Source organism: Eubalaena glacialis, chromosome 12, assembly GCF_028564815.1.
Source record: "Eubalaena glacialis isolate mEubGla1 chromosome 12, mEubGla1.1.hap2.+ XY, whole genome shotgun sequence".
Lineage (NCBI taxonomy): Eukaryota > Metazoa > Chordata > Mammalia > Artiodactyla > Balaenidae > Eubalaena > Eubalaena glacialis.
Genome location: NC_083727.1, coordinates 28,636,106 through 28,708,194, shown reverse-complemented (window position 1 = coordinate 28,708,194; position 72,089 = coordinate 28,636,106). Strand labels below are relative to the sequence as shown.

The window sequence follows — 72,089 nt, the reverse complement described above, 5'->3', positions numbered from 1 at the left end:
CTTCCTTTCATTATTAGTAGACAAATTAACTAGTGTTATTTTAAAAATAAAAATTTGAAAAGAATATTTTCTTTTCTACTCTGCACCTCTCACATACTCTGTATCTAACATTTAGCCACAGATGCAGACATTCTGTGGGCTACATTTATACTTCTGTATCAAAATGCTAAGCAAAGCGAGTTACATCAAGCTCTCAGCTCACATGTTTTAAAGGAAATAATGTTCTCAAGATATAGTCAGATTTACAATTAACATTATAGTTTACTAAGATCCTATAATACATACCATATTCTAAAATAAAATTTCAAGAAATGTATGGAAAAGTAAAACTACTAATAAATTTATTCATGATAAACTAAGACATGAAAAAATTTAGCAATATGAATTCAGTTATCCCAAAAAAAGGCCTGTAGGACACTGAATCTAGATACGTTTTTTTAAAGTGGCTCTTGAGCATTTGCCCCATATTTATGCAAACATATAAGCTTTTAAAGTAAATACCAAACATTTCAGTCAAATATTACTTAATGATTTTAACCTCCCCTCTATCTAGTTATTTGAAGATATTTCCTAGTGCCTTCTACTACCAAAAAAAAAAATTGTTAATCTTTTTTTTTTTTTACTTAAAAACTCTTGATAAATGCTTTTGGCTCTTGAAGGACAGTTATCATGAAAACATTTCATTTCCTACACTGTATACTGCCATGATGATCTATTCCTGTTTCTGTATTAAAGAGGCTGCTAAACGTTATTGAAAGTACAATTTGGGTAAATAATATTGAAATGTTGATGTTCTGCAAACAAAGAATCTCCAACGTTCTGTCACTGTAATTGCAGCTGATTTTTTTTTTAACCAGTGGGTTTCCCACTCCTATCCCAAGTCTACCAGCAATCAAATCAATTAAAAATCTCACATCACCTGCACCTTTGTCAGCTTACCAACTATTAATAGTCAAGTCCCTTTAACTGTAAGCAAATAACATCTATCTCGATACATTGTCTTGTATTATATCTAAATGAAATAAAGAGGGAGGAAGAATATCCTAGAGAGTAAACATGGTATTTTGAGGGGAAATAAAGTACTATGTTCTTTAATTTAAAAAAAAAAAAAAGGTGTCACAGAAATGAGCATTCAACAAACAGATGGTTGTCTGCATGGAAGCAGAGAGTTTCAATTGCTGATGAGATTGTTTAATTCTGGATTTGTTAGATAAAGATGCCAGTTCTGACTATTACCTTTTATATAGAAGTTACTTGGCAGTGAGATGAACAAGAAAGCAGGGGCTGGAATGACTCCTGTTAATTTTGAAACAGAGAGAGTAACTGGTCAATTAACTGTTTTTCCTTGAAGGACCCTAAATTAAACTATAATTAGAGGGGAAATGTTAGAACATTTTATCCTAATTTTTTAATGATGCATTATCTTTGCTACAAGATGAATTCTCAAGACTTGAGAATTTAGCATTGTGTGGACCAAAGATGGTAAGAAACCATGAGTGACACAAGTATCTGGAATAAAGAACTAGGATGTGGTAGCAGGGAGTGTATCAGACACATGTTCCACGGGGAGGGGGAAGCAAAGAGATGGAAGGGAAGGAAACAAGGTAAAAAAGTATCTTTTATATTTGTGTTTCACTGATTTTTCTTTCCAAATTTCCATTGCCAGCCTTAAATTTACTACAAGCCAAGAGTTCAAAGTCAAAATTAATTGCTCTAAAAAGAATGAAAAAGAAACAGGAAGAGAAATGACATCTTTTCACATCCTGAACAAGCCAATTGTGATATTGATAGGGAAAGGGGACTGATTCATATTAGGTCAGATGTGATGGGAAGCCAATAATGAGACATTAGTTCCATTTGTGGTTTGGCTGTGTGAACTGCCAAGCTACAGGGTGTGAGAGCAAGCTGACGGCCCAGATTCACGCCCTTTCCTTATATGACATAAAATGTCCTTCATCTGTAGGGCAAAAGTACATCCTGTTTTACAAATAGAAATAAAAGTCTAAAAGAAGAAGGGCATCCATGTATCTCTTCATCTGAGATTGAGGAAAGCTGTGCTGGTCAACTGAAGGCCTTTCTGTGGAGGTAACATTTGAGTTGAGCTCTAAATGACCGAAAGAATCCTGATATTTGAAGACCGCAAGAACCACTTATGAGGCAAAGGGATCAGTCCATGCAAAAAACAAGGGCTTGCCTCAAACATACAAAAAATTAGTTTGCTGAGGAAGCAGCAGCTAGTTTCCAGCATTGGGAACATTGGGAAGAATCCAGATTCCAAAAATATGGCTCTTATTGTCCCGGTGGCTATAAAGCGATAGCCAGGGTGGCCACTAAAGATGAAAGAGCCACCATGTTAGGTTCTGAGTGACACAGAGAGACCACTGGACCAGCACACTGACTGGAGGGGACCCATGGAGATTCTTGCCTTCCTAACAGCTGCCTGGAGGGCCAGCTAATATAATTCAGACATAAGGTGGAGTTACAACCCCACTGGTCGACATTGACCAATGAAAGACAGGAGATAGGAAGGGGCCAGCAGATAAATTGCTTGCTCGTCCCTCTCTCTGAGATCCTGTTTCTAGATGCTTTCCTACAGCTCTTGGAGAGGTCCTGTGAGACCATGGTACCTGTAAACTGTGGCCCACCCACTAGCACACTTGGATTTCTCTCCCTATTTTCCTACCTTTTACTAAATTCCTTTTCCTCTCACCCCTCTTTCCTGGGGTTTCACTTCCTAATAGAGTTAATCCCGAAGCTTTTGCCTCAGGCAGTTTCCTAGAGGATATAGTCTAAGATGCATATATGAATTCATTTAATCCTCACAGAAATCTCATGAGTCAGGTACTATTAATATCCCCACGATATAGATTTTAAAAAACTGATTGCAGAAGTTATGTAACTTGCCCAGAGTCATGAAGCTGGTGAGTGGACCAGCTGAGCTGATCTGGCTCTACAGCCCCTGTGTTCTACTGTCATGTAGATGCCGGTCACATTCAAGGGACATTCGAGATGGGTCTGCAACGGCTCATGTAGAGAAGGAGGCTGCTACTCTCACGAAGTGATGCCTGGGGCCCACCTCGCTAGATTCGTTGTACTGGAAAAGACGAGGCTTGACCGATTAGCTAGTCTTCATCAGCAATATCATTAACCACTTACCAGACATCTATTCTGTGAGAGCACTGTTCCAGGTACTAAGCAACCCAAGTAATCAGAGATGACCTCGACACTCTAGAGGCTGGGGAAAACGGAGCCCAAACAGAAAAGCTGGGCGCAGACCAGAATAAGGGGGGGTGAGGCATTTGCCTTGGGTGCAAAATTTAAGGAGGCCCCCAAAACTCAGTAATCTAGAGAAATCATGTTTTAATGAAATAATTGTTTAAAATCTTAATTAAGGTAAAAAATGTCATGACGAACAAAATATCAAAATTTTAAATGAAAACAAGATCAGTACCAGAGCCCTACCAAGCCATGTTGGAGCCTGAGGCAAAAGACATAATCAGTAATACTGATCCTTTTCCCCAGTCCAGTCCTGTAGAGAAGGATAAATTATTCAAGGTGTATACGTTCATTTCTTTGGCCCTCAGGGCCATACTCAACCCCAGAGTAGAATCAGGACTCTTTTTTAATAACTTCAGTGTACAGACCTAACTAATACACACACTTGAATGTTTTATACAAGGACTAAGATGAACAATAACAATCCTTGCCCAGTATTGCACTCTCCTACAGCCAACGTAGGGACATTAAATAATATTATTTAGAATTAAAATTATTTTTAATTATTCCTATCTTTGAAAATGGGGGAAAACCCACTGTTTTCTTATTAAACATTTTTTTAAACCTTAGAGTTAAGTAAGAAATATGATTGCAGGTGATGGAAAATGCCAATGTTCAATAACTGTTCAGTAATGTGCCGTAAATGAGGAAACTGAAAATAGATTATAAGCGCTAGTTTATTATCTTTATATTTTTATTCTATTCTATTATAATGAATGATAGTAGTTAATATGCAATCATTTAAACTTTCAAATTACAAAACTAATTTAAATTTACAAAACTAGAAATTCCTAACTGAAAATTACAAAATTATATTCCATTATATGTGCTAACTTTGAGATAAGCAGGTGAGAAAATGTTCTTCTCTGCCTATGGCGCCTACGAAGAATTGTCTTCTGGGGTGGGAAAAAAAAGATTCTTTGAAGGATAAAATTCTACTTGAATTGTTGTACTGTATTCAAATAGATCAAAAACCTTTCTGTTTAGGCATGGATTTCCTAAAAGGGGGCAGAACGAGGAAAAGGCTTATTTGCAAGCTGCTCCACTGATGAGCTGGGGATGGGAGCACACATGGAGAAAGGGAGGGAAATTCCCAGCTCTGGAGGACAGCAGAAGGGAATACCCGCAAAAATCAGAGATACCTTGGCATGGATTTAACTTCCTCTTCCTAAACTTGCTGAAACACTTCTTCAAATCAAAACAAAATATAACAACAACAAAAAACCCTTCTTTCTTTTACAACTGAACAACAGTGATAATTGTGAGACTGCTAACCGTACTTTCCCAGCAGGTCAGGCTGTAACTTGATTTAACTGCTTTTGCACTGGGACAAACGAAGAGAAGGCAACTCTCCTTTCCATCCCCAGCCTCAGTCTGGGATTTGCCAATTTTTATAAATATGTCACATTGTTAGCACTTTCTTATTACTCCTGTAGCCTACAGTCATTCTGAAGTCCTTTGGCTTTTCTTCTTAACCCCTTTATTTATATGCCATGTAACTAATACAAGTCTTGAAATCACCAAAGAGATAAACTTTCCTCTCATAATAAATAACGGTTGGGGGGAAAGTACTTCCTAATGATCATTCAAAATGAGTTAAGCAGTAAAATTTCTATTATGGTTCCTGTGTATACATATTATAAAGCTTTGCTAGTCAAAAACCCATAGCACAAAAAAAACAAAATAAAAGACCTTTGGTCTCTTGAGCTATTATGTCTTCAATTAGGAGTTTAGTCAATGTAATGATTTCCTTAGGTAATCACCAGTATGCGATTTTACACACACACCACACACACACACACATCTTTCAGGGTTCAAGAAAACCTCCAAATTCAATTCCGTGTAACATTCTAATATTTAGTCTAACATTATTTGTCCAAGGAGAACAAACTGGAAATTTCACAAGCATTGATTTAGTTGTAAACTTTTAGATTTTTTCCCCTGCTCCAGTCATATAAATATAGTGCTTGAAAAACCCTGGGACACAAAATTTCAATGCTTTTGTTCCAGTACTTTTAGTGTCTTGAAACAGAATGTTACAAAAAAACAACATCATAAATCTTAATACTCTAATGAGGATATGTTTAAAAGCCTAGTCTAGATATAAAGTCTAATTCTTCATACCTCTGATTTGGACACAGAGGTTCTTCTGGAATTTATATTTGAGCCAAGCTTCCACGTAGAGGGCGAGGGCAGTGGTGTGTGTTCCATCATGTGTTCAAGCGCCATGAAAGTTCTGCTCTGTTCAGTCTCAGATACAATTTAACAAAACCCCAAAACAATAATACCTGTATAGTAAGTAGGAAATCCTCTAGATATTCCAAGCTAAAAAAAGTGATATCATTTTTCAGATGTCAAATACCTGGCAGAAATTGACCAGTTCAGTTTTGAATACTGTCATTAGCCATTCCCCCCAGCCAGGGGAAAATTTCTTCATGCTCTAAAAACAGGAACAACAAATTGTCAGTTAATCTCATTTTAGAATCTATAAACTTTATGTCTCCAGATGTGAGATTAGATATAGAACAAATGGAGTGGATGAAGAAGGCAAAGGAACAAAATATTTAGGATAATTTTCCCCCTCAGAAAAAGATGACAGTATAAACCATTGGAAAACAGACTTCTCAGCTATGAATAGGGACATTATTTGGCCTGATAAATGCTATAATCTCTGAAACTTTAAGTATGTGTGGTCAGTGAATATTTCTTTTTTATTTTCATTCTCATTTGTTTGAAGGGTAAGAATTAGCTACTATAAATTTGAAGACCATTCATATACTAAATAAAGTCAATTAAGCCCAAGGGTTCATAGGATTTATAAAAAATATCGAGTAAACAGTTACCCTTAAAATTATGTTTATATTTATTAACTTTAACTTTACATATATATTTACTTCACAGTTATATCTCTGTGGGAAAACAGTGAATGATGTCTGCGTTCAACCAACTATTCAGACATGTCTATTATTCTAGACTGTTTGCCTGCCACAAATCATTTACATGAAATTGTGAGGTCCTCCTAGGAGAAAACCCTTCCTTAAAAAAGAGAGACAGACAGACAGACAGACAGAGAGATTCAGACAAGCGTGGTAGTTACGATCCAGTTTGAGAAAATGAAACCTTAGTGGTCACAGGAAAAGGGGTTCTAAGTACAGAACAATAACTGTCCTTCAATTTTACTCCCCTGATCCAGACCCCAAGTGCTGTATTCTTCTGGAAGCTGTTATCCTAGAAGGACACAGGAGGGAAAGCCATGGGGAAAGGTATAACCCAGCCAAGGTGGACAGAGCCCCCCACTCTAGTGCAGGGCACAGCTTGGCTGTGGCAGTTTGAAAATTCCAGAGAACTCAGTGCCCCTCAGGCTCCATGAGGAACCCAGAGCACCAACTGCAGTGGTGGCCATGCCCAATGCATATCGACTGGGCTTTGTGGCAATGACTTCTTGTGGGCACCATCAGGAGCTACGGGAGACACAGAGAGGTGAAGAGAAAAGCTTGGAAAGGAAGAAAAAGACAGTTCCCTAGTCACTAGTAGGACTTGCTTTATTAGGAGCACAGTTGAGACTGTCTGAGTGAGGATCAAGAAATAATGGATGGAAGAATCAAAGACACAAATTTACTGTGTTAAAATCATATAAAATCTACTGTAAATATAATGATGGACTATTTTGATTGCATATTTTGAAATGAATCTAGATAATAAAGTTGATTGATTTATCAACTTTTGAATTTGTATTTATGAATTTCAACCTCATGGTTATAGACTTTATGCTTTAGGATATTAATTTGATTAGACTATTTCATCACATGCCATAACTTGAAAATGCATTATTTCATCTAATCCAGCAGACTTGTGGGGAACACACTTCTAATATAACCCTGTTTTAAAGAAGAAAAACTAATTCCAGAAAGCCCAATAACTTGTCCAACATCTCACATTTAGTATAGAAAGGGGCAGACTCGGGGCCTCTGACTCAGAATCCTTACCCATGCACTCCTGTCATAGTCCTGCATGACCTGCCAGTTCCCCCAACAGCTACCTGGTGGTCCCAGAGTCAGCAGGTGAAAGCTCTGGGCCGACAATTGGGAAACCCCAAATGGAATCTTCCTGGCTCTTGTTCAACTTCTCTTTGACCTTGGGAAAGTCACTTAACTTTCTGTTTTATTTCTCCATCTGCAGAATGGGTTGGGTAACAATAACACCTGCCCTACCCAAACTTACATGAATGTTACGAGGAAGAATTAGATAATGTCTGCACTGAGCTTTGCTCTCCTTAGAAGAAAGTCCCTGTAAAACTCAACGCAGGGGCTTCCCTGGTGGCTCAGTGGTTGAGAATCTGCCTGCTAATGCAGGGGACACGGGTTCGAGCCCTGGTCTGGGAAGATCCCACATGCCGCGGAGCAACTAGGCCCGTGAGCCACAACTACTGAGCCTACGCATCTGGAGCCTGTGCTCCGCAACAAGAGAGGCCGCGATAGTGAGAGGTCCGTGAACCGCGATGAAGAGTGGCCCCCGCTTGCCACAACTAGAGAAAGCCCTCGCACAGAAACGAAGACCCAACACAGCCAAAAATAAATAAATTAATTAAAAAAAAACTCAAGGCAGAAATTCATTATGGGGGCTGATGAGATCAAAGCCTGTTGCCATGAGCTGGGGAAGCTTTCCCCTGCACAGAGAGCATTTACTGCTTTCCACTCTAATAACATTCCTCCCTTAAGATTCTAAAATGATTTGCAGATAGTCATTAAGTAAATCTTGCTGCCCTTAAGCAAGGTGCAATTTGCACTATAAGAGCCTAAAGCTTTATGAAAACAAAATCTTAAGAGGAGCAAAGGCGGTGCTTAAAAATATAATCCAGGAATTACGATCCGTATGTCTATTTTCTAATCCCCTACTCTCTCTATCCACAAGATATAATTTTTATTTAATTCTTTCGTTTTCCTTTCATAGCAGCTAGGCAGTGTCGTTACAAGCAGACCTCATGGTAGGAGACCTTACACAAAAATAAAGGGAAACAAATACTCCTAAATATTAGTAACTTTAAAAACTTTGGGCAACTCTAAAACTTTGTATGAATCCCTGGTTTTCATATTTGCCTGAACCAAAAGTACTGTCTTCTCTCCAGTTCGTTGTGCAGGTCCTTTCTGTCAGAAAGTGGACAAGGCACTCAAACCACGAAAGAACCCACTGGTCAGCTTTAAGGAATTCATCTTCCCAAAGTGCCAGGATCCATTAACCAAGTCTTGAGATGTTTGCATAATATTGCCTAACCTCGTTTTCTGATGTCTCAACTTGACTGCATTTCATTTTAATTTATTAAACTCTACTGGCAAAGACTCAGAGTAAAATGCTGTGCTATCTTATTCCTGTAGAATCTTTTACATGTAGAATCTTTTACATGTAGAATCTCTACATGTTAATATGTCTAATTGGCCTTCATTTCCATCTGCACAGATCTCTAGTCTTCATTTCTGGAATTAGTAGATCAAATTGCCAAATCCAACCCAGTCATGACCTCGTGACGTTCATTTGACTTTCCCTCAATATGCTGTCGAAGCCTTAAAATGTACATTACCAGTGTGAGCAAGGACCTGGCATTGAAAAAGGTTTCAGCTTTTATAATATTTCTTGTTTGATTTAGATCTGCTGAAAGACAAAAGTTAAAAGCACAGAGAAGACCCCTTATTCTCAGAGTAAGGCTGACATAAGCTTTAAATGTTTTCTTTCCTTTCTAGACCTATTCTACAGTTTACTGAGATGAGCATTGGGGCCATTGTTGACGGGCAATACGCATTTATAAGAGATTAAATAGAAGCCACTAACTCCTTTCTCTCAACCTCCCCAAGATTTTTGCCTCAAAAAAAAAAAAAAAAACAAGACCTATTCAATCTAATTTTAAAAAGGGAGGACTAACTTCACATATCAGTGCTGAATTGATTATAACAGGACCTCCCCATCCAAAAAACATAAACTTTCTATTTCTCCTCATGTTGGTCTCAAGGAATAACCCTTCAACTGGGACAAATAATTTTGAAGGTGTCACAAAGGTGCCCTTTCGCAAAATAGTTTTATCCATCCTGTAAACAGTGTGTTTCCTTTGGCTACATGTTTTTCTCCTGATGAAATGCAAATAACTCTAAAAGCAATAACGTATCAAGTCTTATCAGCCATTTATACCTTAGTGTGAAGGAACTGGACAGATTCTATGTGTGTGGGGAAAAGTCTGGAAAGGAAAACTTAAAGGAAGTCTGAGGAGAAGGGACAAACCTTTTTTTTGTTTTTTAACATCCTTATTGGAGTATAATTGTTTTACAATGGTGTGTTAGTTTCTGCTGTATAACATAGTGAATCAGCTATACGTATACATATATCCCCATATCTCCTCCCTCTTGCCTCTCCCTCCCACCCCCCCATCCCACCCCTCTAGGTGGTCACAAAGCACCGAGCTGGTCTCCCTGTGCTATGCGGCTGCTTCCCACTAGCTATCTATTTTACATTCGGTAGTGTATATATGTCCATGTCACTCTCTCACTTCGTCCCAGCTTACCCTTCCCCCTCCCCGTGTCCTCAAGTCCATTCTCTACGTCTGCGTCTTTATTCCTGAGGGACAAAATTTGCTCAGTTTTACCTGGCCAGGTATTTTCTTAATAATAATGCAGGTTCCATTCTATTCGCCTGTGACAGCTTCTTTCTTCTCCGGCTGAAATGGCACATAGAATCTTTTCTTTAAAGTCTACCTAGGAATTCTGTGTTAGGAGAGTAAGAAGGTGAGGAGGTGGAGGAGGCAGACCCTGAGGGTCACTCCTCCTCTGCGCCCAGGAGGGCGGCTGCTGAGAGCAGGCAGGCTGGCCGAGGTGGCCTTGAGGGCCTGCGGCAACAAGCTGGCGTCCAGGGTTCCAGACTGAGGGAGGAGGAGGAGGAGTGCAGACCATTTCATCCTAATTATGCCAGAGCCCGAACTGAAAAATCAAATCAAACCTCAATAACACGGGAAGATTTTTTATTGCAGTCTAAAGTGAATTGGGGCTACTAAGATTTAAAGAGGACATGGCGTTTCCGGTTCTCCAGCTCCAACAAATTTTCGAAGGTAAAGGAAAATTAACGTTCCTGTAAAATGAGGAATAAAAACCCAAGACCCTTGATTGGTGAAGAAGTGAACTCTGCTGAAAAGTAAAGAAAAAAAATCATTTAACATGTATTGTTAGCTCTTTCTTCTACTGAGGGTGAGTCTGGTTGATTGTTCTTTGGTTTAGCAAAGAGTATGATGAGCTTTCTGGATATGCAAAGATATTGAGCCTAGTCTGGGACAGAGATTGCAAATTAAAATTTTCCAAATAATATTACAAGAAGGAGGCAGTGGGAGTGGGGGAGTGAGCAGTGAAGGAGATACAGTAGAGCTTTGGGAGCCCAGGGGGAGGCCACTCAAGGCAGGCACTTTAGGGCAGGAAGATCTAATCCTGAAGTTCAAGGGGATTTCTTTTTTGCATCTTGTGTTGGTGCTACTTTGGGCAATGAAAGATGGGTGATGGCCTTGTGATGAGTGATGACTTTGTGAAGGTAAAGCAGTACTGACAGCCACTAGCAGACAGAGGCAGCAGGATGAAGAGAGCATATAGGGAACTCTGCAAGAGGTCAAGGTGAGAGGTGGCTGGAAGGAAGAAGGCACCCTTCCTGAGAATCCTTAAGAATCTCAGGGAGAGTACTAGGATTTCCTCAGTATTCGGCATGGATGTTTGAGCCATTTTATTTGTAAAAACAGAAAGAACAGAACAGAAGAGAAAAAAGAAAAGAAAAGAACAAGGAAAGGAAAAGTTAAAGCCAGAATGCTAGAGGACATTCCTTGTACCAATTAGTCTGCTCTTGCTGCATGAGGCGTGATAATCATTGGAAGTCACAATCTCTTTCTCTTTCCCAAGACATGTCCCTTGGCTGCTTCAGTTCTCAGATTAAGAACCATCTGGAATGGTTGGATTCTGAATCTGGGCATAGCTCCACATAATTCAATCCAGTGATGTGCTGGTAACCCAGCTCTCTGGGGGCAAAAAAGAGTTGGCAGTTTTTATGTGTAGATACACCCACCATGGCCAATTTCAAGCTACAAACTTTACGTCACTGAATGTGAAGTTGGGAAGAGGTGTGTGGAATCAGCTCACATTTGCTGGTGTAAACGAGCTCTAGCACACTGATAGCTCCATCCATGTGACAGCAATTCATTCCACTCTGTCACAGGACCAGCCACCTGGCCTTCTTTCAATTCCCTTTACTTGCTCTGCTTCCTCCTGCCTCAGGACTTCTGTGCTTTCTGTTCCTCTGCCTAGGATGCACTTTCCTTCCTTTTCACCTAGTCAATATTTACTCATCCATCTGTTCTCAGCACAACTGTGACTTCTTCAGGCAAACTTTCTCTGACCTCCCTGCCAGGTCAAGTATCTTAAGTTTAGACTCTCATTGCGCCATGCACCTTTCCTGCCTAAAATATATTACAGGTATAATTTTTTTTTTTTTTTTGGCCGCACCGCCCAGCATGTGGGATCTTAGTTCCCCGACCAGGGATCGAACCTGCGCCCCCTGCGTTGGAAGCGTGGAGTCTTAACCACTGGACCGCCAGGGAAGTCCCACAGGTATAATTTTATACTTGTTCAATTGATTATTTGATTTATATTTATCCCCCCTCCTTGAGGGTAAACTCCAGGAGTCAGGCCTCATCTGCTTTTGTTCACATTGCATGGCCTAGCGAGTAACAGGTGTGCGATGGCAATTTGTCGAATGACTGAGCATCACACATCATCCCCCAATCTTAGTAAATCAGCAGCTGGTCACTTTTCATTTGAAGGTGGAAAGTGTAGAGCACAAAGAGGTCATCTCTCTTCTTATCAGCACCATACCTGGAGTTGCTTCACACCAAGAAGACCTCACTAGATCAGACTCACTTGAGCGTGCATCTACACTAACTTCTTCATCTCTGAGGAACCACACAGCAAACCAGCAGAGGTTTAGAAATCATTTTGTGTAATCTGGAGCTACACAACGATGTCTTATGTGGTTGCCTGATAGAACCTTCATCAAATAACCATATTTTTTTGTTCTTTTCTATCTATACATACCTGCTCAATACACTTGGATATATCCAATTAAAATAAATTTAATCTGGAAAATAGTAAGAAGAGAAACTAGAATGTTTAAGGGTATATGTAATTTCCACTCCTCAAAATACTAACATTTCATCAGTGAAGAATGACATTGGCATTTAAATAATGGAAATAGTTAGCAAGTTGAAAGGGTTTACAAAGAAACTATTAAATAATAGTTGAAATGTATGGAGTAGCGGTGTGCTAACTCCTCATAGCAACTCTCTGAGACTCAGAGACCTTCAAGTGCTCAATGTCATACAGCCAGTGGTGGAGACGGGGAAGGTAAGGACTCTGACACTGGAGCCCATACTTCTAATGACTAAGCTCTGTGGCCTGCAGGGAAAAGATCAAGTGCAAAAGTGATAGAGTAACCTTCAGACAAGGATGACATGATATAGGTGCAGACATGTAAATAGAATTGGAAGAAGGTAAGAAATTTAAACACCCATGCTGGGGTAATAAGAGGATAGGGTAAGAGGTAGACTTTTTTTACTGTTAAAACTTCATTTAAGATTGTTGTAAAGCATTTTTTTAAAGGCTAAAAACCCTACTTACATCTTTTGACCTATAGAGCATACCCACACACTGTCATTGGCGTCTTGCTAAGGATTCTAAGAGGAAAAGTAGACTTCAGTTTATTCCTCTACAGCCATATGAGCTGTGCCCTAGCCTAGTCATTGTAGTAGGAACATATTTTGGCAGTAAAATCATAGTTAAATTTAGTTGAACTGCTTAGCTATGCATCAGAAGTCAAGAGTTGCCTATATGCAGTTTAATATTACTTTCTGTAAAGAATCCATTACGGGCTAAAGCCAGACTTAAGCAAAAATGTAAAAGACACTTTTAGAGAACAAGATACATCGCTCACTACAAGTTGCTTCTCAGTACAATTCCCTTTACCAATAATTCTAACTTTCACTGAGAAGTTTCTGTGTGCCAGGCACTAGGCTCAGTGCTAAGGTAGACCATGCGTTATTTCATTTAATCTTTACAAACCCCTGTGATCTACCTACTATTACTATCCTCATCTTAGAGTTAGAAAAGTGAAGTAATTAGCTCAAGTTGACACATTCAGTGAAAGATGGAGCAGAATTTTCAACAAAATTCTGTCTTATTCACTCTACACATACTGTCAAAAAATACAAAAAGTTAAAAAGGAAATTTTCACTTGAAAGCTCTGACTGGCAATTCATAGGATTTGATCATTTGGCCATGTCAATGCATGAGCTTCTTTTTGGAAACTTTTCAGAAACATATTCCATGAGGGAGCTTCTGCTTTGTAAGAAGCCTGACGTTTTGTCACACAGCCACTTTGCTCACCGGAAAAAAACCCAGCTCCAAGAAATAAGAAGCAACAAAATCATAGCAGTAGTTTTTAACTCTGACATATTCAAATTATCTGGGCAGTTTTGAAAAAAATACTGATATTTGGGCCCCATCCCAGACCAATTAAATCAGAATTTCTTAGGGATGGAGCCTGGGCCTTGGTGATTTTTAAATACTTCCTAAGCCCGTCATCTGCCTTCTCTACCCGCTCCACCCCGACCATGCAGGTGAAAAAAAATGGTTATTGTAAAACTAAGGTAACGGCAAAAAAAGTCAATGTTTTAAATTTTTTTTTGTTAATAGGCCTAATTTGTAAATTTATGTGACTGCTTATAATTGTTGTTTATAAGATTATCTAAGCTCTGCCACTAGAATTTTCTAGTTTCAGAAGTCATACCAAAAGGCAACAGTAGATGGCTCACTTCTCTCAGAAAGATCCAAGAACCAGCACTGGATACTAAATGGAAGAACCAAAACTCTCCTTGTAAATTAGCTTGAGGTAGGGGGTAGGTAAGAAGATAAAAAAGTGATGGGGAAAATAAGAATTCAGAGTCTTTTCTAGAATAATTGAAACCTAGGTTAAAAGAGTCACCAAAAAAAAAAAAAATACTAGGAATGGAAGTGAGCAAAAAGTGATTCCAGAGTATATACTGTCTTTGAAACTGATAATGAAAGTAGTGAAAGTTTGAACAAGGAAGTTGACGAACCATAAAACTGAGTCCCAAAGTTCCCTCTAATCATGGATATCTTTTTTTCCCCTTTTTCGGTGAAAGTGAGAATGGAAGATTTGGGTTTTATATGGACAACATCTGTGAGGAAACTTGGTCTGTCTTTCCCCTGAATGTCAATACGCACCATACAGAAGGGCCCAAAAGGCCAGGAATTTTCTCTTGCATCATCTGTTCTTAAAATTGTTTTCATTTTCACTTTTGCCAATTATACTGTACTTCAGAGACACGAAGTAATGATACCACTTGTTAGAAATTAATGAAAGTAAAAGTCTAAAGACTAACCTCTATATGGTAAGTCTCCTAATATGAAGTATTTGTCACAATTGAGATAGAGTGTAAGGGAATTGTCTTTTCTTTTTTTATACAAGTGTAATTTTTAACTAAAAACAATAATATATTCTTTCAAGAACTTTTGCACATCTCAATACATACTCAAGGGATACTCATTTCTGTCAAGTAAGACCAATATTATTTCTATTTTACAACTGGACCAACTGAGAAATAGAGAAAAAAATGATTTGACACAGACCTCCAAATGGGGCTAATCTCATCACTCCCAATCCAGAGTTCTACTCTCAAATGACTTTTCTCACTTTATTACCTCTGGGTTGATAGAGGTTTGAGGTTACATTTTCACTGTTAAGGATACTAGTGTCCTAGTTCTAGGGCCTATCATGACTAAGAGCTCAGAGCCCAACTTTAGTCATTAGTTTCCACTTGTGAGCCCACACTCACTCTGGACCCATGTAAACCCAGAGATCCTACTTAGAGCTGTACGGGGGCAGCCAAGAGAACACATCTTTCCCACAGTGCTTATAACCCAACCCAGGACTAGATGTCAAGAACACTAACTCACAGTCACAGTCAGATTTCTCCATACATGTGACTACATCATCAGAGACCCGTTTCAGTATGCCTAAAAGAGTACTGAGCTTTAATTTAGACCTACAATCTGGCAGTGTGTTCAGGAATGGCAATGCATTGACCTTGCCCTGAAGCTCTGCTAGAAAACACAGATGTCTTTCCTTCAAGCCCATTCATTAACAGGCCTCAGTGAGCAAAGAGAGGGGAGTCGCGGAGGTGGCCTAGGGTAGACAGCTGTGGCTAAAGCAACGCCAGTAGCCATGGCCATGAGGGCAGGTGAACAGTGGAGTACAGCTTAACCACATCCTTCCGGCATGAGGTCACCCGAACCTTGGCCCAGCTCTGCATACAAATAAGTAAATGTCTACCTGTTTATTCTACCTGTGCATGTCAAGTTATTTTTAGCGAGATGGATTCCTATTTAATGTTCAGAATGGGAGGGTGCTGACAACCCTTTTTAACAGTGCAGAAAGTTCCAGCCAAGCACCCAGTTTCCACAATTGCATCTGCAAACAGAAGTGGTGATGGTGGTAATAGAGTTGTCCTATGGTTCACTTAATTCCTGAGTACTTGATTAATCCCAGTTGGAACTACATACAAGTACTGGATCTACTACTACGCACACTACCTCTGTGAACAGACCATGTAAACCTACTTTCCGAATTTGTTTTAAATTTTTTTTAAATGTAAATTATTGTGAACATCTTCAGGAAGTTACAATAAATCCAATTATCATGGCATTTTTCTACATAAAATTATTTTATTTTTCTCTATTACCTCTAGAATGAAACCCAAACTGCCAAGATAAGGAATAGAAGGTCTTTGAAACACTATCTCCAACCCATCTCTCCATCTTTATCTCTCGCCACTCTCTACCATCTCTCCCATCCCCCAGAGCATATGCCCTGTTTTGACCCAGAACTAACCATTTTTGGAGTGTGTTATTGGCCAAGATTGCCAGCTAGAGGTCTGTGGACCCGATCATCCTACAGACATGTTTTGTTCGGGTCTCACAGTGTTTAAAAAGATTTTTGTTTGAACATTTCACAGGACTTCTATCTTCTTGTGAAAAATAGAAAATTTGTCAACATTGGGCCTACATGGCAACCAGCCAAAGCTAAAAAATGACTTTCTGCTTTAGATGTGGCCTGCAGTCTCGAATTCTCCACAATCCCCACCCCTTTCCATTGCATCATTCCTAGCCTAGTCATTCATTTTCTTTATCTGCCTGTCCCCTATAGGGTCATGCACCTTTCAATTCCATACTATTCCCTCATACTTGCTCCTCTTCGGGAAATGCTTTTCTGAGTTTCTTTCTGGTAGACCTCTACCAGTCCCAATTCAACATCTCCTCCACTGTGAAGTCCTTCATTTGTCTGTTTCATCTGTGATCCCTTACATATATTGTTATCATAATAATATCATAATATATTAGAGTTCATTATAAGCATTAACTCCCTGACTACCTGTTCCCTCAAATTCAAGAATCTGGATCTATTTACTTCTTCGTTGCCAATATTTAGCACAGGTGCCAGTGAATGGATAAGTTTCCAAGAGAGTCATGACATAATATAGAAAAGGTTGAACTAAGTCCCACAACATTGAAGGAGGAGTGGGTGTTTTTTGAGACGGGCATTGGATGTGTTAACAGTGGTTGAAAGTGGGGCGAAAAAGTAGGGTAGTAAGAAAGTTAAGAATAGAAGCAGAATTTTCGCTTAAGAACAAATTCAGAAAATAGGACACATAAGTGTACATACCCTGCAGATAGGTAAAAAATAAGTACACATGAGGAAAACTGTGGAGAAAACATATGGATACAAAAGTATTTGTATTAATATTTATAATTTCCAGCTGAGAACATTTTCAAATGCAATCATATTGCTCTTACAATTAAGGAAGGCCAATTTCTGGAGTTGTTTATAAACCTATTCTTCTACATTATAGACGTAAGAGGTTCAAACGCCCAAATGTGTGTTGTGGAAGAAAAAACAAAAATAAGAAGAAAGTAACTCTCATTTTTCTGAACATTTCACTAAAGAAGGAAGGAGAAGGGGAAGAAATTACTGAATTCATTAACATCTTAAGGTTTGACTGGTAGGTAGACCAGAGGTCAGCTGTATATTTGCAAAGCAACACTTACCACTACATGGTCTTTAGATCTTTTATGCTTGCATCTTAAATTAATTCCAGTAAACAATAAAAAATATGGGAAAACAGTTGAACAGTTGTTTACTGAATGAGGTATATGAAAAGTAAAAGTGATTGCACACATCATAACAACAAAACTAATACTCTGCGCTAATAAATAACAATAATCTGGTTTGTGTAATGGATTCTTCTTTATCACTCTAAGGGGTACACACGTTCTCTTGTATAATTCTAGATCACTTCCTTTAAAGCTTCTAACTAAAGTACTCTGACAAATGTGTGCTTGCATACATTTAAATTTATCTTTTTTATTACCTACTATGAATTTACTCCTACTTCTTTTCCATTAGCTGCTTAAAAAGAAGGCACATATAGTAATTGACTTAGACAAATTGCCAAGTTTTTAAATGAAAGAAAAGAAATGTAGTGTTTGTAAGGTGACAAGTTTATGTGGGAGTGTTATTTTCAATGACTTCAAGGAACCCTCATATTTTTCTTGTATAACGTCAAGTTAATGGTGTGCTCTTAATTTTTTTTAAAAAAAGTGTTCTCTCTCTTACAAAATCCTGTTGAAGAAATAAAACATACACATCTAAGTATAAGATACTAATTTCCTCAAGTATCTTCTATGAAGTTACAAAACTCATGATGAAATAACAGCCTCTTTAAGGACTGTGTTCAATATCTCTGACTTCAGTTTATGCCGTTAGAAGATCCCTGGCATCAGAACATTCGTTCTCAATCCCACGCCCCTTAAACTTTTGCTCTATAAGCAAATAAGAGGTAGATATGTTAAGAGGAAGAACTGAAATGTCTTATTCTGAGGGGAAGAAAGTATGTCTCCACATTATCATTCTAAAACATCTATTATCATGATCAAATCCTTTCCTGTCACCAGTTTTTAGAATTAAATGTTTTATTTTACTTGAATGAATAGCAAAATGTATAGGCTTCACAGCCTATAAATATATTTTAAAAACTGCTTTCGTGAATCTATTTTCTTGATCCTAGGAAGCTAAATTGCTTCCTTTGGAAAACTGACTAAAATTTCACCAGGATATTTAAGACAAAATGACACCAGTTACAGTCTTATTTTCTTCTGTTTCTGTTCTTTACCATAGGAGAAATTAACCTTTGACTTTTCAGAATACAAAGTTCATTATCTCTTTTTAAATAAATTAGTCAGCATGAGCTCTTGTCTATCATTTTCCATTGAAATAAATGACCTCCCAAATATAGCAGTGCCTACCATAATTCAACGTACTTAACTGAGCATATACTTTTAAAAGAATGCTTTGTTTTGTTGTTGTAGCTTTATTTTGTGTTTCGGCTCAGTACATTGCCTGTTAACATGCAGTCCAAGCCATTTGCCACAAGCCCTGTTTTTACATGTATATATCAAATATGCAAATATGGATCTAGGGAAATTGGGGTGGGGAGCAGTCTGAGACCTTTTGACTTTGCCACTTACTAACTGTGTGACCTTGGGAAGATTTAACTCTTAGTCTCCTCATCTCAAAAAGGAGGACAATACTTAAATTCTAGTGTTGCTGTAAAGATTCAATGGGATAATGTATGTCAAGCTGTTGGTCTAGTCCCTGGAACATGAAAACATGATCAATAAATGATACTGACAGCAAAGATGATGACATGATGATGAGGATAGGAAAAAGAGAAGAGAATGGTTTTTGGTTATTCCCTACTCAGGCCCTTTATCCTAGACAGAATTCAGGAATTCTCCACTCAGTCCAGGAAATGTAGGGAAGAAAGTGGGGTTCATTGACAGGCTGTGTCAAAGTAACGATGTCCTTTTTTTTTTAATTCCTTCATTCATTTATGAAATATTTACTGAGTGCCCAATGTATGCTAGGCACTTTTCTAGGCAAAGAAGATACAGCTGTGAAGAAACAAGGCCTCTTTCCTTCTTGAACTTATATTCTAGTGGAGGAAGAGACAATTACAAGGGTGAGTCCAAATATATGGTACATCAGAAAGTGGTTAAGTGCTAGAGAGAAAAATTCAGCAAGAAAGGGGTATTGGGAATTTGGGGATGGGGAGCAGAAATATTAGATAGAATACATAAGAAGATCTCCCTGAAAAGGGAAATTTGAGTGAAGACCTAAAGCAAGAGAGGAAACAAGTCACGTGGACAGAAGAAGAATATCCAGGCAGAAGAAAAGCAGGCCCTGAAGTAGGAGCATGTCTATCATGTTCCAGGACCAGCTAAGAGGTCACGGTGAGCGGAGTGGCCAGAGCAAGAACAGTAGGATGATACAAGGTACAAAGTCAGTGCAGGAGGCAAAGCAGTGGTGAATCACACATATGTCATCACTGGGACTTAGTTTTTTACTCTAAATTGGAAAAACCATCAGGTTTTGAGCAGAAAAGTGACATGGCCTGATTCGTCTTCTGAAAGGGTCTGGCTACTGTGTTGAGAGTAGACTGAAGGCAGTCAGTTAGAAAAGTATAATTTGTAGGTGAGAGATGAAGGCAGCTACTCACAGGGTGGTAGCAATGGAGGTGGTGAGATGTGGTCATACTCTGGATATTTTTTAAAGGTAAAGCCAACAAGATTTCTTGATGGATAATCTCCAAGTTTTATAAATGGAAGAATGAAGTTGCCCTTTACTGAGGAAGGAAATATCTGGAAGGATCCAAAGATGAGAACCAGGCACTTCGCTACATGAGTCTGAATATCAAGAGACAGATCCAAACTGGAGATAACATTTCAGAATCAGAGGTATATAGGAGTACATAGAAGGTATGTAAAACCATTTGTAACAAACTCTAAAGCAACAATGGGATAAACACCTAAAACAAACTTGGAACAAGCAAAGTCGAAGATAGCAGAGAAAAAGAACATGGAAATGGAAGGGGATGGGTTACAATAGTTTGTTGCAAGGGGCTTCAAGGTCAGGGGCACCAAGCACAGCTCACTGTAACAGGAAATTGGCCATGGGGGCAGGGCTGTGAACAAAGATGAGCAATTCTGCCTCCTTGCACACCAGTGGGCCTTGATGATCTCATCTTACTGTCAGTTCTTACACCTCAACCTACTCTCCATTCTCATTTGAGGGACACCTACTTCATTGTTTAATTCTAACTTAATTTTTCTTTTGAACAGATTAACAGCTCACTAAAGGACTTACTATACAAATAAATAATGCAAAAAAAAATTTAGAAAGGAAACGTTTATCCATTTGCTTCATGTGCAAAGAAAATATTAAGTAAAATATTGACATTTGAATGTGTTTATTAGGAATCATTCCTACAGATTGATTAAAGCAGGATCCTCAGTTATCATAACTTGGCCTATGACACCTTGAGCTCCTGGAGCTTTTCTGCCCTGACTCTGCTCTTGGCTAGATTTTCCTCCCCAACAGGAACTCCTGGGAACTCTCTTCTTGGGCCATTACCTGTCTCACCCTAACTCTCTCTTTGGGAGTTCAAACACCCCACACAACCACCAACCATATACTGATGAAGTTGATGCTCCTCATTTTTCCATTTCTCAGTATCAATCCAACAAAAATAATACTTCACTGGGCATCTTCCATCTCTTATAGGCATCTCAAAAGCCACACATGTCCAAACTATTATTTTCTCTTCAAACCCTCTCCTCCTTACCCAGAATTAAGTTTCCTACAAGATGCATCATTATTTATGAAGTCTCCAGAGCCAGAAACCTAGGAGTGACCTAAACTCCTTTATTGACCTCTTTCTCAACTCGACATCAGTTAGTCTTGTTAATTCTACAATTAAATATGACTTCCTCCCCTATACCACTTCTATAATTCCTGCATACTTTTATCTTTACGTATATCAAAAGATGTAGCAATTATGTATTTCTGTGTCTGTGTTCCCTGTTAGCCTGTGAATTTCTTAAGGGAAGACACTGGATCTTCTTGTGGAGGTGATGGGACTAATTCCAGATTTCAACAGAGTGAGACTAACTGGTAAGGGCTTGGAGCTAAAGACAGAGGTGACTGTAGCAAGTGGCACCAGGAAGAAAGGGGCTGACATCTTGTAACAGTAAATAGCATTGCAAAGTTGATCTTGGAAGGGTACCCTAGAGTTGTGCCTACACAGCCTGTACAGCCACCTACAGAAGTCCTGATTAAATACACTTGAATCCATGAGTGAGAATTTGCTGAATGCCTACTGTGAAACCCAACACCATGATAGGCGCTGGTGGGGAATAAAGAAGTATCAGACACAGTCCTCTTTCCACCAAGAGCACAATACACGACAGTACAGAATTCACTGATTTACTTAATGGAGACTGTGTCCTGGAAGAGGAAAAAAGCCATTGTAATGAAAACCTTCGCGCAGGAGGTGAACTTGAGAAGGGAGTAAAAATGGGTAAAATCCAGTAGAAAAGGAGACTATGAAAAGGAAATGAACACATAGGTTCTGGAATGTGTTCACAGGACAGTCAAGAGACGAGGCTTCCTGTTGTGGGACTTTGGGAAGTAAGGCAGGGCAGAGGAAAGACTGAAAATCTAGGCAGAGGAAGATGGTGCAAAGCCTGCAAGAGTCATTAATTTGAGCAAATTATAATTTAAATTTGACCCTCTACTCTACTTTTTTTTAAATCTATTTATTTTATTTATTTATTTTTGGCTGCGTTGGGCCTTTGTTGCTGCACGCAGGCTTTCTCTAGTTGCGGTGAGCGGGGCTACTCTTCGTTGTGGCGTGCGGGCTTAGTTGCTCCACGGCATGTGGGATCTTCCCGGACCAGGGGTCGAACCCAGGTCCCCTGCATTGCCAGGAGGATCCTTAACCACTGCACCACCAGGGAAGTCCCCTTCTCCTCTACTTAAGGTTGATATTTCTTTGGGCTGTATTGAATTTCCTGAGGTCTTCTTTCATAAGAAGCACGAGGACATGGATCCAGCAGTCTTCGGAAGTAGAGGAAGAGAGAGGGTGTGCCTGACATCAGTCATCAGAAACACACCAGCTGATTAAGGAGGGACATTATTTCACTTTAAAAGGAGGCTCTTGCTTCCTCCTAGGGACTCAGAGACTGAGCTCTTCAATAGGAAAGGCGACATCAAATGGAACTGAGTGATGGGCAAACCAGAGTTAGAACTTCACAGTAGAACTTCAATTATAGACTCTAGAAACGTGTGTTTAACTACAGAAAGAGGACTTGGAGCCTGATCCAAAGAAACATCTTTGTGCATGTGATGGAAACAGACTACATCAGTTAAAGAAAGGACAAGAAAGGAAATGACAGAGAGGTGTGAGGTTTGTTTCCCTAATCACCCTCTCCAATTCTCAGTGAGTGCAATAGACTACCCAATATGACAGAAAACTCATCGCGAAACTGGAGCCAGTGGCAAAGTAGAATGAGCAATTTCATAGAACAACAACGGACATGAGGTCTTCAACAGAACTACAAAAGGAAGAAAGCTAACTGTTAAACCTCCAACAGTTATGTTCTGCCTGGTTTAGGAACAACAAAATTTCGTGGCCATAGAGTCTTAACTTTAATCCTCAGATGTAAATGTTTTCCTTTTATAAGCTTGCTTAGAAACTGAACATACTAGACTAGGAGATTTTTTTTTTCTGTAATTTGTTGTGCGTTATCAGCTATTTACATAATTACTCTAATTAAACTAGTTACAGCAGTTCCTGTAAATATGCAAGAGATCACTGAAACATGTAATTATGTCCTTATATCATTAATTAAATTACATCAGCTGGGAAAATTACTGTAACTATGTCTGGAGGTGTCATTAGTCTGTGTAATGGAGACATAGAATTCTGTATTGAATTACAATAAAGCGCTCTGCTCTAATAATCCATTTAAAACACCACTTGTGATTTTTAAAGGTCAAGATTCCAGGCATAAAAGAAAATTTTATCTTTCATACCCATAATGGTTTGAAAAACTGATCAGGTTTTAGACTTCCTTTATTACCAACTTGGGTAGAAGGCAAATTGAGAAGTGGGCCCAATTACTTAGCGGTCATTCCTGGAATTGCAGAGAAAGTGGGCAGGGCCTAAGCTCTGAGCTCTTCCCCTGGTAAAGACACAGCCAAGGCCCATCCAGGAGGACATGTCTGCCTCCCAGGCTGGACGGGCCCCCACTGTTCCCTCCTGTATTCTCGTGTACCTAACCATTAACCTCTTTTCTCAACGTTTATGTGTAGCTGTCCCAATGGCCCTAGCCAAAATATTGGATTAATAAGTAGGATTCCTAGGAAAGACTGCATTTTAAAGGATACAAACATCAGAAGAGTGAAAATCTCAAAGTACTACATTTCTAAAGATAGAATTTCAGACATTGTGAGCATGATTTGTGAGGCTAAGAATCCAGTCTCTTATCCTTTCAAATCAGACAGCTTCTGCCTTCCCCTGAGGCAGGCCCTACTGCCTGGAGGTACTTCAAGCCTTATACCAGGAAATAGTATCCTGATTCAGTCAAGAGAAAATGCAGCCAGCTCGGCCTGGGGATGGCAAATGATGGCCACAAAAGCCCTTATTGGTTCCAATGATGCTTGCTATATAGGAAGAGGTAACTAGGACTAAAAAGATGAGGGGATCCCCAGAGCTTCAGAAAGACACACAGGAAACCCCCTCCCTCAGAAAATAACAAACAGAGAAAGCTTTCAGTTCTTCAAGTGCAAAAAATAAGAGCTTATGACTAGAATTCTGATTCTCTTTAGTTTAATGTTTATTTCTGGGGAGAGGAAAAGGTTAACTTTGTTCTTATACCAAAATCTTACAAAAGTTTTCATCTTTTTTGGAAACAAACATTACATTCTAAAAGTTCTAATTCTCTGAAGTAGAAATTTCTAAGTTTTGGAAGAAAGCACATGATTTTATCTTCAATAATTATAAAATATAATACCTCCATTTGTCTCTAATCTTTGTATGTAGTAGATAACATACTTGACTAAGTTTCCATCAAATTCACATTTATGGACTAACCAGATATTTAAAAACTAGATTTGAATTATTATGATCTCTGCCTTCTTTCAACTTCATTTCCTGAGGCAGAATTAAACTCATTCAAACTCATTTTGTCATTAAACAAAATGACACATAATAACATACCTCACTTTTTGGGTCCAGCAATGACTTTATGAATTTAATGATTACTACAAAATTCTCCCCTATAAAAATGAAATGAATATATTCATTACAATTTACATGCAATTTAAAGTGTCCTCTAAAGTCTACTCACGGACCCAGGTTGAGAACCCACAAAATACACTTTGAATTTTTAATATTTATTGGATTGTGACTGTTCTCTGTTAGGACCTCTGGACTGAAGTGAAAAATCAACTGAAAGTTTCCTTTTTTTTTTAACCAAAAGTCTTTAATGAGAGAAAATCATGGCTGATAATAATGTGTAATACAGAATACTGGCAATATTTCAGTGCAAACACTGGTCAGGAAACCAGACCAACTTTTAGTACACAAGTACTACAAATACTGCTTGTTCCACTCCCCCATCCTTCCTTCTTTCAATGAATTTTCATAAGGCTCAGAATAGTTTATATATATAAACTATTTTTCAACATATTCCTGAGGTAACATTGTCTCTCTGATCTATCAGTGTTATCATATCTCCCCCCACTCCCCACCCCGCCCCGAGTGAGGCAGCCTCAGCAGATCTCTCCATAGGCTCCAGATTGTTGGCTTCTGTCTTCACATCAGGATTCACCTACCTTAAGAGCAATCTGGTCTTCTCAAGGCTAAGCGTGTCTCTCAAGACAGGTTCCTTTGCAAATAAACCCAGTAAAGGCTGGAGGGCCTGCCTGTGAGGAGAAAACAAAATAGGAGCGATCTTACTCATTTTCTGAATCCCTAGGAGCATCATCCCCAAAGGTGTAACAATAAACAGAGCATCTGGGTACGAGCTATTGCAGCAGCCTCAGAGAAGGGATTTGAGTCTCCTGGAAATTACCTGCTGCTTCTCTTCTACTTGGTGACAGCCAAGCCGTGATCTCATCTGAAAGCCCTTAGTTAAGCTGTGCAATGCTACCTTCCAAATCAAGGTTCTTTTAGATCTATCGTGAGATGGAAAAGCGATGTGAAAACTGCATTTTTCATACTGACCTGAAGTTTTATGCCTTCTGCCAAGTAATTGCAGGAGCTAATCTCTTGATCAACCACAGTAAATAAGACTTTAGGATCACATGCTTGGCCACAGAGTTTATCCTGGCATATTGGACAACAAATGGAGTCTCTGATACCATCAGTGGATTAACTCACGTCACTTAGGTAGGTAGTTGTTCTCACACAGTAGTTCAAGTGGCCTCAGCATGACCGTTTACATTAAGGAAAAGAATCTGGGACTTCCCTGGTGGCGCAGTGGTTAAGAATCTACCTGCTAATGCAGGGGACACGGGTTCCCTGGTCCGGGAAGATCCCCCATGCCTTGGAGCAACTAAGCCCATCCGCCACAACTACTGAGCCTGCGCTGTAGAGCCCACAAGTCAAAACTACTGAGCCTGCGCGCCGAGAGCCCGTGCTCCGCAAGAACAGAAGCTACCGCAATTAGAAGCACGTGCACCGCAAGGAAGAGTAGCCCCGGCTCGCCGCAGCTAGATAGAGAAAGCCGTCCTGCAGCAATGAAGACCCAAGGCAGCCAAAAATAAATTAATTAATTTTTTAAAAAACTTTCAAATACAAGTATGAATGGATTTAAATAAGGGTTGTTAAAAAAAAAGGAAAATAAGAATCTAATATGTAATCTTAAAGACTTCATGTCTTTGAAGAAAATGTTTTTTAAAACGCTGAATAGAATGTGCTCATTAGGGGTACTGTATTTATTAGAGGCAGAGGAAGAATTAGACAAAACTAAAAAACCCAGGTTAATTCTAGGCTGCTTCTCAAGTCCACCAAATGGGGTACTCTCACTAGGATTTATCTCCTACCGAATGAGGTTTTTCACTCCAGTATCTAATCTGGGCCTGTTCTCGACCAAACCCCCAACTCAAAAATGAATGCACCCTTAGAGGTAATAGTTATAAATGGATCCATATGGTCTTTCAATTCAAAACAATCGTTTGAACAGGAATCTGATCTCACCCTAGGGTGACTAAGTGTCAGGTAGACAGGGAAAGTATCTTTGGACAGGACAGTCTACTGAGAACACATTGACTAGGTAATACAGGCCAAGTCCTCACCAACATCTTTTCTGGTTGGTGGATAATTATGGACAACCTAAGCTCTCTCCCACAGAACTTTATGCACCTTGTACGATAATTACTACATGCTAGTCTCCCTACACTGAGCTCCTTCAAGGTAGGGACTTGTCATGTTCATCTTTGTCCCCAATGCTGAAGGACTTGCTGGTGGCTGTGCTGGCCTGCAGCTTTGTCACTCTGCTGCTGACCCTGAGGAACGTGCTCAAGGCCTTCCATCGGAGCTGCCCTTTGGGCTGCCTGGGGAACACACTGAAGGGGGCCATGGTCTGCCCAGCACCCAGGAGATGGGGCTAGTGACCAGGGCAGCGGAGAGCCTCTCCTCTGAGGGGGAGATCGATGGGGTATACCAGTCTACTGTGGTGATCACAGAGTGAACCCTGATTGAATGTTTGCTGGCCTCCAAAGAAGTGATAAGATGCTCTATTTATGTAAATACAGCCAACATGACACTGCTGTGAATCCTGGAAATGATTTTCTAAATCCCAGAAGCAGAAATAAAAGACAAATACAAATCTTTCTTACTATACCAAAGCAACATAAATTTTGTAAGCCACTTTGCTGGAGCTGTTTTACATCCTTTTTGGTACAAATGGGGGATCAAGAGGATATCTAAATAAGTAAATATAATTCAAGCCCTGCCTTTTTGACTTTTGGAAGTAGCTGACTTCAGCGTTGGTTACTTCTGATGGTTTGAGTATTTGTGGTTGATTCCCTTTCTTCTCTGAACATCAAGTCATATATTCCATAAAAGGAAAGCTCTTAGATTTACATGAAATCTGATCGCAACTCTACTGAAGCCCAGTTGTTTTCTTTAAAGAGGGTATGCCTAATCATTGACAACTAATTCCATGGCTCCAGGCATGACTCAAAGCCAGAAATGCAAAACAATTACTGACCTCAGAAAGTGACATACTCCTTTGGGAAATTATGTGGAGTAAATCCTTATTCAAAAATCTCTGTGGAGTTATTCTCCATTCTACTTGCTGCAATGGGCTAACCCTCTTCTAGGCCTAGAATTCCACAATCGCTCTCAAAATGAGTGATATTCTCAGCTCACTCATTATTTCCAAAAATCATAATTAGATTATCTTACTCCAGTAACCAAAAAGAAATTGAGGAATTTTACCTTTTTTTAGAGGGGATAGTTGTAAGGTTTCTAGGAAGATAGTTTATTAATAAGTATCTGATCTTGAACAATTCCATGTTTTATAGCTACACTGTCTAATATAGTAGCCACTAGCTGCATATGACCATTGATTAGTTGAACCGTGGCTTGTGTGACTGAGGAACTGAATTTTAAATTTTAGTTATTTTTAAATTAATATTACATTTAAAACCTGACACTTGCTTCAGTTACTAGAAAACTTTTAAGTATGTTTGAAACACTCTGGTTCTGTAAATTTACTTTTTCAAGTGTACGTTTTGTGAATTCTCATAACAGATCAAATATTTCTTTTTTTTTTTTTTTAAAGTTTTTAATTATTTATTTATTTTTTTTGGCTGCGTTGTGTCTTCGTTTCTGTGCGAGGGCTTTCTCTAGTTGCAGCAAGCGGGGGCCACTCTTCATCGCGGTGCGCGGGCCTCTCACTGTCGCGGCCTCTCATGTTGCGGAGCACAGGCTCCAGGCGCGCAGGCTCAGTAGTTGTGGCTCACAGGCCTAGTTGCTCCGCGGCATGTGGGATCTTCCCAGACCAGGGCTCGAACCCGTGTCCCCTGCATTGGCAGGCAGATTCTCCACCACTGAGCCACCAAGGAAGCCCCCCAAATATTTCTGATAAAAATTTAGCATGTGAGTTGAGATGCACTGTAAGTACCAAAAAAAGAATACAGAGTATTTTCTTAATAATTTTTAATATTGATGGTGCATTGAAGTGATAATATTTTAGATATATTAGGTTAAATAAAAATATTGTTACAATTAGGGTTGTCGGTTTCTTTTTACTTTTTTAAAACTCAGCCAAAAATATTTTTGAGGTAGATATATGTGGCTGGCGTTAAATTTTATTTGTCAGCACTAGTCTACAGAAAACTCAATTATCTATGTATCTAGGGAAAATTACAGATAATATCACTTTTCATTTTATTGATAAATTTTAATTTTTGACCAGACTGAGTCTCAGATTCTTCATTACTAAGATCTTTCAGGGATGCTACTTTCTCTGAGACAGCCAGACAGAAGGCAAGAATGTGGGTTTTTTTGTTTTTTGTTAGTTTGGTTTTGGGGTTTGTGTGTGTGAGTGGTAGGAATGGAGAGACAGGCGAAAGACCTAAAAAGATCCTGAAATGGACATAACTCTTGAATTAAAAGCTATGTTCAGTCTAATTCAGTGCCTCAAATATTTATGAAATATCTACAAAGTGAAAGTGACTTGTTACCTGTAGGTTAATAGAACCCAAAATGCTGGTCTCTGAGGTGCTTATCATAAACCATTGAATCAGCATCACCGAATTCTGCCTCTTAAAAACTCAGGGAGGTTCCAGGGAGGTTTATTGAATTGGAGTCTATTGACTCTATTGAATCTAGGATCTATTGAACAGACATGGTTACTTAGGAATCTTGCATGTTGAATGGTAATTCTTATGTCACTAAAAATGAGACCCACTGTTCCAGAGGACCAGACAGAATGAAACAAAGGTTAAACAGAAAGTAAGCACTCTGCTAGAGGCATTGATTCACAGTGTGCCCTGTGGTACCATATGAGCAGTGGACTGTTATGAGGGCATAAGAATGATATGAGGTTATTAAGAGTCTTAGATGTAATGCTAAGGATTTTGATCTCTACCCTGTAGGTAGGTTGCTTTTTAGGGTGAAGGGGACATTGGTGGAGGTGGTGGGAGAGGCATGTGTAGTCTGAAAACAGTTTCCAGATGACCCTGATATTCTGGTCCAGAGCCACTGCTATAAGCAGGATTTTAAGCAAATGAAACTAAATGAGATTTAAGCCATCCTTAAATGGCTTTTAAGGATGCTAGCACAGCATCAGGGGGCTGACAAGTGTCTAAACTGAAGTGGTGGTAGAAGGGATAAAAAGGAGGGAAACTTGGATAAATGTTAAAGAAATAAGTTTAGCAGGAACTTGTGCTTGATTGAATGTTGGGGCAGAGAGAGCCTAGGGTGACTTCCAAGTGCCTGGTTTGACTAATGAAAGGGAGGTGGTGCCTTTCACTGAGAGAGAACACCAGCAACTCAGCCTATTCTGATTTCAAAACTTTGCTTGGCATGTTCTTTGGAATGAGTCATTCTATGCAAAACCTGTTGACAGTCTTCAAAAGAAACCAATAAACCCATAACGTGGCACAAGATTGTATACCACTACGCTGGAAATGCATCAGGTTTTGCATTAATAAAATCTGTTCCCACGTTACATTTTCAAAGAAACCTATTTACTGTGAAATGCTGTTAGGATTTGAATCAACATTATCATCATGAAAATTCTGATATTTACATACTGAAAGGTATCTTTAAGTACATTGCAGTGAGATTTTTAAAAACTTTTAAACATTAGTAACACCTACTTCATATATCGATATATAGCAAATTGTGAATTTTAAAAAGTAATAGTCTGAAGGTAAAAAGTATCTTCTTTCTAAAAGCATTTTGCATATGTATTGCTCTTTAATTGACCTGTGAGGGTATCGTTAACTCCCAGTCATTTAAAAGAAAGAAAAAGCACCAATAGGGCTTTCAGAAAATAAACTATATGTAATCTAAACTAAAACATAAATTAGAATTGTTATAGGAGAACTTTTGTGTACCTAACATTTTTCAAATAAAATATTGCCTTTCAGTTGCAAAAGTGCTCTTGGTTACGCTTTAATCTAAAATAGGATCAGATAAGCCTCCCCAAGCTCCCAGCAGGGCTAGCACTTTGGAACTTTTTTCATAATTGTAGTACAAAAGATTATAAACAATTTGATATAGTTTCTTTAGAGGCTATTTTTCTTTAGAGGATATTTCTTTAGAGGCTATTTTCTTTATGAAAAGTGAAATGTTTGCTTAACACAAGTATTTAAATGCAATTAAGATAACTCTGGGAACTAATATTTTTCAAAAGCTAATTGACTATTTTTATTTATTTCCTTAGACCCACTACTAACACCAAAAAGTAAATTAGAATAAATAATTTCTATAGGTGTCACAACTTTTGTAGTATTGGTTTTACACTTCCACAGATTTTTTATATTTCTAGCAATAAATTTAAATGGAAGAAGTAGAGAGATGGTATACTTTATCCCAACAGGGTTCATTCACATTTTAAATTATGTAGCCCACTTGATTTGAAGGGCCAAAGAAAATAAAAACTACCTTAAAGCTATTCCCCTGTCCTTGTTCTGGTGGAGGAAAGAACTTCATCTTCTTACACTGTGGGTTCAGATGGAAGGAAGGAAGGAAGGAAGGAAGGAGGGAGAAAGGAAAGGAAAGGAAAGGAAAGGAAGGGAAAGGAAAGGAAAGAAGGAAGCAGGAAAGACATACTAGTGATTAGAAAAGATGCCAGTTCTTACCAAATGGTTTTCACAAAGACTAAGAAAGCTTTTCATATTTGCTGGACATAAGCACTCATTCACTCACTGAGTTTATGACTAGTTTCAAAATGGATGGCTCCTTAAGGTAAAGGAATGGAATTCAATATTACATGAAGATATATTAAAGTAAATAAATAAAGATAAATATATAATGATAGGATAGAAATGGAAGAAATAAAATTCAGAAAAACAATATGTGAAAAAAACATGCTTTGAAAGAAAACAGCTCCAGAGTCAAGTTGCCAAAAGGACAAGGATCTTTATAAATACTAGAAATAAAGCACTACTTCTAAGATTAAAACAATGGTATTGATATAATTTGTAAGGTTAGCAACCTTTACCTGAGGGCAGAATTGAATCCATGTGAGGGAATCCAATTTGAGAAGAATTACAAGAACGTAAAGGGGGAGGAATTAAAAGTTGGAGGCTACCATAGAGTAGTGAACTCAGGGTTTGGAATAAAAAACCTGGGTTTAAACAATCCCAGCTCTTCAATTTATTACCTGGGTGACCCTGGGCAAATCACTTCACCTCTCTCAACCTCAGTTACCCCCCCACCCGAAAATAGGGAAAATTATATCTAAGAGGGGAAAAACCATAGGCAGAAAGGTAAGAACTGCTATGGGGATTAAAGATAATATATGACAAAGCCTGTTGTAAACTCTAACACCCAAATACCAGGCATTAAATGTATTTTTTTAATATTTATTTATTTATTTTTGGCTGTGTCGGGTCTTAGTTGCAGCACGAGGGATATTTTGTTGCAGCAGGTGCAAGGGCTTCTCTCTAGTTGTGGCATTGGCTCCAAAGCACAGGCTCCAAAGTGCGCAGGCTCAGTAGTTGCGGTGCACGGCTCTCTAGTTGTGGCACTTGGGCTTAGTTGCCCCGCGGCACATGGGATCTTTGTTCCCCGACCAGGGATCGAACTCGCGTCCCCTGCATTGGAAGGTGGATTCTTAACCACTGGACCACCAGGGAAGTCCCCATTTAATGCATTTTTTTAAAAAAGCAACACACGCACACGACAGCTCCAGCTAATTCCTCATTCATTGTCAACAGCGCCACAAACATTTATGTGCATACCTGTGCTCAAGATCCTGCTCCAGGAACTGAGTATGTAGAAAGTCAGAAGATACACCCCTCTCCCCTAGTTTATAATCAAAACTCAACATGAGATAAGGCACATTATAAAAAATAAAGACAGAGAAAAGAGATAATTAAGTAAATATCAAAGGAAGGTAATGCAGGCCATACGCTCAATAAAAGGCAGGGAATAGAGGTATGAACACAACTCACAGGTGGGCACGCTGATTGTGGATTAGGGAAGTCTAAGAGGATTTCAGAAGAAAGGTTGGGCTTCAGCGGGGCCTGAGGGATGCGGGGGGGCACTTATGTAAGCAGAGAGGAGGAAGGAAAGCATTGCAGGCAAGAGGCATGGTGTAAGCAAAGGCCCTGAGATTGCCAATGGTTTTTTGGGGAGGAAGCAGAGTGAACAGAGCGTGGCAGGAGATAAGGTTAGAAGGGAGGTGTGTTGTAAAGCAGAACGACACTCAGTGCGCCCAACTGGAGCTATACAGGTTGTGCTTAGCCAGGCCTTCTGATTGGTCGGTACATGAGCCATCCCAGTTATTAAATGCCATAACCCCCCGGGGGTAGGCCGAGTAGGCACAGAGGCCAGAGCAAGCTCAAGACAGGGAATGCCGAGTGGAGGAGTTCAGGTCTTATCTTCTCAACATTAGGGAGCCAGTTATGGGATTTTAACATATGACTAAACCGCCAAAAGTGGTTAGAGTGAGATTGACTCGCTTGCGGTGAGTTGAGAATGGATGGGAGAGAAAGAGATCATAGAGGGGAAATTCGTTGATGGGGGGCTCTTATGGTAGTTCATGGTGAAGTAATGATAATCTAGGAGAAGGTGGTGACAATAGGAGTGGAACAGAGGCCTTGAACGAGCAAGAATCATCTAGCAAAATGCCCCGTTCCTTCTGCAAGCTCGTGCTTCACACAGTGCAATAAAAACAAACTGTGGAAACGTCGTCAGGTATATAGAGGTAAAATGGGAGACCTACGTATTTTGGGGGAAAACAGAATATTAAAGACTGGAAGCACCTTTCAAGCTCTCTCCTGCAATCTCCGCATTTTGAAGGTTTGGAATACGAGGCTCAGAGAAATTGCCGTCTGCTGTATGTTTGACAACCTGCCTTGCCCACCTTGTCATTTCGTTACTCCGAAAAGCGCCTAAGTGTGACTGTTGTTGTTTCTGTTACAATTTCTACTAATAAAAGCTCGTTCGTTTACTGACTCTGAAAGCTGCTAGTTTACATTTATTACACATGTGGAGGAAGTATGGAGAGGGAGGAGGAATTGGCCACGAACAGTTGTGAGAAGAGAGGGGAGAAAAATTACTTCTGTAAACTGGTTTTGAGGACTTTCTCCCAAAGCTTTGAAAAGACAGCACTGCCACTTGGGGAAAAGTTACTGTCTAAAGCAGAAAGAGGTGAGGCCTTCATCCTCTCAGAAGCGATTTTCAAACTGTCCTTCACGACCTGTAAGCAGGGCACAAAAACAACATAGGGTTCCTAACCAGGATGTATTAACAATAGAATGGAATGGGTTGGAATGGAATGGAGTAGAATAATGTGAGTCATGATCCAAAATGTTTGAAAGCCACTGCCCAATAAATACTTTTTTTCAAAGTAAAGGAAAACCAGGACTTCCCTGGTGGTCTAGTGGGTAAGACTCCATGCTCCCAATGCAGGGGGCCCGGGTTCCATCCCTGGTTGGGGAACTAGATCCCGCATGCATGCCACAACTAAGAAGTCCGCATGCCGCAACGAAGATCCCAAGTGCCGTAACTAAGACCTAGCACAGCCAAAATAAATAAATATATACATACATACAATAAATAAATATTTTTTTAAAAAGCATTCTTTAAAAAAATAAAGGAAAACCTTTCAAAGTCAGTTGATAAAATACAGAATCCTATCAAAAGAAGAAAAGATAATAACATTTATTTATATATATCTAGAAACTTTCTTTACTTCCCAACAGGTCTCTCCACCTAGCTCCTACACTCAGTCTCAACCTCGTCTTTCAACCTCTTAAATATTCTCCAAAGACTTTCCCTTGGCCATCTCTCTTTACAAATGCCTATTAGCAAAGCCAGGCTATAGCACAATTACTGCCTTCATGCAGATAACTCTTAAATATTGTAGCATTTGCCACTTTTTATGGGGCAAATACTCCAACCAGAGCCAATTTCAAGCTACTCACACGACTTCACTGAACACAAAATTGGAAAGAAATGCACATTCGCATACATTACATAGTATTTCCATCATGCAGATATAATAGAGATAAACTCAAAAGCATATTTAACAGTGAAATGTAGTAAAATAATTAGGAAATGATGAGTTTTTAGTATTTATTACCTTTTAAAATCTATTTAATTGTAGGTTTATGTAATTTAGCATTTAACAATGTCCGTGTCTAAGGACTGGCTCCCAAAGCTTTGCCCCAGGACACCGCTGTCCCAGCTCGACCTCTCCCACAGGCTCTGATCCCACACTCTCTACCACCTGCTCAACAGCCCTACCCGGATCTCTTCCAAAAGAAACCACAAAGTTAACATACCGAAATCTAAACTCACTTTCCTCTTTGAATCTCCTTAGCACTCACTTCTCTTCCCCTCTTGACTTCCCTATTTCTATTAATGGTGCCTCCAAATAGCCATCCAATCAGTTGTTAAGTCTTGAAGGTTCTGCCTCTGCAGTGTTCTTAGGATCTGCCCCCTCCTTTCCATTCTAAATAGGGTTACCGTCCTAGCCCAGCCCAATTAACTGACTGACCTCTTCTCCTACCCCTTTTTCTCACTCCAATCTATTTGTGGTACTGTTAGATTAACCTTCCAAATGCACCGCTCTGATAATGTAGATCTTCCATTCAAAACACATACACTCTGACCTGGCCTTCAAAACTCTCCTTGCTCCAGGAAATCTGGCCACCTCCTTATTCCCTGTGCTTGGAATACGCCTTGTGGTTCCCGATCATGTGCTTTTGTTCACACTTTTCCCTTCCTCTGGAATGTCCTTCCCACATCACACACAAAAAAACCCTCATACCTTTTATTTAAGACAAAGTTCAAACGGCGATGAAAATACGCAGTTTGGTTGTCACAGGAATACATATATGTTTATGAAGGTCTGGAGGTTGAAAACAAACAGGAAATGCCAAACCCAGGAATCCTTTAAGGATAAAATTTTTTTGGTCACCATCCTGTATAGAGGCTCTATGAAACATATTGCACTAAGCACTTCCCCATTGTTATTACTAAAAGGTTTGCTGTGAGCCAACATGAGGTTTATCTCAAACCTATGGATTTCAATTTTACATGCTACAGCTGTCATTCATTAACTGAAATGATCAAGAATTGTCTGTACTTTAACCATTTGGTGTTTACTGTAATTATTTCCCTCTTAATGCTCTGAACCAAATTGGGTTGAGGGGGTGGGAAAAGGTGGGTGGCTAGAGACATGGGACCCGTGGGGTCTGGTCTGTCACCACCATTGATAATCCTCATTCATCTTTGGGACACTGCTCACAGGTATTAAAGATCCACCATGTGCCCAGAATTTCTCAGCAGTCAGAAGCAAAAAAGCTGGAATATACATCTTTCTTCTGTCAGCCCTTCCCCTCAGTGTTTAGAGTAAAATAAAATGCTTTAAGTGCTTGCTTTCTGGAGGAGGAGATGATCATAATGATGATGAGCATGTGATTAAGTGATTCCTTTTCTTTCAAGTTTCAAATATGAGGCTGAAGTTTAGTAGTAAAGGAAGAAGAAATAGGATGCCACAGCCCAGCGGCCACTGGCACCAACTTTCCCATGGACCTAAGTTGTCTTGGGTTTTTGAGAGCCTGATTCCTTAGCCCAGGAGAGGTGAAAGAGAATGAGGTAGGGGAAGGTGGTGAGAGGCAACAGGCAGAGGGAAAAGTGTTTTGAAGCAGCCTGACTTCACTCTAATACTGAGATAGTCAATGACTGATCCAGAGACAGCTTCCATTAAAACTGTTTGGATACTTGTTAAAAATGCAGTTTCCTGGGCCCTGCCTCAAACCTACGGAATCATCTAGTCTCTAGGGGGATGGCCTGGGACTGTGCATTTTTCATGGATACACTTAGTGATTCTTATTCTAAAGACTGAGGATCACTGGTTTAATGTTGTCCAACTATGGCCTGCAGGCTGGATATGGCCTTCAAGCTAAAAATGGTTTTTACATTTTTAAAGTGTTGTAAAGAAAAGAAAAAGAAAAGTAGAAGAATATGCAACACAGCCCAAAAAGTCTAAAACACTTGTTACCTGGCCCTTCACAGAAAAGTTTGCTGACCCCCGTCTAGCACATTGCAAATAAAAGGCTGTATCTGAATTTAGATCTAACCCAGGCCTGCCACACTAAATAACTGATGCAGCAGATCTTTAAAAAAAAAAAAGATTTTGATACTAATGCAATATATAATGTTGTCATCTAAAAATGCATTTGTAATAATTATAAGTGGAGGAAGGAAACGTCTAAATATAGTTACAGTAAATATTCTGTAATGTCTTTGAAAATACATTTTCATCCATACAAGAATTTATAATTCCATTTGATTCTATCCTTCTCCATACTTACCAGGTGGCAATATATCCCAAATTAGCCTAGTAGAATCATTGCATGCATACTCTTTATCAGACTATATTTGTCCCCATCCATATTTTTGCCACACATGGGAGGGAAAAAAATGTAAACCTAAACTCCAAAATGTCTGGGGAATGAAAATATTATAAATTCTCAAAACAACATGTATGAAAATGATGCACAAAGGGAATAAAGGAAATAAAATTGAATTTGGTATTTTTCTACTCAAAAGGAGTTTAAGAATCATAGACCACTTCCATCTCCTAAAAATCCTGGGAAAGAGGCGGTGAACTCACTTTGGGAAGGGTTCAGACACTCTTATTGAGCCAAAGAGGCTCAGCATTTGGGAATCATGCCAGTTAGATTCATAATAATCCCAAAGACAGATGCAGTTACTTTAAGGGTGGGTTCTAGATGTTTGTTCTAGGTATTTTTTTTTAATTTGTTTATTTTTGATATGGAGAAAGAAACTTTATTATAGAAACTAGAAATAAACGTTGGCTTTTAAAATATATTAACTTGCAAGTGACTTGTCTTTCAAGACTGTGAACTGAATTATCTCACAATAATTTTGTTTCAGTGTTATTTTTTTTTCCCCCCTCAGGAAGAAAGGAATGTTAAAACCTAACTAGAAACTAACACTTTTTGATAAGGATTTAAACTATATTACAATGTTAAGAAACAAAGTTTAAAACACCAGATAAAATCTTGAAACCAAGCATGCTTCACCATTCAATAAAATTGTGACTCATTTCAGTAAGAAAATGCTTTTTTAGTAAGAAAAATGCTTTCTGAGCTAAGTTTGAACTGCCGGGGCACATGGGACACTCACAAACCCAGTCAGCAGAAGTCTCAAACTCCTATAAGATTAAAGGAAAAATAAATTAGTGTGTACAGAGAATGAAAAAAAAAAAAAAAATCCCCAATGGTACAAGTGTATAAACGGAAGTAAAACTAAAACTCCCCTAAAATCCCCCAATCATCAATCCTTATAAATTCAGCACTTATATTCTCCCTTTACTTCTTCGGGAGCCCCTAGTTAGATGAACACGAAGGTCTTTCGTGATTTTTATCTCGTAAAACAAAGAGTCGTAAACTATGCTCAACGTGGATATCGACCTCCGTATCACAGACTGTTGAACTTTTAAAACCATGCAAGCACACGTGGGGTTTCCCGAGTTCTGCTGGGGGCGGGCTGTTTGGAACCCTGTGGATTTTGCAGGTGTGTAATCCAGGGCGCGCGCTGCATTCTGCATGGGCAGAGGTGTGTGGTGGGCGCCGCCTGGGCCGGGCAGGGTGGGTGGGGCCGGGCGTGTGCCCCGGTGAGAATGAAGGCATGTGACAATGCGAAGGTGGCGTGTTGGCTCCAGGATCTGGGTGGAGAGTGAAAGCTCCGCCGGGGTGCGCCATGTGTGAGCGGTGATAGCTGCAGCCCCACTCGTACTTAAGTGTCTTTGGTCACCAAGTTAAATTAGAGATGATCTTTATTTAAAAAAACAAAAACAAAAACATAGCCAAACATCCTATGCAAACGTACGCTCCCATCCCCTACTACCTATCCCCCAACCCAACATTGCCCCATCGCCAGGGAGCTGAGTTTTAAACCCTGCAGAAAATCCAATCTCAAATGCCGGAGGAGTCACCCCCCCCCCGCCCCCCTTGCCGCCCCTGCGACAGTGAGGCAGAGCCCGGCGAGCTCGGTTCGGGTGCCCAGGAGCAAGCCGAGTGGGGCGACGGCGGTGCGGCCACCGAAAAGGAGGGGAGGAGGCATCAGTGGGACGTGGCGCGGCCCCGCGCGGCCCATGCCGCGGAGCGGGGTTTGCTCAGCAAAGGGCGCCGCCGCAGCCCCCGGCCGCCCCTCCCTGGCCCCGGTCTATCCGCCCGCGCGCCGCCTGGGCCTCGCAGCGCGCCAGGAGCAGCGCGGCGGCGCGAGAGCCGAAGGGGAGCGGCGGCCCCGCCGGCCGGGCAGCCCGGCGGGCGGCAGACAAGGCTACCGCGGAGGCGGTGGACAGGGCGCGTGCGCACTGCAGGGGCGCCAGATTTGGCGGGAGGGGGAGTGTCCAAAGCTCTTTGTTTGATGGCATCTCTGTTTACAGAGTTTACACTTTAATATCAACCTGTTTCCTCCTCCTCCTTCTCCTCCTCCGCGACCTCCTCCTCCTCCTCCTCCTCTTTCTCCTGAGAAACTTCGCCCCGGCGGTGCGGAGCGTCACTGCGCAGCCGGGGAAGGACGCAGGCAGGCGGCGGGCAGCGGGAGGCGGCAGCCCAGTGCGGTTCCCGCGGCTCCCAGCGGAGCCCCGCGCCCGCCGCGCCATGGCCCGGAGACCCCGGCACAGGTAACGGGGATCCCGGGCGGGCGGCCGCGGGCGGGGGCGCGCTGGGCGCCAGGCGCCGGGAGAGCAGATGGGAAATGGTTCCCGGATCTTCTGAGGGGCTGTCAGATCCTGCGAGGACCTAGAGCCCCTGCCTTGGCAGCAGAAGCCGCTCGAGGGACTGATGAATGGAAGAGTCTATGCGAGAAATGCATTAGGACGTTGGGAAGCACGCCCTGCGGCTCATTTTGCAAGTTGCACGGGGGTACATTCTGTCTAGGGGAAAAAAGCAGCACGTTCCAGCCGGGGGCAGAGCGGTGCCCACCAGTCCCGGGGAGCCCACTAGGTCCCTGGCTTGATGCCGCGGGTGTCGGCGACGGAGTCGCAGCGTAATTGCTGGATGCATTGCGATATGTTTGGACTTGGAAGTGCAGAGCATATGGCAGATATAGGGAAAATGCCGGATTGTATAGTAGCTGCAGGTAGTTCATGTAAATTTCATTCATTCTTTATGGAGGCGAAGAAGAGTGTCAGCTGACAGGCGGCTGGAAAGAAGATTGTAGGGGAGGAAAGGGTCTCTACATTTGCAAATTGTTTTAAGCCCTGGTTTTGAAGGTTCTAATCATTATTCTCTGGGAGGCTTTTACTTCTAAAGCAAACATTGCACACCCACTCACACGCACCCGCGACGCACATGTCAACCGCACTTGGGGAGGCTCGCCGGGTATCTTGAATGAAGTGCCCTTACATTTCGGCCGGAAGGAGGGGAATAGGGAGCGGAGGAGGAAAAGACTGGTCCGAACTGTCACTTGCTGAAGCTCCCGCTTCCACCAGTCTCTGGACTTCCCGGACTGGACGCGCCGGAGCTCCCTGCCGGTGGCCGGGTGTAGGGGCTCGCTCGGCGGCCGTCACGGTTGCCACTCAACGGAAAGGGACTGAGGCGGGCAGCACCCCAGGCCGCTGCCGCGCAACCGGGACGCAATCCCCCGGAGCTCTTCCCCTGTGCAAGAGGTCCCGGCGCGGCGCGCGCACGTGGACCCGGCCGAGGTCGCCGCTCCTCCCCGCGCCCAGCTCTGCAGCCTCAGGTCGCCCTGTCGGAGGAGGGGAGACGGGACGGACCCTCGCCAGGAGGTTCTGGGGAAAAGTCCCTGGAGGCAAAGTAAACCCACCCTCTTTTCCTCGGGTTTTTTGATTTTCTTTTACTTATTTGTTTTCGAATCAGCGGGCACGGGTCCTCTTGCAGAGCTAGGAAGTTGCAAAGAGCGTGGGTGTGGGCCCCGCTGCAGCACCCTCGGCCGGGCCTGGCCGGGCGGGGAGCGGCGCCAAGGCATGGCCGGGTGCCGGAGAAAAAGGGAGGCGACTTGGGGGGCCGCTGGCTCCCTAAGCCTCTCCCAGGGCCCGGCCGCGCGGGGCAGGGGTGCTGCCCCTTAAGTGGTTTCACCTTCGCCCTTGGGACTTAACAGTAGAGCAGCGGAGGTCACCTATTTTTTCGAGAGCGGAAACTAGGAGGAAGAGGAGAAGGAGGGAGCTGGGAAGGGGTGCTGGGAGGAGACGCGGGGGAGGCTCCGCGCCCCGAGATCTCGACTGTCCCCGCGGGGCGGGGCCGCGCAGGTTCCCTGTGGCTCCCAGGTAGCGGAGAGGGGAGGCGGCCAGGAGGGGCGGGAGCCTTGAACCTGCCTCAGGGGGAAGAGAAACCCGGCTGCGGGCGCTAAGCCGTTTCTTGCAAGGCGAACGTCAACTCGGCAGGGATTATTAACCAGGTCAGCGAAATGAGTCTGAACCCTGTTTCTAGAATCACAGTAGCGGCCACAAGGCACTTCCTCCCGCTCCCCTCCCTTTTCCCAACCCCCAACACTTCTTTTCTTTTTCGTTTCTTTGCACGGTTTGTTTCCTTGACAGAATGTAATATTCATAGTCGTACTCTTGTAACCACACCAGGTCTAGCAGGTGGGGAGTCGGGTGCATCAAGCTTGAAATCAGCCTTTGAGAGTCTTCTGACTGTTGGGTCTGAGATCTTCTCAGAGCAGATAAAGGAAAAGTTATTTCAGGTCCTTAGTAGAAATTAATCATGCTACTTAGACGACCCGGACAATTTAGAACGAGGAAATCTCATGCAAAGCTCAAAGGCGAGCCCCGCGCCTAGCCTGCTGATGGACCCAGGAGCTGACAGTGTAAGCAGCCCTGGGCTCGCCCTGCTCCCCTCATGGCCTCTTCAGGACCTGCGGAAGTTACACACCAAGTTTTCCCCAAGACTTTGCTTTTGCACATCTCTGATTTTGCACATTTCTGCTTAATTTTTAAGAGTCATGGAAGATGTGGAATTATCCCTTATTAGCCCTGGAAAATACCTTAGAAGTAAAATCCAAGCCCTCTGTATAGGCGAGGAACTGAAGTCGTGAGAGAGAGGAAGTGATTTGTCCAAGTCACGCAGCTAGGTGGGGCAGAACTAGCACCTTTGCCTCCAGAACCCTAGTCCTGTTTGATGTCTATTTCTCGCTCACCTGGTGTAGGCTGCCCCCTATGGGCGGCTGAATTTGTTGCTTATTCCTGAGTGTTGATCTGTTGCCAAGACAGTGGTGTCCAATTACTGGTTTGGAAAATATAGTCCTCACACCAAGGGGGGGAAAGGGGGAGGTGGTGGTGGGATGAACTGGGAGATTGAGACTGACATATATACACTAGTATGTATAAAATAGATAACTAATAAAAACCTGGAAAAAAAATATAGTCCTCAGTTCTGAAAACGTGATCTCCAGATCCACCCAAACCCCCAAAGTTAAATTCAGTTGAATCTATGACTCCACTTTCAGATTACTCTGGTTTTCTTGGTATCCCTGATATTTCACAAGGGTGCCACCTCATTTGGGGGGGCTTTCCAAGGAGTTCCCTATGAACCTTTCAAAAGCGCTAGGATTATAATAACTTTTTTTTTTTCACCTTATGATGCTTGTGCTTTTTATTAAAGGGAAACTACTGTAATTTTTAATCAGAAGTTGGTTTAGAGCCCCTTGTTGACAATGTGAAACAGGATCAGGCTCTTGTTTAAAAGGATAGACGCTAAATGAAAGATGGTTATAGATTATAAACACAGTTTAGTGGTCTTTTTTGTGGTGGCATTTTAAGTTTGGATCACATCCTACTTGTCACCATGCATCCTGGACCTTCAGGTTGTTTCCCAAAATAATAGTTTTAAATTATAAGAACCTCAAATTCAGGATTTTTGGTAAGCATTTTTGCTTGCTTGTAAGGGATGGGTAATATATACTTGTAAGTTACTTTTGGAAGACAAAACCTGATATGAACATACATTTTCTTTTTTAGAATAATGATCTGCATTATGATATTGCTTTATATCATTATTTTTATTGTTCTTAGTTTGATGGAATTCTCAATATTACAATGATACATTTTAGTAAATTTTTAAAGATAGTATAATTTTTCCTCATATCTTAAGTTTTATAAGTAAAATTATAACTAAAAGTAAACTGGCTATAAAATGACTCTTACCTATCCATTATATGATTAATAAACATTAAGTATAGAGTTACTTCAACAGTCATCAAAATTTATAGTTTTGGTCAAGTAGGTAAAAGAAAAAGCTCTTTTGAAAACAGTAATGGGTTCCTTTTAAACCCACCTGGGGGAATCCCTCAGTTTTCAATTAGGTACATTTTAAGATCTTTCAAATACCATTCAGTCAGAGGTAGAAAAAACATGAGTAAGATTCTGACTATCATGTGGCCTAATTATTCACTTGGTTACTCTGGAAACTGAGGATTGTAAACGTGGCCACAAGTTGGATCAACCTGGCCTGGAGTTTTGAACTGTTTGGTATTAATGTTATTTACAAAGCAGTTTGATCACTTGATCATTTATCCTTTCTCAGGTTTTTAAATCCTTTCCTTTTAGGTTCTCTTAATCTTCTAATCTTTAAGGGATGACTATAATTATATTGTTGGGTGCATTACTTCTTGAATTTTTTTCTCTTAATAAAACACCAGTCCCATGAGAATAACATAATTGAGGTTTTTTTAATTGTATTTGGGAAATATTACTCAAATGATGGGACGTATACCAAAGGTTTTGCGAGTGTACTTATGTAAAGGACATGGGCTCTCATTCCTTTTATTGTCCTTAACATTAAGTTTTAAACTTAAACGTTCATTGGTTGGAAGGTTGCCAGTTGTGTAACTTGTCACTGGTCTAACATTAACAGCAGGTTTAAACATGCAGAGCAATAGAAAGTGCCAGGTCCTTTGCCGTATCTGTGGATACCAATAACAGCAGAACCAGTTTACAATCCTAGAGCAACAGAGTGCCAAAAACAGTCTCGTTATGCAAGTTTTCAAAGTTTTACCTTCGTAACCTTTGAAAAGATTGTTGAGGAGTTTTGGTGTAAGTTTTGTAATCCAGTAGTTTGAATCCTCTTGTTTCAGTCCACATCTGCCCATTTTTATTTCTGCAGCATCTACAGTAGTGACGAGGATGATGAAGACATTGAGATGTGTGACCATGATTATGATGGGCTGCTTCCCAAGTCTGGAAAGCGTCACTTGGGGAAAACTAGGTGGACCAGGGAAGAGGTAACTAATCACGTAATCAAAACATGGGGAAAAACCTAGAGTGCATCCATTTATAAAAAACAAAATTTCAGCTAAACTACAGATGTTCAAACTCATTAGCAGGCTCTTTGACTCTTATCCTACCCTGCCTGTGCAGTGTCCATACCCCTCACCACTCCCCCACATGGACACTATACCATCCTTTTCCAAACTTTCTGCAGTTGTTTGAAGGTCCCCTCCTCACTTTGTTTTATCTGCATTTCCTTCTGCCTATTCTGTTCTTGTCCCTTTGCCCCACAACTTCTTACTACTTCTTCATCACTTGTGAAGACATCACTTCTTCTGTGAAGCCATCCTTGGCTTCCCCAGACAGGTTGGATTCGTCCTCCAACCAATGGATACATGTTCTTATTTATTGTTGCTGTAATGTATATGCTCCCCCCCGCCCCGCCCAGTAGACTGTAAGTCTGCTGAGGGCAGGGCTAAACGTCTATTCATTTTTGTGTTCCCTGAACCCAGAATCGATTGCCACAAAGTGGGATATTAACAGATGTTCCCTGAACAAATGAATGAATTGCTATTTCCAAAAACAAAACAAAAGAATAAAGCAAAACACTCACAGAACTTGTCTTGTTATAATGGGTTCATTTAACATTCTTGGTATATAATATTACGCAGAGAAATATATGTGGATGTCTGTTCTGAAAACATTCAAAGATGGATGGAGATGTGTCTCCTTCTCACCTCTCTTTTTCTGCTAGCTTATCAAATCTTGATCTCTATGGGAATGGAAAAATGCTTAGGAGGCAAAATTATTAATGTAAGAGAAAAGTTGCTTTTTTCTTCAAAGTTCTTTAAAAAATTTGCTACCAATTGTAGAAGATTTCATGTTAGAATAAATGGTATTGACCCCTCTTCGGTTTCATCCTGTCCTCCTTCACTTAAACCAGAGCTCTCATTGACAGGCAGACGGGATTTCCAGTGAGGTCCATAGGAAATCCATATTTTACCTATGGAAATTGTGCACTTGGGTGATTCTCAGCGATTTAGAAGTTCTGTTTGTAACACTGGTTTCCTAATTCCTGTGACTGTGTCATAGCGGGGACTCACATTGTGTGTGAAAGTTACCTTTGCAGAAACATGAGGATTCTTTTTTGCTTGAACATGTTTAGAAAGACACTTGTGAACTGAAAGATTTCACCCTGACGTTTAGCGTCTTCTGTGTTCTAATAAGTTTGGTTTCATTTAAATTGTCAACACATTGATACAAAAGCTAAATGATTTTCTTACATCATACATGCCTTCGAATGTAATTAAGAAAAGTGATCTTACATTTTTTTATATGAAGGAGGTTGAACTTACTAAATGTTAGACTACAGCTTGAACTATTTCTTACTGAGAGCCTATCTATTGCCATAGTTCAGTGTCTCTGAAGTCAAACACTGGAGTTTATTACTTTTTTCCCACAAAGTAAAATTTTAAAAGTTACCGTATGTTAAACATTCAATGTGCCAGGCATTATGCTAAATGTTTTGCATAATTAACTCATATAATCCCCAAATAACCCTGTTGACATCATCGTTTCCATTGTACAGATGACAATACTAATGTCCAGAAAAGCAAAATGATATACCCAAGTTTATACAACTAATCAGTAGCTGAGTTAAGATTCAAACTCTGGTCTGTCTGACTCTAAATAAATCTATGCTGTAAACCAGTATATCACCTTAATATTTGTTGAATTTGGTTATTTTTGAGAGATTTTTTTTTGGGGGGGTTGGGTCCCCTTTAACTCTAATTTGAATAGAGTTGTACAGTAAATGACTGATATCCTAGGATTACCTTTAAATGTCTTAGGATGAAAAACTAAAGAAGCTGGTGGAACAGAATGGAACAGATGACTGGAAAGTTATTGCCAATTATCTCCCGGTAAGTTAGTAATTTTTTCTTTCTGTAAAAGGAAATCTTCTCCCAAAAATTTAAATAAGCTATTGTAGGAGATGATATTAAGACATGACATATTTGCTTGTATATAAGAAGTAAGGGAGAAATGCCTTATCTGTAACTTATATTTCTATTGTAATGCGTATAATTAAAATTTCTAAATATATTGTTAAAGGATTTTTACAATGTATTTTAAACGTTTGCTTCTTATTTTATCTTTTAATTTTTTAGGATAATATAAATTAGCATTTTGATGATTTGTTGTATAGTAGATGACTAAACTCATGGTATTTCCCCCAAGTCAGCTTCTTTTAATTTTCCTATTTTTTCAATAGCCATAATTTTGGTACCCTGGTTTAAAATTTTGGCATTCTTTTAGACTTATCATACTCCCCCATCCCCTACAACCAAGCAAGGATTAAGGAATCTGGGATTCCTTTGTTTATTCTTCTCACTGTTCCGTATGTTCAGCCCCTTCCCCTCTTCTCTGACCGATTGCATTGCCTTCATAACTGGCTTTCCTACTTGTAGCTTTCCACTTTCCCATACATCCCAGACACCACTGACAGATGGAGCTTCATAAAATGCAGCTGTACTTTACTTTTCAAAACTAGCAACAGTAACTTCGACTCTCACACATCAGGTAAACTGCCTGGCACATGAGGGCCTTCCCATATGCCTCAACTTACAGCCCCAGTTCTGTTTCCTACTTCCCCTCTGTAAGCAAGTTTGGTTGAATTCATTTCTGCTTTCCCTCCTGAGGGCTTTTGTCCCTGGTGATGCCACCTCCTAAAATGTTCTATCCATCCTTCAAAGTCCATGCCAAGAGCTTTTCTGGACTCCTTCTAAGGAAACATAATTTCTCCTCCTCAGAAGATGCTCCTTTTTCCACCCCAATATCATTTTACTTTGGTCTCTTCTTGCATATGAATCAAATTCTGCCCTCTATTAGTTAATTACATATTTGTCTTTTACTTCTTACAAGATTTTAACAGCAGGTTTAAACATGCAGAGCAATAGAAAGTGCCAGGTCCTTTGCCGTATAAAACAGGGCCTATCTTTATTCGTCTTTGTTCTTTCTGCAATATTAACACTTGTGGTCCTAAATTGAAGCACATCTCTTACTTTGAATGGGAATCAAACTTGAGTCATTTAGAGTGGGGTCCCATAAAAGTCCAACATCAATATGGAATCTCTAAGAAGTCCTAATCCACGTGGGTACTTCCAAATTCAATACACTGAGGTTAAGGTTAAGTTAAATTGACAACCAGGTATGCAGTACGATGATCCTTTAGTTCACATGGCAGGACTATTTCCCTCAGGAGGCAGAGCTTCTAATTTTAGATGCAACTTTGATATATTCTTTGTATGTTCTTTAGCTGTAAGTAATGGGCTCTCCAAATATGCCCTAAAATATGTTCTTGAATGTTTTCACTGCATATTGTCCGTGTGTGATTTCTATTACAACAGTCTTCATGTGCTTATCACATCGTATCTGTATGACAGTGCATACTTTATCTTATTTGCCTAGAATCGAACAGATGTGCAGTGCCAGCACCGATGGCAGAAAGTACTAAACCCTGAGCTCATCAAGGGTCCTTGGACCAAAGAAGAAGATCAGAGAGTAAGTTCTTTCTCTGTTGGTGTGTGAATCACAATTATGAATATTCCCCAACATTGTTGACTGTTTCCCAACTTGAAGAAACAGGTAAAGTGTGCAAACAGGAAGCAGAGGACTCCATTCCCATATTTCCCATGAATGAAAGCAGATTTTTAGAAATTTTCTAAAGATCTTGTAACATGAAGAATGATTACACTGACTCATTACATAACATTAAAACATAGGTTATTTTTGTGTGTTTATCTGAAGGTGATAGAGCTTGTACAGAAATACGGTCCGAAACGTTGGTCTGTTATTGCCAAGCACTTAAAGGGGAGAATTGGAAAACAATGTAGGGAGAGGTGGCATAACCACTTGAATCCAGAAGTTAAGAAAACCTCCTGGACAGAAGAGGAAGACAGAATTATTTACCAGGCACACAAGAGACTGGGGAACAGATGGGCAGAAATCGCAAAGCTACTGCCTGGACGGTAATAATATGTCAAAAAATATATTGATTGGGAAGAATGAGGGAGTGGGTATTGAACATTCTGCTTTAAAATGTATGGTGAGTGAATTACATTTTATCGATGGTAAATGTTTCACGAGATAAACTAGATCCATAGCTTTTACAACTGGAAGAGATCTTAGAGTTTACCTCGCTGAGGACTTCCAGAATCCACCCAACGGTGAGCTTGGGCCAGCTTTCCTCAGCCTCAGTTGCCCCATTTGCAAAACGGGGTATAACCTACTTCGTAGGGCCGATGCTAGTATCAAGTAAAATGAATGTCAGAGCACTTCGTAAACTACGAAACTCTAAACACATAGAAGGAAACCAAGGGTAGACAGTTTGTCTTTGGTCTGAGTTCACACAGCTGGTTAAGTGACCAGAAGGAATTTGGCTACCATTTTCCTGACACCATGTTCATTTCAAGTGGTATAACACTTGGCTTAATTTTTTCTTTTGAATAAAGAAAGATTGTATTTCTAGAATTATCATACTGCTTCCAGGTTTTTAAATAATGTCGTTGTTAAGCTTTCTTTTTAATGAACAAAGCACAAAAATGACCTCATTATGAGGGATATCTATGGAAGCTCATTTTTGTCCCACTTTCCCCATTTAAACAGTTTATAACGGATGCCATTTAGTTTGGAAGATACTAATTATAAATCTTACATAAAAATATTGTAAGATAGGAAATATTTTAAATATTTTTATTCTTGAGCTTCATAACCCCAAAGTGGAGAAAGGGTCATTTCAAAGAAGGCTATGTGTCTGATGGTCTATGCAGTGTTCTCTTGTGATGTTCTAAAACATTTCCTCCCTCCTGGTTCAGTATAAGCTTAGAGAATTCAAGAGGTTGATAAAAGGAGGCCTTTTCTCCCATATGGTCTGAAAGGATGTGCTGTTGATTCTTCCAAAAATTTAAGGGGCAATTGAACTTCCTCTTTCTTTAGCATACATTCCCCCACCCCCATCGAAATAGTAAAAGGGAGGCTTAAAACGGTTTTTTGAATTGAGAAACTGTTTTCCTGAGAATTGAAAAACTTTAGTAAAAATGCTTTGCAGTTTGAAAATATATTGGGGAGTTAGCCTCTTTCCCTTCTGGATCCCATTTTGCATTTTCGCCTCTGGTTATGGCTCCATTTGCCTGGTTATGGAACAATTTGAGGTAGTTTTCAAAAGGTGGGAATGTTTTTTACTCAAAATCTCTGGCTAGTGCTATTCTAGATAAAGAGTAGACACTGAGGCGGCAGCAACATTGTTATTGCTCACCAAACTTTACTGAGTGCCTGTTGTGATGTGTAGGCCCTGCTAAGCCACACTCAAAGGAGTAATTTTCTAGAACAGCCAGAACTTTAAGTTGTATTAGAGTCTTGTACCACAATCAGAATAAACATGAAGGGTGTTGTATTGGAAATATTCTTAACAAGGAAACAAAATGGCTAAAAGATTTCAGCATTTATAGCAAACTGTATAAGTTCCATATTATGTAATTTAGAGAAACCTATCAATTTTTAATTAGGTGATAGTGGAAGCATGATTTTTAGGAGGCAGAGAAGACAGAAACAATTAAAAGGAAAACAACACTCGTAGTGGACCAAAAGAAAGGGTCTCTGTTAGAAACAGTTTTCTGTCAATTAACTGTAATCTGAATTGAAATTTTTGTTTGTAAAATGTGTATGTGATATATTTCTGTGCAGAACTGATAATGCTATCAAGAACCACTGGAATTCTACCATGCGTCGCAAGGTCGAGCAGGAAGGTTATCTGCAGGAGTCTTCTAAAACCAGCCAGCCACCAGTGGCCACAAGTTTTCAGAAGAACAGCCATTTGATGGGTTTTGCCCATGCTCTACCTTCAGCTCAACTCCCTCCAACTGGCCAGCCCTCAGTTAACAATGACTATTCCTATTACCACGTTTCTGAAGCACAAAACGTAAGCCATTCCTCAGAATTTAGTTTAATGAGAGAGATGTTATTTTAGCTCCAGGTAATAATGATACCTTTCAGGTGCATACTTCTCAGCTTTCATGAACATGGTCATGATCACGATCAGTCGAGAGGGGTAGGTGTTGTTATCCCTGATATGGATCCGGAAATGAGGACGTTAAGTGATTTGTCCAGGGTTACACAGCTCATAGAGATAGTACAGACTAAAATCCAAGTTGTTTGATTCTAACTTGCTGCTTCGAATCTAATTTGGGAAGTTAGCTTTTGAATGTAAATGTACTTAACAAGGTACTGCTGAAGAAGAATGGGGGGATGGAGGTGCAGTTGTATCTAATACTTTTCTCTGCTCAAATGAAAAGTGAATGTAATATTACATTTAAAGAGGAAATAGTTTGACACTGAAATTTAACAGATGATTGTAAGTTCAATTCTGGTAGTGATCTAGCTGAAGTATCTTAATTTATTCATTCAGTAAGTGTTTACCTTCTTACTGTGAATCAGGAGCAATTCTGTGACTGACATCTGACATCTTTCATCCTCCTTTGAATCAGTGTGATTCTTTCTTCATTTCTTGATATTTATATTTATGGAAATAAATCTTCAAAATGGGTGGGAAAAGAAGAATAAAGAGAAAAAAATCAAGAAAACTTGAATCTTAAAATCAACAATAATAAATGGTGAAACTTATCCAAGAATTCAGAGCTCATAAGCAAATTCTATGCAAAACATATTAGAAGTAGTTTTTACTCTTCTCTGTCTGTTCCATATATTTGACTACAGACCTTCCTGACTGGTCTCAGGTGAATGAACTATCTTAAGAGGTGCTATACTCTTTCCTAAAGCTCATAATAATTCACAGAAAAATATTTTTATTTATAAACAGCTAGTGCCATCCGTTTTTACCATCAAAACTTCTTTCATACACTCGTGAATGTATTTTAGATTATATTTTTCTTTCTGTTTTACTCTAAGGAATACTTCCTATCAGGATCGATGAGCACCTTAAATTTCTTTCGCTCTGTTGCTTTAGCTCTTTAACCATTATTAAAGGCTTGGCTAAAATTTCAAATTGGAGTTGGGTTTTATTTATTTATTTTGCTTTGTGAATTTTATCAGAAAAGTGTTTGTTTGTTTGTTTGTTTTCCTTAGTCCTAGAGCAAAACTTCAGGAAGCCAACAAGTAAGCACGTGTAACCATGAATGACTCGGCCTTTGTTTGTTTTGCCTTTTTTTAAAAATTTAATTTAATTTATTTTTTTATACAGCAGGTTCTTATTAGTTATCTATTTTATACATATTAGTGTATATATGTTTTGCCTTTTTGACGTAGGTCTCCAGTCACGTCCCATATCCTGTAGCGTTACATGTAAATATAGTCAATGTCCCTCAGCCAGCTGCTGCAGCCATTCAGGTAAGCCCATTTTAAGATCATTTCGTGAAGAAACTCATTAGCTACTCAAGGCACAGTTCTGTTTCTTTCATCCAAACGCTTATTTGCACCTGATCCACTGAAGTTAAAAGAAAAGGGGGCCGTGGAGAGGTGGGCAGAGTTCTGGCCAGCAAGCTACACTTCCAGAGTGAATTAGTGCCAGAATTCTCAGGTTCTCTGATGTTAGAAGTTGAAACAACCCCTCCGTCAGCATCTCCTCTAGCCTCAGGTTTCACATCCCTCCCTTATGTCTGGGATAACATTCAGAGATTTCTACAGTGGCCAGATTCCGGTGGCGTTTGTTCCACGCCAGGGCTCTTTGGGTTCTGTGTGGTCCCTCGTGAACCTCGGGCCACGACCATTGTATTTACACTTTCCCACCAGATCTTTGTCTTTTTTTCTCCCGTAACTTTTAATTTCAGAGACACTATAATGATGAAGACCCTGAGAAAGAAAAGCGAATAAAGGAGCTAGAGTTGCTTCTAATGTCGACTGAGAATGAACTCAAAGGACAGCAGGCAGTCCCAGTAAGACGTCACCGCCTACTTGATCTGGGTGGGGGATAATGCTTGACCCCAGTGCTCTTCTGTATCTTTTCCCTTATCTTCTAAATATCACGCTAATCAAGACTCTGTATATCCACTAACAATGTTTAAACACTAGAGGTTGCTTGTAATAAAATGCAGTTGGTATCACGATGTGTGTTGACTAAGTTGGAAGTAGTCCTTTGGTGTTGCCATAGAAACTCAATATCCATTTGTGATTCTCATCCTTGATTTTTTTTTCTTCAGAAGGACTGTAATCAATTCAAAGACTAGCAGAGAAAAAATGAAAATTTGCAATTTTTTTTTTTTTTTTTTTTTTACAAAGCTGTGTATCTGTCGGGTGCCTGTTCATTCGATTTTTTCTTTTTCTATTATTTTTTTAAGCTAAATTTTCATACTTTATCATTTCAAACATGATTTGATGTATGTCCAGTATATACATGTAAAAAAGATATATATTAAATCTCTCCATAAGCAACATAAATGACTCTTTTGTTTGCATGCACAAAAGCTGTGTGGACCATTACTGAATTTTGACATCTTTTCTAGTGATTGGGCAGCAAACTGGGAAAGCAGCTTGCACTTTGTAACATATGTAATTAACCAACAAAGAGAATAAAAGATGTGATACCCAGTAGGTATTCTGAGGAGTAGATTTCTTTTTGGTTAAATAATAAAATGATTATGTGCATATGATAGTTCGACCACTTTTTAACTTTAGTTAATGTTTTGCAATTTCTCCTGTTGCATGGTCATGCTGAAAGGAGACTTCTGTTAATTTGCTCTTCTGCTTTCCTAACCACGTTGATTTGGCAGCCCTTCACTGCATCAGTGCAATCTGTAGCATTAAAAAAGGAGTAGAAGCCACAAGAATATATGCAAATAAAAGCAACTCTAACTCTTGAATCCTCCAGCCTTTTTGTAGGTTAGAATGAGAATAGCCCACTTCTTAATTTGCAGCAAACATTTATGATCCTACTGGAAATTATGTCAAAGTAGATTTTTAAGACATTCCATGTGAGAGTTGTACTTTGTAACATAATCCCTCTATTTGCAGCTTTAACAAAATGATGACAGTGAAGGTAATCCTATAGATGACAGGCTACTCCATTATTAAAAAGCAGGGTCTTGCATTGATAAAAGGAAACATCTTGACAACTGTCTCATAGGCGCAAGTTTTGGATGATGCAATGACTTTTATCTTTCCTCTAACAGCATCTGATACCTTGTGCAACTTCATTGCTAAGTTCCTTCTCCCTTTTTCCTCCCCGCTTTTTCTTTATTCCCCCACCCCCTCCTTAGACACAGAACCACACATGCAGCTACCCTGGGTGGCACAGCACCACCATTGCCGACCACACCAGACCTCATGGAGACAGTGCACCTGTTTCCTGTTTGGAAGACCACCACTCCACTCCATCTCTGCCGGTGGATCCTGGTTCCCTACCTGAAGAAAGCGCCTCTCCAGCCAGGTGCATGATCGTCCACCAAGGCACCATTCTGGACAATGTTAAGAACCTCTTAGAATTTGCAGAAACACTTCAATTTATAGATTCTGTAAGTAGAATTTTTAAGGCAAGTTAATGTTTTTGGAAGGGGAATTAGGAAACTCCTCAAATTGTTGCCATTTTCTATGGCGAATATCGTGTTACTAGCATATGTTAACGTAAACGTATGACTTTAGTTTCTGTGTATATATCTTTTCAATATCTGATTTCTTAGGCTACCCAGATAAAAAGGTAGCTTTTCACATATTTCCTTCAAAATGCATATTTTTTAAAATAGTAAAGTTAATGACCTATAAGTAGAGCTTGGGTGATAGGAATGATATTTGGATTATTTTAAACTTTTCATTTTGTACTTTGTTTACTCCTTTGTGTTTCCCTAAAATTGTGCTTTGCTTTTGGATAGCACATTAAGAATTATGTTCACTCGGAGCTTAAAGCCATCTTTCAATATATTTGAAGTGGTAATATGTTCATTGGTTGGCGCATGGCTTTCTCCACAAAACATTGATTACCAGTCCCAACTGGTTCACTGGGACAAACCATCTCTGGTGAAACAAACTTGAATTCAGTATCACAAAAGCAGACACTCAATTCATTTCCTTTGTTTCCCAGTTGGTTAAAAAGCATTTACTGCATCCCCCATCAGACAGAGGATGAACATTGCCAAAATGTGCTATCGAAAAGGTCTTCTTTTTGCTTTGAACTGCATGCAAATGATAGAGTACCAGGAGGTCCCTGCAGCACCAGGGTAGGGCCAGCCTTGAGGCAGCATGGGAGACACACCATGCAGCGTACCAGAACAACTGTTCATCCCGAAGCTGTTTCTTAGGAGGTCAAGCAAGCGGGCCAGGTGTTTTCTTTGCATTCAGCATCTCTTTCTCAGTGCTGTGTTTCAGGTGATGGCACACATCATGCACACACTGTCTCAAAGTTCTGTGCCTCCCACGTTGTTTCAGGATCCTTCATCGTGGGGTGATCTCAGCAGTTTTGAATTCTTTGAAGAAGCAGCTTTTTCACCTAGCCAACACCACGCAGGCAAAGCCCTCCAGCTTCAGCAAAGAGAGGGCAATGTGAATAGACCTGCAGGAGAGCCTAGCACGAGGGCGAACAAACGCAAGTTGAGTGAGGGTTCACTTGACCCGCCCAAGCCCTTCCCTCCTGCGAGGCCCAGCGCAATTCCACGGGTCATCCTTCGAAAAAAGCGGGGCCAGGCCAGCCCCATAGCCACTGGACACTCTAGTTCCTTGATATTTGCTGACGTCAGCAATTCAACTCCCAAGCGTTCCCCTGTCAAAAGCCTACCTTTCTCCCCCTCGCAGGTAGAGCACAATTTCTGCACAGCTGTTACTAATTTTCAACAGACACCTGAACCTTAATAATCTAGAAACTAATCCTTTGGAACAAATGACTCATGACTGTTGTCTTCACTGATTTCATTCCGTTGTTGCCTCTGGCTGTTGCTAAGTCATACCGCCTCCCAGAGTGTAGGCTGTCTGTAGACTTTGTCATAATTCTCTCTCTGACTTTTTGGTGATTCTAAAGAGGGTTAGTTGCCTGGGATGTGCTTTTATTTCCTTCAACACTAGAGTTTAACATTTCTATTTCTTCCTCTTCTCCCATTCCTTTAAAAACTTTAACAGATTTTCTGCCTCTTTGTTCACTTATTGTTATGTGATTCACTGACCCAGGGGAGGAGGGAACCAAGTTATGTTTAGATCACATTTGAGCTGCAACTAGAAAATTTAAAGGTTCCAGTCCATCTTTAAGTGAAAAGGTTTTGGGAGAAAATGAGGAACAAATGCTTAAGAACAATAACGTATGTTTTAATTTCAGTTTCTCAACATTGGCTCTTCTGAGTCGTGCCATAATATTTTTTGGCAGTTTTTGCCAATGAATGTTCTTATTTCATACAGCTTTTTTAAGGCATGGAAATTAGAATTTTTATCAAAGACTTGTGTTCCTTAATTATGAAAATAATTGAAGCTAAAGGATAATTTGGCTCTTTAAAACATTTTTCCAATTATGCCTGTTGAGTCTGTTTTAAGAACAACTTAGGTATGAGCAAATGATATGCCCACTAAAGAAAGATCTTATTTTTTGCTTGTATTTTCCAAACTCTGTTCTGAAGTATATTAGTTCTACAAGACTTTAATGATGTTCCAGAAAAACATCTAAATATATAGGTATATAAGTTTGGGAAACACTGAATCAAACAAAATTAAAATGGTTTCTTTACTGCAGGACCTCTCCAAGTTTTTAATTTACGGATGTGCATTGTGAATTTCCAGGAGGAGATTACAATATGTGTGTTTCCCAAATTTGTTTTACCTTGGAACCATTTGAGGAACATCTATTACTTTCTCAGAACATCAGTGTTCTGAGAGATACAGCTTAAATTATTCAAGAATTTTCCACATAATGTCATCTTTATATAATAATGGTTCATAGATCATTAAAGAGAAAAAACAAAGTATGAAAGAAAAAAATGATTACTTTCCAAAAAAAAATCACTTTAACACCTTTAATGTTAATAAGAAGTGCATCTCATTCTCTTTAATGACAAGTGTCACTTACTGAGAATGTTTTCTTAGGATTTTGCAAGTTTTTCAGCATTGACTCTAGATTTTATTTTTTGGAAATCATACTCCAAATCTTGGGTGCTGAATTGAAATAAAACACTATGTGCTTGTTAACATCATTGTTATCTCATATAATGGGTCAGTAAAACATACCTACTTGTTAACAACATGTGATTTTTAAATTGGGCTGAGTAAAGGATCACTGTTTAAGTATTTTTTCTTTCTTCCCATATTTAGTTCTTAAACACTTCCAATAACCATGAAAACTTAGACTTGGAAATGCCTTCTTTAACTTCCACCCCTCTCAATGGTCACAAATTGACTGTTACAACACCATTTCATAGAGACCAGACTGTGAAAACTCAAAAGGAAAATACTATGTAAGTCCTTGTTTCAAGAAAAAAATTATTTATTTTATTTACTTATATTTAATTAATAGAATATAGTCCCCAAATGTCTGATCTATTTATATATGTAATTTTACTGATCCACTTTTATATACATAGTCATGTGTATTTCCACATTGAATATGTCTGTCCTGGGCACGTTAGAACTACCTAGAGGTAGAAGGTGGGAGAATAAACTAAATTACCTTTTGTAGTTCATTTCAAAATTTCCTATATATGCAAAGGTAATTTTAAAATAACTTTTCCAGTTTTTCTGTTTGTTCAATAAGTCCTTTTCTTCTTCACCAAAAACAAGCTTTTTCAGCCTCCTTTCCTCTTTGATTATAAACTTCAGAATAAGAATGAGTATGATTCTTAGTTCATATTTTTTTAATCTTATTTTTTCTTTTCGAAATTTATCTATAGATAGGACCTCTTTTGCCATCCCCAGGAAAATTATATGATTAGAAGCCAAGGAGTGATTAAGTAGTCATTTATAGTCAATAAAGCCTTAACCAATTCAAAGAAATGGGAGAGAACATCAATAAGAATTATAAGAAACCTTTTAAAAAAGCAATTTTATTGTTTCCAATATAAAATACACTTTAAAAGGTTAACATATGTTTTCTGTTGTGGGTAGATAAGAGATAATGCATAGATAAAATTGATTTTTAAATGAAATCAGATCTTCACAATACTTACGGTCATTATAAAGGCTTAGGGGTACTTCATGTGTTTTCAGAATGATTAAAGAAAGATGAGAAATATTTTAATGCTCTTAGTTTTGGGGTATGATATTTTGAAATATGTGATGTACATATTATCTTTTCCCTAACAATACATATATGATTCATCAGCATACTCTATTCCATATCAATGAGTTTATTGTATTCAGTAGAAAAATATTAAATTTAATAGGTAGAGAAATGTAAGGGACATATGTTCTTTTATATTTAACCAAAACTTGTTTTCCTTTTAAAGTTTCAGAACTCCAACTATCAAAAGGTCAATCCTAGAAAGCTCTCCGAGAACTCCTACACCATTCAAACATGCACTCGCAGCTCAAGAAATTAAATATGGTCCCCTGAAGATGCTAGTAAGTTCTCACAAAGTTCTTGGGGTTTAGTTGGTTTATTAGCACAGACAGAAATTTTCCTCTGATGCAAATGTACCCAATCATCCCTTCAGCCTCAGACACCATCTCATCTAGTAGAAGACCTACAAGATGTGATTAAACAGGAATCTGATGAATCTGGAATTGTTGCTGAGTTTCAAGAAAATGGACCACCTTTACTGAAGAAGATCAAACAAGAGGTAAACACGAGATCCTTTGGAAGGAACAACCCTGCTGTTTTTGTCCCTTATGGGGCAGCTTGATGTGTCTGGGGGAGGGGGGAGGCACTGTGTAATAGCACCACTTTTCATAAAAGATTTTCATATAAGATGCAGTTACGAGGTACTGCCAAGCTGTAGGCATGCGATCTTGCATTTGGGAAGCCGAGCCACTTCTATTTCCTTCCTGTTTGGACAGAAAACATGTGAGAGAGTATAAAGGAAAGAGAAGGAAGCAGTTTTGTACTGTACTTTTTAAAATCACTGATATATAGATGGATTTAATTAGTTTCAATTTTCCATGATGTCCAAAAATTAAATATCTATGTATCAACCAGTGATGACTGGTTGATACATAGATATTTAATTTTTGGACATCATGGAAAATTGAAACTAATTAAATTAATAGTATCTATTTTTTTGGTAAGTCTTTTTGATTTTATTCATTCTAATGAGTGTGACATTGTATCTCATTGTAGTTTTTTTTTTTTAAATAGATCTTTATTGGAGTATAATTGCTTCACAATACTGTGTTAGTTTCTGTTGTACAGCAAAGTGAATCAGCCATATGCATACATATATCCCCACATCCCCTCCCTCTTAAGCCTCCCTCCCACACTCCCTATCCCACCCCTCTAGGTCATCTCAAAGCACTGAGCTGATCTCCCTGTGCTATGCTGCTGCTTCCCACTAGCTAACTATTTTACATTGGTGTCAAGAAGCATTTCCAACAGGTTTGATACAGTGCCTCTTGAATTTATTTTCATATAAGGATAAGTGGTTGAGAGATTGGCCATAGATTTACTTTTTCTTCAGCCTTACTGAGATATAATTGACAAATAAAATTATAAGGTATTTAAAGTGTACAATGTGATGTTTTGATATATGTGTACCTTATGGAAGGATTCTCCCCCACTGAGTTAATTAACACATCCATCTCCTCACATATTTACCTTTTTTTCCAGTGAGAACATTTAAGTTCTACTCTTTTAGCAAATTTCAGTTATACAATACAGTGTTATCAACTATAGTCACCGTATTATACATTAGATCCCCAGACCTTATTCATCTTACAGAAGTTTACTCTTGAGTTTAACAGTTTCATGGGAAGTTCTAGCTCTAGAAACAACAAAGCACTTCCTGTTTGCTTTTAGGTGGAATCTCCAACTGATAAAGCAGGAAACTTCTTCTGCTCAGACCACTGGGAAGGGGAGAGTCTGAACACTCAGCTGTTCTCACAGGCATCGCCTGTGGCAGATGTGCCAGTAAGTACACGCCCGTGTTATGAGATGTTGGTGGCTCACAGAATTCTGTGTGTGGCATGTGGGACCACTGTGGTTTTGGCATTTAGTGCATCATACTTCTAAATATTCTCTCACATGCTTATTTTCTTATGATTATTAATGTTGAATATAAAGTGAGATTTTCTACATGTGTTGGAAATAGACTCTGTTCCATTGCAGACTTGTTTATTTTCTTATGATCTGAGAGTCCTTGCCACTTAAAAAATCTGCTGCATGTATATACACATTTCCATGAAAACAGAATGTTAAGTTTTACATTTTCTTTTAACTTACTTATTTGTCTTCTAAAGGTAGTCTAGGTTTCCCCTACTATCTGAAAGTAGAGCATTCCTATGATACCTTTAGTAGGCCAAAATGACATAAAGCAAAGAAGCAGTTTACCTTCGGACATATCTTGCTAACAGGTGCAAAAAATAAATAAAAATTTTTTTTAAAAAAAGAAAAATGTAACAAATAGAAGCAGACTCACAGATACAGAGAACAAACTAGTGGCTGCCAGAGGGGAGAGGGGTGGGGAGAGGGGTGGGGAGAGGGACGAAATAGGTGAACCGGATTGAGAGGTACGGACTCCCAGTTATAAAGTAAATGTCACAGGGATGTAATGTATAGCACAGATAAGATAGTATTTTTTAATAACTGTGTATGATGTGTAATCTATAAAAATATCATCTCACCATGGTGTACACCTGAAACTAATATAATATTTTAAATCAACTATACTTCAATAAAAAGTGAATAAAAATAACGAAATTGAGATAAAGCACAGATGCTCACACAATTCAAAACCATGGGGCTTGATGCCGAGACGCCGAGTGTAGTGCCTGGGGAAGGAGCTTGGTGGGGCCACTCTCACTGATCAGGGTGTGTGCTGCCTCTGTAACAGTTGGCTGCAAAAGAAAAGCAAAAATTCTCTTCCGATTTCTTTTGGTTAGCAGTTAGCGAAAATATCAGGTACTGATGTAGGACTTTCGTAAAAGCAAAGTGGTGTGAAGTGAAGTTTTGAATAGCAGGGGATACCTGTATTTCCTCCTTGCTAAGTTGTCTCCTGTTTGGTTTTATGTAGCATCTAGCATAGTGCTAATCATAGTGTCTATAGTAAATTCCCTTTATTGTACCCGATATTGCATTGCTTTGGTTACCACCATGTTTTTAATAGACTTCATTTTTCAGAGCAGTCTTAGGTTAACAGCAAAGTTCAGCAAAAGGTACAGAGATTTCCCATATATCCCCTGGCCTCACACATGCACAGCCTCCCAATCATCAACACACCCCACCAGAGGGGTATATTTGTTACAACTAGTGAGCCTACATTGATACATCATCACCCTAAGCCCAGAGTTTATGTTAGGGTTCACTCTTGGTGTTATTCGTTCCATGGATTTGGACAAATTTGTACTGACATTTATCCACCATTATAGTATCGTGCAGAGTAGTTTCACTGCCCTAAAAGTCCTCTGTGTTCTGCTACTATTCATCCCTCCAACTTCTGGCAACCACTGATCTTTTTAGTCTCTAGTTTTGCCTCTTCCGGAATATTATAGAGTTGGAATCATACAGCGTGTAGCTTTTTCCAACTAGCTTCTTTCACTTAGTAACACGCTCTTAAATTTCTTCTGTGTCTTTTCGTGGCTTGGTAGTTTTGTTTTGTTTTGTTTTGCCCTTGGTTAACCATCGATTTTAAAGTTTGTAACTTGTGAATGGTTGCCCTTTCCTCTTATGAAGAATCAGAGCTAATAGCAATTGCTAATATTTATTTGGTGTGTACTAAGTGGTAAGTAATAGTCTGAGAGCTTTTAGATACATTAACTCATCTAATCCTCACAAGGTTGGTAACATTATCATCTCCATTACACCAGGGGGGAAACTGAGGCACAGGGAGGCTTAGTCACTTACTCAAGATTGTATAGCTTATAAGTGGCGGTTCTGGGTTAGAACTTTAGTCTAGTTGTAAATTCCATACTTCTCACCATTATACTATACTGCCATTAATCTGTAACTCAAAAATATTTCTTTACCAATATATGAAATAAACAGTTCTCTCACCAGAGTTTAGTAAATTTTTAAAAGCACAAATTTATCAATCCATTTAGCAGATGTATTTTGAGTGACTCCCTCATGCCTAGAACTGTGTGGGACCCTGAGGCTTTTTGTTTTAGTGATGTTTGCCACAGTGGGATTAGGGTTAGTACATAGTGGAGTTCTCACTTTAGCTCATTGGGAAGAGAATTTCTGGCAGATACCTGCATTTTTTTCCTGCCAATGTGTGTCAACTCATAGTAATCTACTCTCTAAAGTGTTAGAATTGTGTCGGCTCTCCTATTATCCAGCCTCATTTAAATTTCAAATTATTCTCTTTCCCTTTAGAATATTCTTACAAGTTCCGTTTTAATGACACCAGTGTCAGAAGATGAAGACAAAGTTCTCAAAGCATTTACAGTACCTAAAAACAGGTCCCTGGCGAGTCCCTTGCAGGTAATTATTATTCCAACGTTGGTATCTTAAAAGCCATTCACTAAAAAACTTTTTTTTTTTTTAAAAAGAAAAACATTTTAGACATAGAGGAGTGATGCTTTTAAACAACTCCCAATGTCTAAAAAACTCCTAAAATTCCTTGTTGCCACTCATATGAGACTCGCGGGAAATTTTTTATTAGAGGAGGCTCCCAAAGCCTGATGAAGTGAAACATTTCTTACTGTGACTGAGACTAAGATTGTTAATTACACATGTGTCACTATCTCCTTCTTCTGCTTTTAAAGGTTTTATAAAAAATTGGTATAGTTTAATTTTAGTTTCAAAATTCTTTATGTTTTCTGCTCCCTCACTAAGCCATCCAAGCTCAGACCCTGTTTAGATTTTCAATGAAGTTTGAAATTAGATAGCTAGAAGAGAATTACAACATATTTGACTATCAGAATGACAAACTCAACTGTCAGTGTTATGTGGCTAATCTGTAGTTGAACATCTGCTCCCGGGTTTTAATATCAAAAGAGATTTCCCTTTTTTGAAGGAGGTGTATGTTGATGAAATACAACAAATTCCAAATTAATCCCGAGCCAAATGTAAATAAGAATGCAAATTTGTTCCCTTACATTATTTAAAGCAACATTCAATCCCAACATTCAATAGCCCGATACCCAGCCACCTGCTGAGCTCTCCCCTCCATCCCCCTGTGCTACACCGAGGGAAAAGCCATAGACCCTGCAGCATGTAGAGAACCTGGATTAGGAAGTGGAAAGTCACAGTTGTCCTGTGAGGGAAAGGCACTGTTTTAGGCAGTGTGATTTGAAAGAGTGTCCTGTTCCTGGAAGGGCTTTCCCGTCACTGCAGTAGGCCTTCTCTCTCCAAATTGTGAGACTCTTAAGACTACCCCCTTTAAAGCATTTGTGATATTTAGCATTATTTTTAAGAAATACAGATACAGCTGGAAGGGCTGTAGGCACACTTTGTGTCTTAATTCCATCAGATTGCTCTCCTTGTGGCTTCTATCTGATCCAACTGCTTTGATGAAAGGTGACTGTTGACTGGAGTGTGGGCTAGGGAAGGTCTGTCCTTGCGGGGAATCTGGAGTCTTTCCTGAGTCAATCAGGCTTGGGTAGCCATGTGAAGAAGACTCAGAATATGGCAAAGAACTGGAAGATGAGGAAAAGAACAGAAGGGGGACATAAGGGGGACAAAGAAAGGGGGTTAGAAGGATGTTAAGGCAAAGGTCAGCCACTTCAAAATTTTACCTAGAGCTGATCCTAGATCCAGAATGAAAATGCTTTTTTTTGTTTTTATTTCCTTCTTCCTCCCTGAATTATTTGGCCCTAGGTTTCCAGAGCATAGAATTTGACTAGTGCTATTAGTGAATTAATTAAACTAGGTTGAGTTTTATGTATATTTTGTAACCTAGGCTTGGATCTGACCTATATTTATCATAGTATAAAAAAAGTGCATTCTAAGTGGCAAAGTGCAACATATATATATATTTAGGGACAGTTGTCATTATGTAGGTTGAAAACCCTTGGTTCTTTCCCTAAAACTAAATCCTAAAGCTTTTGGACCAAACAGTGTTTAACCAGTAGTGTTAAACCAAATAGTGTTTAGCAAAACCTAAATCTAAACCTTTATGCAGATATAAATAAAACATATCCAGCCAAACATGGTACAGATATAAAATATATATTACATAAAATTTGGCAAGAGTGTCAGTGTCAGTGTCTAAAAAATAGGTTGTCTAATTTTTACCTTGAAGATTTTAATGATACTAATTAAAAAAATAATCAGTATGGAACTTTATTATCAGCATATTTATATTTTATTTGATGGAAATATTACTTATCTTTGAAACTCAGTATTAAGTAATAGCTCTATTTTTTTTAATTTATTTATTTATTTTTGGCTGCACTGGGTCTCCGTTGCTGCGCGCGGGCTTTCTCTAGTTGCGACGAGCGGGGGCTACTACTCTTCGTTGCGGTGCGCGGGCTTCTCATTGTGGTGGCTTCTCTTGTTGTGGAGCATGGGCTCTAGGCGCGCGGGCTTCAGTAGTTGTGGCATGCGGCCTCAATTGTTGTGGCTCGCAGGCTCTAGAGCACAGGCTTAGTAGTTGTGGCACACGGGCCTAGTTGCTCCGCAGCATGTGGGATCTTCCCAGACCAGGGCTTGAACCTGTGTCCCCTGCATTGGCAGGCAGATTCTTAACCACTGTACCGCCAGGGAAGTCTAGTAGCTCTATTTTTATTAATCAGTATTTTCTAGTATATCGGTGAGTCGTGTGTGGCACTCTACAGATTCTGATATTGTATACTGAGATTAAGCCACCTATGTACATCACATGGTGAAGGTAACATTTGTCGGCTCCACTAAACTAAATAATTGAGACCTATAAGTTGATTTTGGAGTCAATGCTTCTATCTACATTATATGGTTTTAGTGATTTACACCGCTCAAATATATTTTAATAACCTGCTATAATAGATAACTAATTCATTTTAAGAATGAATGAGTGAATGGCACGCACCATGTATCTCCTTTATTTTGTGTCATGGAAACCTAGCTTCTCGTACCATAGAAATATGTGATTTCTAAAATGTTTCAAACTTTTGTGATAAATTTCAGAAAATGCATCAGGTAATTCTAAATATTTAAGCATATATTGCCTATATTTCATATAACCCTGACTCAACAATATTTATGTAGGTTTTTAAGCAATTTGGTAATTTTTTATTAAAACCATTATGCTTTATCATATATTTCCATTGATAATTCAATTTGACCTAATTAGGCAGATTTCTCATGAACAGTATTGTTGAACATATTGTGCACTTGTTAAATGATCTGGCTATTCAACTTGAGTACTTTATATAACCTAGAAATTTTGTCATTTGTACTTATAATAAATCAAATGTTAAATGGGATTTTAACCAAACAATCTAGACATTTTTGTTAGAGTGCATTTAATTAAAACAACTAAATGTGACTCCTAAAATATTTTAAATTTCCAATACTTCTAAAATGTAAAATGTCATTTGTATAATACAGTTGATTGGCTATCCATCTAGTTGACTAAATAAATTTACTTAGGTACAAGAAAAGTTTATTGAAGACTACACTAACTGTACAATTCTGTGTTCTGTCATTTCAGTGGTAATGATCCTGAGCTTAATTATAGCTGTAACACTTTAGACAGAGTAGTTATTGTTTTGAGGCCCCAAATATTGGGGCTTTATAGTTCAGCTTCTAATGCACATATAAATGCATGTGCTTACACATGAATACGTGTAATAGTTACATTTCCTTCCTCTCTTCTTGGAACCAGCCATTTCCCTAAGGTGCTGTGATCCTTTTAGTGGGAAATGGTATGTAGAGACCAAACTCAGGGTGCTAAGTATGCCCATTTTTTATGCGGGTTGTCATTGAGAAGCAAATAATTTTAATAACTCAGAGCTTTCTATATAACCCCTAGTCCATAAGCTATAATGTTTAGAGGCTATTATAAGCCATTATGCACAATGTTATATTTGTTTTTGAAATTATTTATGCTTGATCTTTTTTTAAAAGGAATTTGCAGCAGCTGCATAATAGTGTAATAGTTGGATTTCTTCTTCTTTTTTTCAGTTGCCTTAACTTTAATTGTAAAAACAAACAGGGACTCTTATAATAAAAATGTTCTGAGACATTTTTGATATTTGTGTCTTTCATGTAGCTCAGAATATGTGAGATTTTCGGACCATTGTGCTGTTTTCCTCACGTTGTATGGTAGTAGAGAATGGAGTCTAGAAGCTTATACACAAATGAGGAAATAGACAGCCTAGAAAGCTTGCAGTTTGGGGCAGGAAAGGCAGATTCACTGTGGAACACTACTGGATTCTGCTGTTCAAAAGTTACCCTGAAAGAGCCCAAGGCAGACACACACACATACACACACACACAGCTCCCTCAGCAAGGAGAAAAGAACTGCCTGTTTTTCTCAATGTGCTTTCAATTTGCTTTACATTTTGAAATAAATACATTATGCCAGTAAACATTTCCTAAGGTAGACATTTTCATTGGTAGATCTGAAACTGTACTTAAGTTATAAGCCTCTGAACTTCTGTATTTTTCTCTTAAATTATAATTTCCTTTTATTCCTGTTTAAAACCCAAATGTAAAAGATGTGTTCATATGCTTTTTACTCACTCACTTTCCTCTTTTTTGTAACCACAGAATGACAGCCTTAAATTTTAATTTCCTGACTTGGCTTGTCCTAGCCTTACTTTTTTAAAACAGTGAGTTTAATTTAAGTAAATTCCTCAAGCCATTAATACTTAAACGCATTTGCACAGCATCAAAGAATCTTACGATATTATTGCAAGCAGTTGAAGCTCACTTCTTCAGTTCCATGTGCTTTGGATTGCTTTTTGCATGATCGGCATTGCTAAGGAGTGTAATAAGCTAGCATGCAGGCAACAGGCACCTGGGTTCTAGTCTAGACGTCACCAGTTTCTAATTGCATGTTTTTAATTCATTAACTTCTTCAGATGAAAATGCTCTCATTTTAAATTGGGGACTATAGTATTTCCTCCACTTATCATACAAGGTTTCTATGAAGAGCAAATGGATATAATATTACTTTCAAAATGGTAGCACACTTGCCAATGTACATCGGTGGTACCTATTTTTAGGCAAAGGGTATGCTCTGTCCCTGTCCTTAGAAACATAGGCAAGGAGGCCTCACCAACAGCCAGGTCCATTTGCACTCTGGTGTATTATTTCCTCTCACATGCTCTTTCTCATTCCTTGTTCCACTCTGGCAGAACTGTGTCAGTGGGTCACCAAAAGAGATTGCTGATTCAACTGATTCCTGAAATAAAGGTAGTCAGATCTCTTTGGTGTTATGGAGATGAAACAACTGATTTACGGGTCTTCTCTATTTTTCTGCTGCTTGTGTTGGCATGTCAACTGACATAGAAACAGTCCGTCTCCATGTGACATAGATCTTTCCAGGCATTTCTTAGTGTGCTGTTGTTGACCTACTCCCCTGGAGACCTCTGTATCCATTTGGTTCTCCCTTGGGTCACTTTTTTCCACTTGCCCTGGCAAGATTTCACATAGCTGTCAGTAATATTTCAGTGACCTGCTTTCAATGTATCTTATATAATAAGCAAGTTTACCATGTACAGTTTTTGGGGTGAACTGAGAAAGGCTAAATGAGTGGGGAAGGCAAGCTGAGCTCAAATTCAGAGTGCTCTACCCCACAAAGTACACAACCTGGATTTTTTTGTTTGGTTGGGTTTGGTAAACACTGTGATATTGAATCTTCCTTGGGCCAACAAAGATAGAATTGCTTTAGAGCAATTTGGCACTTATCTTAATCTCAATAGTTGAAAACCAATATGTGACTAAGGAAAGAGCTATTCTTCCAAAAAATTGTGACATCTGAGGCTATGTGATTAAAACTGTTGGGAAGTCTATCAACATGTAAGATGAAAAGAACCCTAGAGACATTGGGGACAAACTCCAAATTTGGGAAAAGTCCATCCCTATTAGCGATTGTTAACTTAGACCTGGGTGGGATGTGGAGGCACTGGTGGATGGGACACCCTCCATCACCATCTGGACCTTTGACCCGCTAACTTTTAGGTCTCTTTTCTATGAAAAGTTAGCAACTCTGAAGTTGGGAGCATTTAATTGTTTTGTACAGATATAGGGAAGCATTTATGCGTGGGAAAAGTTTGATAACCATTAACCTTACCTTAGCCACATTTCATCTCAGGTTTATTCTTGACTTTCAAGATACAGATAAAGATTTCAACATTATCTCTTAGATAACTAATACATTTTAAAAGATGCCCCACTGGGAAGGAATTCTGACTTTTAGAATTTTAGTCCAGAGTAAGTCTTTTCTTCAGATAGGTTAAATGGAATTATCAAATAATTCTTAGTCTTTTGGACACCATTTATATCTGCTTATTATTTTAAAAAATGAAACAGAAAAACATAATACCATCTTATAAGTTGTTTTGGTTTTGCAAAATCATTTTTTTATGACTTCACGCAAGTTTCTTATGAGGTCTGTGAATTGTAAAGCACATACCCTGCCAAGGCTATTGACATCAGCAGCTATTGTGTGAAGCTGCTCTATGAATATAACAACAATGGCAGTTCTTGTTCAGCATGATGAAAAAACCATTCATATTCTAATTGAAAATGTGGAGATAATTTAATTCTGACAGAAAACCACCTGTGGACATGGTCTTGTCTCGTTTTTTTTCTTCTGTTTTCTGGAAAGGATCTGAGTATTTATTTAAAGTGCTTCAGCAGGATATCCCAGTTAGACCTCTGACAGTCCGTTTTCAGTTCACTTCTGCCCAGGGGCAATTAAAGGTAAATTATGGGATAAGTAAGATAACTCGCGGGCAAGAGGAGGAGGATGTGCCGTAGGATTATTGATGTTGAAATGAATTAGGGTAGAGTGACATGTCTGCAACAGCACCATGGGTTAGTCATTTAACAAGAATTCATGTGCAGAAATCTGTAATTCTTACTAATTCTTTAGTGTAAATGAAACTAACATTTAAGGAGAGGGAATGAGGATGCACAAGGATCTATATGACAGTATTAGAAAACATCCTTCTAGCACGAAGACGTTTAATCCTCCTTAGTCAGAACTATTCCATCAGCTTGAAAAGTTGGCCCAGGGCCCCAGGGCTTCAAGGTAAGGAGGGAGAAAGAAATAGCAGGAGGAGGCAGCTGCCCTTTTGGCTGATGGACCTCAGCATTTCCTTTCTTACCCGAGTATTCGACCTTCTGCTCTTCCTTTACCTTCACAAAGTAGGTATGTGTCTGCTCTGACCAGTATTTCCATTCATGGTTGTAAGAAGTGCTTGCTTTGTACTCTCACGGTGCGGAAAACTAGCTGCCCACTCACGTTCGCCTTTTTGTTCTGCAGTCAGTGGTTCTTGTACACGGTGGCTACTGTGTCTTGGTGTCTGTCTACACTGGGAGGTTCAGGTGTTCCAAGTCGTCTTGCCCTCCCTCGACTCTGAGCTTCAGGGCTTAGGTGCCCCTGAAATGCTCTGCTTTCTGAAATTTGGATAGTTCAGTCAATTTCATTTATTTCTTCATAAATTTCATTTTGACTTGGGGGAAGCTGACTGTTTGAAAAGTGTTTTCAAAGTACTAACTAAAAATATATGGTACCTTCTTTATATTGATCTTGTTTTAAATATTTGGTCCTGGAGGAAGAGCCAAACATGAATAAAGTGATGAGCCATCTGGGAGATCCAACGAGAACACAGTCAAAGTCCAAGTTGAAAATATACTAAGCCGATAACTGTGTTAGATTCTCTTGAACAGACATTGGGAATTCCGAATTAAGTACTGTGTTGTCAAGGATCAGAACTTGACTTTTACCAAGAGGCATTGTAAAAGCAAGCATGAGATTCTTTTAATATAGGATTTTAAGATACTTAATTTACTTTAATATAGAAAATTAATTCTATGTTAATTGAAGCACAGCTAAGTAGAAAAATTCGTAACCAGAGAAAAACAGAAACAATCCTTTCTTCCTTGCTCCTCACTTTTATCTCCGTTTTCACCTACATTCTCCTTTCCCCTTCATTTGTTTGTATGTATTCTTTCGAAATATGTATTTTTGGGTTTTGTGTGTATCTTTATGTTATTTTTTGCTTACATATAAGATATTAGCATATTAAGATATTTTATTCTGCACCTTCTTTAGTCACTTGCTTTTAAGATCCATGTACTTTGTTCTGTGTACATCATTGATTCTAAGCCCTGCATAGTACTCATGATGGACAGCCATCATCTTTAACTATTCACTCTCAAATGGTAGTTAGTATATGTCCTATTGTTATTGTATGTCACATTGTCATATGTTAGGATGTCACATTGTTATTATATGTCACATTGTCATATATGTTCTATGTGTGTCACTACAAATACAAACTCAAAATTACAATGATAACATTAAATTTTATTTTGTTAATTGGATTCCTTGTGTCAATTAGGTGTTTCAGTGCTGCACTGAAAAATGTTAGCAACAACATGTAAGCAGTCAACTAAACTAAAATATGAGATTTGGATGGGCAGATAACACACCAAAGAAATATGTATATGTAATCCACTTCCTTCAAACTAGAGAAACATCATTTATTCAGAACTGTATCAAAGAATGCTTAAACTACTCTGGTGATTTTACTTAGGAAAACATTAAATGTGACTCAATGGCAGAAGTCAGCCCAGAACGCCTTGTCATCTTTGTCCTGTCATTTTTGTGATTCACAGTTCTGGGAAAATATTATGATAATCAATCTTGCCTATGTAGTATTTCAAGTTATGTATTGAGCCTCTGAGCCTTGAGAGTAAATATGTGTAAACTTGGATGGTGCCTTTACATTGGCAGTGAGATGGCACGACAGATTGGGCAGAAACTGGGTAATCTACTTTGTGTCCTGTGAAAGTTTACAAGTTAGAAACATGGCACTGTAAACCTTATGTCACTGAAACTTCATTCCAGACCCTAGGCAAGGAAGCCCCATCACCATACAAATACCACGTTCATTTGGAATTATCTTACCTATTTGCTAAAAGTCTGATGACTTTGACACCTCATCTAAGCACTTCTTCCTGCATTCCAAGGCCCTGCTGACCAGACCCTACAATTTCCCACTGATAAGAACTCTAATGGAAGCAGCGAGTTAGAGCCCGGATTCACATTTCTACTTCATCACTTCTTAGCTGGGTGACTTTAAGGATGTTGCCTCAGCTCTCTCTTCCTTTAAAATTGCCTGCTCTGTAAAACAGGTGTAATGAGCCATACTTATGCCACTGGTGTTTTGTGTGAGAATTAAATGAGATGATACATGTAAAATACTTAGAAGCGTGAGTGGTGCGTAGTAAACACTTGTTAAATGTTGTCATTTAATCCATTGTGTCCCTTCCTCTCTGTCTCCCAGTCCCTCCCACAAGCAATGTACAAACTGCAGCTTCCTGACCCTTTCATGTTACTTTTCCACCTGGGTTACCCTCTTTACCACTTGTCTATCTAAACCCTGCCTATTCACGCCCTTTGCCTAGAGCATTGCCCTGGCTGCTCCTTGGTGTCCCGTCTCCTCCTCATCTGGCCGTGGGACCACAAACCTTTCATCTGCCTGTCATCACTCCACCGGTTTCACATGTGTTCATTTTTTCTCTTAAAGGACAGCAGAGGCCTTTCTTTTCTTATTCTTCTTTTGTCCATGAAAAACATCCCTCTTAGATATCAATACTAGGAATAGTTGTGCTTTTTAAAACCACTGATTTAGTTTTGAGCTTACAGACAGCAAAGCTTATATCTGCTTGTGTTTCTGTTTCCTTCTTTGCATTGACTGCTAGAGAGCTCAGAGCGATGTTTGGAGTTTACATCTTGCTGGTGCATTATAGTTCATGGCAAGTGTTTTGAATACAAATCTCACCTCATCTTCATATTATTTATTTTTTCCACATTTCTCTGTGACCCTGCCTTGTCCACTTTTTAAACTCTCTTTGCTTATATTTATTTTGTAAGCATCTTAAATCCTTTTGGGAAATAAGTAGGGCACAAATAGTACATATTTTGGTTTGAAGCAACATGGAGGGAAGGCAGGAGCCAGGGCTCACAGAAGACAGACACAGGTTCAAAACCATTACACTACTTACCCATAGAGTGGCCTTGGGCAAGTTATCCTTACTTTCTGAGTCTCCATTTCCTCCCCAGTTTAAGAGAGAATGAACCTCCCACCCAGGTTAGTTGTGGTGTGTAAATGAGATCATGTGTGTGAAGGATCCAGATGCTGCCCATGAGATATTAGTTCCATCCTGTATCTTCCATATCTTCCAATGTATCTTTAAAAAGTAAGCTATCCAAGTAAACCGATATTTCTTAATTAATTGGTATTTAATTGATAAATATCCATTTTAATTGCTAAATTTAAATTTTCATAACTCAACTTAATCAATTTAATTGATTAAAAAGATATACTATGTTTAGTAGGTGTTGATCAATTCCAGCACCTACAGGAGCTTCTTTGCTGGGTGGCTCAAGCACTCACCAGTTTGCTTAATGAGTAAATGCCCACAGCTCACCTTAGGTATCTGGGGGATTAGACTCATTCCTGTCTCCAACTCTGTAAAATCTCCTAATAGACAAAAGGCACTCAAGTGTGAAGATACAGCTGTATCTTATCATACTGCTTGGAGTGGGTTTTCTCTCTTCGCGATAAACAATTTCTGATAATTAATATCACTTAAGAATGCTGGATTCCTGGTTGTCAGAGGGAAGATTTTATCTGACAAAGGCTCCCTGGTGTCTACTACTTGCTGTCTGGAGGTCAACATTTTTTTCTGCTGGCCCTGCTGGGACTGGGAATCCATTTGTGGGCTAAAGTGTGTGCTTCCCGGTCTGACCTTGCCGTTGCCTTCTCCCTCCCCATTAGCCTTGTAGCGGTGCCTGGGAAACTGCATCCTGTGGGAAGACAGACGATCAGATGACGGCTTCCGGTCAGGCTCGTAAATACGTGAACGCCTTCTCAACCCGGACTCTGGTCATGTGAGACGTTTGCAGACAAGCATTATGGTTTTCAGAACACTTCAAGTTGATTTGGGATATAGCATTCCTCTACATGAAACTTTTCATGAATGGGAGAAGAGCCTATTTTTGTTGTGGTACAACAGTTGAGAGCAGCACCAAGTGCATTTAGGTGGATGAAATCGTATCAGATTTCACCCAACTAAACGAATTTTTTTTAAAAAATTAATAAATAACAGTCTTACCTAAATTCTTAGGTCATGAA

At 39.3% G+C, this 72,089-nt stretch overlaps 1 protein-coding gene across 8 annotated transcripts; it reads left to right on the top strand.

The window, feature by feature from the left end:
* Positions 1-39,069: 39,069 nt before the first annotated feature.
* Positions 39,070-71,849, top strand: MYB (MYB proto-oncogene, transcription factor). Of its 8 annotated transcripts, none has more exons than XM_061206812.1 (16): positions 39,071-39,179; positions 43,621-43,738; positions 45,575-45,646; positions 47,193-47,285; positions 47,532-47,752; positions 49,467-49,701; positions 51,045-51,125; positions 51,566-51,670; positions 52,991-53,245; positions 54,153-54,515; positions 56,013-56,155; positions 57,143-57,257; positions 57,350-57,475; positions 58,648-58,758; positions 61,162-61,269; positions 71,733-71,849. In XM_061206812.1, the coding sequence occupies exons 1-16, from the start codon at positions 39,157-39,159 to the stop codon at positions 71,847-71,849; spliced, it is 2,286 nt and encodes a 761-aa protein (XP_061062795.1). In that variant the 5' UTR covers positions 39,071-39,156. The 8 variants fall into 8 exon arrangements, with proteins under 8 accessions (XP_061062797.1, XP_061062795.1, XP_061062790.1 ...); XM_061206807.1 differs by having other exon boundaries at positions 39,157-39,179; positions 51,566-51,661; XM_061206808.1 differs by having other exon boundaries at positions 39,157-39,179; positions 52,991-53,197.
* Positions 71,850-72,089: the final 240 nt, after the last annotated feature.

Coding starts and splice junctions, on each gene's coding strand:
- MYB (XM_061206812.1), top strand. CDS start 39,157: ATGGCCCGGAGACCCCGGCACAG. Junction 45,647..47,192: donor TTATTGCCAATTATCTCCCG/GTAAGTTAGTAA, acceptor TTATTTGCCTAG/AATCGAACAGATGTGCAGTG. Junction 57,258..57,349: donor ATGGTCCCCTGAAGATGCTA/GTAAGTTCTCAC, acceptor TCATCCCTTCAG/CCTCAGACACCATCTCATCT.